The following is a 72089-nucleotide window of genomic DNA, read 5'->3' on the forward strand; positions in this document are numbered from 1 at the left end:
GTGCAATTTCCACCTGTGTAGTTATTATTGCCAGAGTATCATCGCAAACAAACATTTTGTTGACTTTAGAGTTTTTATAACGAAGAAACATTAGCCGTATATAAAAGTGTGACGTTCATAGTCTAAATTACGAACCATCCTAGCTGTTTGTTTGCTGCCAGTTTCTTATTTTAGTGCCATCCTAGTTTTCATATGCTGACCAGTTTTTCCAATCTACCATGAAAAGAGGGAATTCAAAGAAAGGGACTCCAGCTAGAGGGCAGGGGGTCAAACGACGAAGAATGGCCGACCCTAAGGAGAAGGAATAAGCTATAGATAGTGTAGTTAATCCAAGAACATCTGGTGAGTCGGTTATAGATTTTAGTAGTGACCCAGGGCCCTCCATAACGTCAACTGGGACAGAATCTAACATATTTAACGAACACATTCAGTTTTCACAAAGCCTTCCCTGTCTTGAGGAAGGTTTGTTTGACCAAATCGGGTGTTATGTACCCATGAAACTAAAAGATAAGATTTGGAAACATGAATTTATCGACCTAAATTTGTTGATTAAATCTCCTAGAGAACTGGCAAATTTTCCTGACCATGAAGGCGATTTAGTTGTAAAAGGAGGTCACATGCGGATTGAATCTTTACCATGTCGCGCTATACCAAATATACACACATGGACAAGCGCTTTCATGATTTATATGAGTATTTTGCTAGAGAAACAGAGTTCTTTGGCTCAAGAATTGCTAAAGTACATGAGAGATATTCGTTTTGCAGCAAATAAGTCACACGGTTGGGGAACATACGATGAGCAATTCAGACTCCGCAAAGCACAACGACCTCAGTTATCTTGGGCTGTCATAAATCAAGACTTATGGTCATTTTATATAACAACAGCTATGAGAGATCAAGGTCAAAGTAATGAGAGTGAAGTAGGTTTCAGTTCTCAAAGTGAGCCTCTTCATTCCTTTCGTCAGTCATGAGGCCAACAAAATGTTCAGCCACCTAGAACATGCAATGCATACAACACAAGAGGGAAGCGGTGTAATTTTAACCCCTGCAGATTCAAACATGGATGCTCAGCATGCGGAGGTCAACACCCAGCTTACTTTTGTAAGAGACATTAAATTGGCAAAACAGAGAGACATATTTTCACTTGGTTTTTCCCCAGTCAAGGTTGAAAATTTAGAAATATTTACATGATTATCCCTTTTCAGAAAATGCCTCGTATTTATTGTCCGGTTTCAAATTTGGTTTTTCTTTACATTACCCAGGACCTCGTTTACCTACAGATTCCAAAAACTTAAAAAGTGCTATTGAGAGACCAGATATACTTCTTCAAAAAATTCAGAAAGAATTATATGCAGGATGGTCCCTTTAAGTTTAGGCCTATTCCTACGTTACGAATCTCGCCATTGGGATAAGTTCCAAAGGGAAAAGACGGTCAGTTTAGAGTTATTCACCACTTATCTTATCCCGAAAATTCATCCGTCAATGATTTTATTGATCCAAAGAAATGTTCAGTTGTCTATTCAAATATTGAAGACGCTGTCGATGTTATAAAATAATACGGAAATAAAACATTAGCCAGCAAGTCCGACGTCCGCTCAGCATTTAGATTACTCCCTATCTCGCCGATTGATTTTGATCTTCTTGGTTTCAAGTTAATCAAGAATTTTATTATGACAAAACCCTCCTTTTTGGAGCCTCAATTAGCTGTGCTTTATTTGACAAGTTTGCGTCATTTCTACACTGGGCGGTTTCTGTAAGACAATCTTAGGGCGCCATCGTACACTATCTTGACGACTTTCTATTTTTGGAAAGGGGCGGAACCAGCCAATGTGCTGACCTGCTTCATACTTTCAAGGCTATTTGCAATGATCTGGGAATTCCTTTAGCGGATGAGAAAACAATCTCTCCCACGACTCGGCTTACATTCTTTGGTGTCGAAATTGATACTTCCGACATAACGCTCCGCTAACCTTCAGATTAGCTTGATGAATTGCTTCAAAAAATTTCCTTTGTTTTAAAATGCAAGAAGGTCACGCTAAGAGAAATGCAATCCCTTTTGGGTTCATTAAACTTTGCATGTCGTGTTGTCGCGCCGGGGAGAGCTTTTTGCAGAAGATTGATTGATTCAACGATTGGTTTGAATAAACAACATTACAGAATAAGATAAACTTCGAACATAAAAGCTGATCTTTTGATGTGGAAATCATTTTTGAAAATTTTTTTACGGTCTTACTCTTATGCCAGATAGATAATGGACTTCTAACGAGGCGCTCGAATTTTACACAGACAGTGCCGGGTGGTCCACACTTGGTTTTGGCATATATTTTAAGGGTAGATGGGCTCACGGGTTATGGCCGAGAACGTGGCATAAGCGCGGTTTATTGTTTAACATTACATTTTTAGAAGTATTTCCAGTCATGGTAGCGATTATTCTGTGGGGGTCTGAACTTAGAAATAAAAAGGTGTTGTTTCATATTGACAACGAAGGAGCTGTGCACATTATTAATAAGAAAACATCAAAATCATCAGATGTCATGATTTTAGTTAGACGTTTAGTACAAGAAACATTACATCATAATATATTAATTAAAGCAGATCACGTCCCCGGGTAAGGTCAATGCTATAGCTGATGCTATTTCTCTTTGCCAGTGGTCCCGTTTCCGGAACCTAGCACCAAATACATCTCTGACATCAACTCCAATTCCGAACCAAGTATGGATTCTATAACAGAGGAATCAGCTAGACTTTTTCCCGATTCGTTAGCCGGATATACATGGAAAAGCTATTCAAGACTGAGATCTGTTCTTGATTCATTCCAACTTCTATATACACTGGATAAAGTATGGCCAGTTCTTGTTAAACAGTTAGTACAATTCATCGCTTATTTATCATTGAAGCATTTTTCTCCAGCTACAGTTCGATTATATATAAGTGGCATTTCTTTTTCTCACATGGAACGTAATTTAGAGGATACCACTAAGAATTTTGTGCTATCAAAAATGCTTGAAGGCTTACACAGAAATCACCCACAGAGAGTCAATAGGGCCCCGGTAAATAAAGGCAACAGTAGTATACTGCTGTTCAAAACTCATAAATCCATGGACAAAAAACAAAATCGGGGTAACAAACTAAAACCGAGGAAAACGCATTAAATATAAGAGGAGAACAACGACACAACACTAAAATGTAACACACACAGAAACGGAGGAAGCATCAGACAAAATCCCACGAGAATAACAAATATAACATCAAAACCAAATACATGAATTTGGGATAGACAAGTACCGTGACACGTCTTATCGCAATGTGAAATTAACATTACCATCATTACGACAGATTACAGACGCTCTACCTAGTATTTGTTCATCTACTTATAAATCTTTATTATTTAAATCTTCATTTTTTTGGGCATTTTTCGCTATGTTACGTGTAAGTGAATTTACGACAAAAAATAAATCTGATTCTAATACCGTGGCACTGCAATTGTCGGATGTGGTCGTGTCAGGTTGTCAATTAAAAATTAACATTAAGAAAAGTAAAACAGATCAAAGAGGTTATTCAACGTTCACTGTGATAAATAAATACAGAGATAACGCGAGCGTTTGCCCTGTGTTAACCTTAAAGAAATATTTAGCTGCACGTCCTACGGTTTCAGGCTGTAATCTTTTATTTATGCATTTTGACAGGTCACCGCTAACCCGTTATCAACTGTCAGCTATGCTAATAAAGTCAGTTAATTTTTGACAGTTAACATTCCAAACCCTAACCTTTTGAAAACGCATTCATTTAGAATTGGAGCCGCCACAGAGGCGAGCAAACGTGGTATGAATGACGAAGCTATTAAAAAATGGGGAAGGTGGTCGTCAGGTGCATTTGAGCGTTACATCAGGATTCCTTGGTGAAAATAATTTCAAAATTTTCAATTTCTTTATATGTACATATAGACCAAAGTAAACAACATTATAACAAACTCCTTAAATAGTTTTTGGTTTGTAGGTCATAAGTTGCAGTCAACTGTTTGGATAATGGGATTTTATATTCCCCATTGGGCTGGCATAACAGCTGCTAGCCGATCTGGTTGGAAAAAACTTAATTTGGATAGGCTAGGGGTACAAGTTAAATGGATAACTAAATCAGGAATGAAATTGAAAGATCTGGATTCATCTTTTGAAAGTGAAATTAAAAAGTGGCCAGCCCCTAATTATATATGTATACATCTAGGTGCAAATGATTTAGTATTTATGAAATCAAAAGAGCTAATAGAGAACATCAAATGTTCAATTTTGAGAATAAAGGTTTTTGCACCTGACATCAGATTAATATGGTCAGACATTTTACCAAGGCCCTATTGGCATGGATCATTAAGGCCAAAGTTAGTGGAAATAGCTAGAAGAAGAGTCAATTGTGCCGTAAGATCGTTTATAAAGACCGAAGGCCAATATATTTCGAGGTATCCAGCTATCAAAGCCTCTGAACACAATTTATTTAGACATGACAGCTGCCACCTGTCACAAGTCGGTATTGGCATTTTCTTAAATAACATTCAGGGTGCCATTGAAACTTTCGTACTCGGTGTTGCTAAGGTTTTCCCACCAGATAAATGAGCGCAGAGAATGTTTGGCGGTGAATGGGGATTTATAAGACCCCCATTCATTTGGCCGTCCAGGGAGACAATAAACGGACTTGGAACTGTCCCCCTCTGGCACATATCTCTACCCGACTGGCTCTTTAGTGGATGATATCATATAATTTCCTAGGGTTCACTCTTGTCATCAAGAGGAATCCCCTCCACTTCTGGTATCAGAAGGGAGGTGTCATCTCCGCAGTACCATAATTCAGGTTGAAAAAATCAGAGAGACTGTTGTATCCAGAGGTCTGTGTAAACAGAGGGGGGTTCTCTGTCCAGTCCATTCTTGCTCGTAGGAGGGATGTTTTGACACTTATGTTATCATAGGGTCACCGATATGCTCTTTTCAATCCTTTGGCTATCGGTATGTTTGTCTCCCTGGAACTGGTTAAACATTTTATCTGCGGCCTATCAAATATTTACACATACATATTTGTACATATATTTGTTGTATTATTAGTAATAAATATTCTATATTCTTTCTACAATTTGTATTGTCTGTTTTTCAGCGTCAGTAGTTCGTTTAAGAATAGCAATTATTGTTTATCAGATAATTGAATTTAATAAGGCTACTGGCGTATGTAATTTTTGGATTATGTGTTTGTATTATAAATCAAAAGTGTCCACGTATACTGTCTTACATTTTGGAACGCCTCTTTCTGTTGAGAATGATTACTATCACGTGCATTTTGTTATAAGAGTGTAAAGCACGTTATAACATTCTCACATAGCATCTGTTTAGCTTCATACAAACAATTTGTTATAACAAAAAATCCCACCCAAGCCTCCCAATAAATCTATTTTTAAATATTTTAATTACTACTTATCTGTTATATCTTATTGTAGTGAATGCAAATTACAGAAAAACCCATGTTTAACATTCTAAATGAGTCTCATTTGACTCGTTTTTCGGTTTATTACCATACATCAGAAATTCCTTTTTCGTGGTGTTAAAGACCAAACACTTGCACATTCGTTAATATTTTAAAATAGATGGAGCATCACATTTGAACAGAATGTCGGATACAGAAATAAAAGTTGGGTGTTTGGTGCATGCACCAGCTACATTCGTATTTGGTAAATAATTTAGATAGAGAGAGCATAAACACATATTCTACACGTTTTGTATTAATTTCAAGCAAAACTTTATTTTTGTTGAGCCAACGAATTCAATCGCAAAAAGCTTTCCATGTGGATAACAATCCGGCGTCAGGGGCATGTTTAGCCGACCTCTTTAGATGTTAATATTTCAGAAGGTAGAATACCTGGACTTTTCATATTTTGTATGTATACGTCTTATGTTATAAAGTTTATGTCTGTCTTGGACCTTCTCTTCTTTTTCATGGTTCAGTGAATAAAATTGTGTAACGATTTTTAGCATTCTTAATTTCTCTCTTATTATGAGTAATATGATAATTATATTTGGTATGTGTATTCCTTGAAAGGTCCCAGTACCCGTCAGACAAATTTCGTGGTTAAGTCCATATCTAATTTACTAGAAGCAGTAGGTCTTCTTTATTTGGTGTATGGAATAATTGACATTTGAGTTGTACATGCTTAAATGGTAGGTGTCGGCTGACCTCTTAATTTTTAAGGTTCAGTGGTTAACCTTAAAAGTTTTTGCCTGTTCTTTTTTTTTCGTGTGCAAGAGATCAAGCAATATGTCAACTACTAGGATATTGGGTTATGAGATTATTTTTCTATATTCATGTCAGTCTGACATGTTTTATATGACCTTGACCTTATTTCGACGCATTTCATTGCTCAAGATTGATTTATTTTGAATTTGTTAGTTTTTCTTACATTGTAAGCAAACGGTCAACTACATTTGGTGTATGTAACGATTTCAAGGTGTATATGTCTGACTTAAAATTATCATCTGACCAGTTAGTGGTAAAAGTTAAAGTGTTTGCCTGTTCTTATAGTGTATCAAGATATCAATATTAATTTATTTTGTATTTTGTCTGTTTTTCTCACATTATTAGCAACGGTCAACTACATAAGATGTCGAACGATTGTAAGGTGTATATGTCTGACTTGCAATTCTCATCTGACCATGGCCTTATTTTCAAGGTTCATTGATCAATCTTTAAGTTTTTGTTTTGTTTGTTTAGTGTTTTCCTTAGATACTTGATGTAATTTGTAAACTTTATTGATAGCACATTATGGTTGTAAGGAGTACATGCCAGTCTCGCATTGTTCACATGACCTTAACCTCATATTCAGGGTTTAATGATCAATGTTAAGTTTCATGGTTAAATTTGTCTTCAAAAAAGTTCCATTAAAAATTAGAAGCGTATATGGTGTACTAGTACCGAATGGTGTATATATTATAACCCCTGTTTGGTTTTTGTAGTCCTTGAAATCGTTTTCGTTTAAATTGTTGTGATACTTATTGCAAAGCTTAAAATTTAACACTATTCACATAATATCAGTGGTAAGTAAAGCAGGTGAGACATTTGTTGACATTTGTTGTCATAGTAGAACTGCACACTGTCGTATTTTAATAGTTCAAGAGATCGTCTATTGTTGATCTGACCAACAGAAATGTCTATCGAGTATTTAGGGGCTCAAAACTTTGAATACAGTCGAAAGATTGTTTTTTTCATATGTATTGACAGTGAGGGATGAAATGTGACGTTGCACTGTAGCTTTTGGCATTTGTTAGATAATCAGGATTAAAGACGAAAAAAATAATGGCCGTGTTATTTGCCATTCTAATATAACAACTCGAGAAAGAGATGTGTTTTACTGGCTCAGAAACGATGGAGGTAACTTCTCAGTCAGAGGTAATGACCCTATAATTCTACGTTAGATCTGATGCCAGCATATAGCCTGTGGTACCACAGCAAAGTTGTGTTTTTATGATAGGTCTCCTCTTGTATACCAGAGCGGCCGGTTCATTACTTCTACCTGTTTTGAATTATTTTATTCTCCGAAAACCCGGGGAAAGCATCATTAAGGTAATGGCCTATCGTAAGTGTGGGGTCGTGCTCCTCGTTCACTCTAATTCCACTAGAGGAACTTGTGTTACTTCTGTTACCAAAATAGCACCTTCTTTCCAATATTACAAATGCCTGCGGTTTGTATCGTCTTGCCAGACCTCGTTTACTGTTTATTTTCCTGCGGCCATATTATTCTACATAGTATTTCTTGAAATATTCAAGTCTTGGATCAGAATGTAGATGTGGATTGATTGCCTAATTCCACATAGTGTTTCTTGAATTGTTCAAATCTTGGATCAGAATGTAGATGTGGATGTATTGCCTATGAGACAACCCAGCTGTTTTAACTGGGTGTAGACAACAAAATTTGACCGAACAACCTTCAATAATGACCGAAAGTCATATCACTTGTGGTCGAATTATTCCACACAGTGTGTCTTGGATTATTTATATCTTCAAATAATGAGAATAAATGACTAAAAGCTCACCGTTGGGAAATTTAATGACATGATACATATATGTAATAATAACTATTTTGAGAGAAAAAAAAACTATTTAAACCATTTCCCAAGTTCAGGCTACGAGATGTTGTTTAAACATGGCACGTACTTTGGCATATCCCTGGTTCATCAACTCTTTGATCAGACACTTGTGACGTTTTACATGGTTTGAGTATGAGCTACAAACTGTTGAATACCGCATAAGTTTTGAAATGTATATTTCAAATACAGGTGAAGCTGATATATTGCTATCTAGGTTGAGGAAATTTCAATGTGATTAATAACTGCACTCCCCCTCCAGACAGAATCACAAAATCGATTACTACAAATCCGACGAACGTTTAATTTTTGAAATAATAGGCATACATTATATCCACCTGTTATTTAAAAAAAAATCACAAATATGAAGGGGAAGATACCAATGAGACATTTAGACCCAGTTCTAAAATAAAAGCCATATCGAGTTGCAAAATGATTTCGTTATTCGTTGTCTTTGAACGCAATAGAAAATAATTAATAGTCATATCTGTATCTGTAATGGATATGTCCTATTTCAAAATGTGACAAATTTTTTGTAACTCGTTTAATTCCGGAATTAGGAGTGTGAAATCTCTCTTTCTCTTATTTTTGCCACTGTTAGTTTACTATTGGAATGAAGGGTTGCATGTGTTCCGGATTTAATAATCTGCACAGAATTAAATGTATGGACAACAATAAAATACACTCCATAGCAAAATCAATTTGATATACATACATGAACATAATTTAAAATTTAGCAAATACAGATTTTCATAGTAGCAATTTTTTTTTTGTACACATAGTATTCCATTTGTAGAAATACCTCAATAAATACTTAACTAAACATATTTTTCTCCCTAACTTAACGATTATTTTTGCAAGACATTTGATTTGTTCTTCCAAATTGGATTATGTCAACATATAAAGCATAGAACATCTGTCTAGTATTATAAGTACGATGCTTACGAACAAAAGCAATACCAATTGTTAACTGAAGCAATTATGTTCAACTGATAACAAATAGCTTTGTTTTAATCTAAAAGAAGGTATCAAGTAATCTTATAAAATATAAATAAGCCCTGATATACAAAATGTATATATTGAAATTTCAAAAACTTGTTATTACAGTATCAAAAACCAATGACTGTTAAAGTGAAAGAAAAAATAAAAGTTGAAATATACATTATGTTAATCACATTTAGAAGTCCAATACTGTTTGGTTTACATATAACTGATTTGATGATTATCATGTGCTCGTTGTTTCGTTAGAGTTTTGTTAACGTCATCCAAGTGAAGATCAATGTCATCAACTGTGTTCATCCTTGTTTGACTTGATGTCATCTGGTAGTCTACATCATTGCTACTTGCAGAATAATCTTCAATTGAAACCTTCGACTGTAACCTATAATTATTAAATAAAACACTAAATAAGTTACTTTCAGGTTTAAACATATTGTAGTCCTGTAATATCATGTTGTCATTTCAATGTTATATTTAACATTGCCATTAAAGTGCGAGGTTTGGCATGCCACAAAACCAGGTTCAACCCACCATTTTTATCTTTAAAAATGTCCTGTACCAAGTCAGGAAAATGGCCATTGTTATATTATAGTTCGTTTCTGTGTGTGTAACATGTTAACGTTGTGTTTCCGTTGTGTCGTTTGTTTTCTCTTATATTTGAGCGTGAATTCATATAACTATAAGACGTGTCACGGTACTTTTCTATCCCAAATTCATGTATTTGGTTTTGATGTTATATTTGTTATTCTCATCGGATTTTGGCTAATGCTTAGTCCATTTCTGTATATGTTACATTTTAATGTTGTGTCGTTGTTCTCTTCTTATATTTAATGCGTTTCCCTCAGTTTTAGTGTGTTACCCCAATTTTGTTTTTTGTCCATGGATTTACGAGTTTTGAACAGCGGCATACTACTGTTGCCTTTATTAATCGTTCAACATGAGAAAGGAACATAAATATAACTGTTAGCTTTATCTTGATTTGTAAAATAAGTGTCATGTAGTGACCTGTTATTAACTGCAGTACAGTATGAATTATGCACATTGTTGATGACCACAAAGTAACCTATGATTTCAAACTTCCGCCTCATTTTTTTCTTTTTATAGTTTTCATTATTCTGCAATGAAGAATATACTCACCTCTGACTCTTGTTACCGTACTTGCAGCAAATCAGTCCAATCACTATACAAACAAAAACAAACACAACTCCTATTGAAGCACCAAGTGCTACAAAAATATTGCATTATATAAGAAATAGTATTTGTAGGTTTCTATTTGTCTCAACCAAAAAAAATGTTTTGTTTTACTATTTAGCATTTTGACTGTAATCATATCTTGATAAATACATCTGAAATTAAGTACTGCAAGTCGGACATATGTGCACGGAATCGTGTCTTCGTTATATTCGTTAATGTACGTACATGTATTTAAGATTTTATTTTTAGATAAAAATTAAAAAAAAAAGAATTTGTCATGATTTAAATAGGCCTCAGGAGCCAAATGGTGTAAGCAGTTACTACTGTAATTACTAGCACGTCAAACTGAGGTTGTGTGTTCGAACCCGTGCGTGCAGGAGCTTTCGACTGCAACCCTAGTTGACTAGAATTGTTAGTTTTTCTATCGAAGGTCAGTGGTTTTATCTTTGCTCTCCGGCTTCCTTGATCAATAAAAACTGACCGCCATGAAATACAAAAATGTAGCCCAAGAACAGCGCATAGAAGTGGCATGAAATCACAAAAGATAACAATCAAATAGTAATCTAACAGCATAACTATCTTGTTAACATAATCGAGTTCTAGAGAAACAACAGGATTTGTTTTTGAAATTTGGGCTTTTATTTGTTTACAATGTCGTTACTGAATATCCTTTCTCATACAGATTGATGATTGAGGTCACCGACGAGTTCATAGGACAGCTAATTTTTCAGGAAAATAGGTAAACAACCTTAACGAATTTAATCATTTATTTAACATGAAACGTCTTGTATTTACCTTTTACTATTTCCGATTTCAAATTCGAGGATTTGCAACCAGCCTGAAACATTAACATATATACATTTAAGCACTTAAACTGAGAAGTTTTTGAAAATGAAATTGTATGCACAATTAACATTTTGAAAGTGTTAACCAATTGAAGATAAACACACTTTTTTCATAAAGTGTTAATGGTGAAACTACCTAAAGTGAGTACAAGTGTTGGTCAAATAACAGAACCTATAATTTATATTTGATAATTAAAATATTTGAATTCTAGGTTCTATATACTTATAATTTTGATTTGTCTGCGTCAAACATAATATTTAAAAGTAGAGGTGATATTGACCATCAAAAATGGAATTTTGTTAACGGAAATTAGACGTTGATTGAAAATTGTGAAATATTACCACCTTCCTTTTCGAATACTAGAAGCAATGTTCATGACAAGTATGTATTTATCGGCGCATATTATACACAATTTGATATTTACAACTGTTACATATTGTGTTACAAAACCAATATGGAATAATGAAAGAAAGACCGACATGATGAGAACAATGTTAAAAATATGCAGATACTCAACAAAAACTGTTCACGAAACAAACTCTGGAAACAAACAATACCAAAACGACCACTTTGTGGCCTTACATGCTCAAAATAGGTAACACCATCTGGCTGCATGCGAGTTGTCAAAATACCTTTATGGGTTTGCAAAAATGATAAGCTGGTCTTATAAGGGGTTTAAGCACACTTGAGTTGAATCACTTTAACAAATTGGTTCTTGGTGGTCAACATTTAGTTATATATTATATATATAGCAAATATTTGATAAAATACACATATTTGGATTTGTCATGTAATAATGTGACATTTTGATCTTGTTTAACCTGTCAAATATGTGAACCTTTAATGTCCTGTTTTTCCTGTTACGAGCATCTACGGATACGACTTATTACAATATGATACCGTGTCATGCAGAAAACAATATTCCCTTTGTTTATCGCTCCGAAATAAAGCCCGTTCTTTTTGTGTACTTTTTTAGTTTTAATTCTTATACAAACTATATGTACTTCGGTTAAATTTATTATGCATATTTTGTTTTGTATTTATTTTCACTTACCAGATTAATGCATGTCCTAGCAGTAGAATTACAGGAATAACAAGTTTCGTCATAAATAATGATACTGACAACATCTCCATAATTCTGATTATCATAAGATAGACTGATTTCATATCCTTCCGTAGTCTTATCATTAGATACGGACCTCCTCTTACGATTGTTATGAAGATTTACTGACACCATAAACATACTTCTATATTCGGCCGAATCCGCTTCCCAGTCTGACGTGATAATGATTAGGTCGTCCAATATCTGAAATCAAAATATACAAAATGATGTCTATATCCAGGAAATGCTTTATCTTACAACTCATGTTCACATACTGTACAAGTGAACTCTTGAAAGTTACAAATGGACATGCATTAAATTTTCGTCATTTATTAAAATACACTAAACAAAGATATACATACTCACAGATGACAAGACAAAAAAAACTTTTAAAATGATGTTGGATGATAATGCAGATCCCAATATTTACCTGACTGTAAGGATTATTAATGGATCGTCGTCGAGGTTTTTCTTGACTTGAACATTTTTTACCGTACCGCACTGGCATCATCAACTCTGAAACTTATACTATGTCACTGGTCGAGGAATTAACTTAATTGTTTAAACATCTGTTAATTGTGATTTCATACTACAAATTATAATTGGTGACAACTTCAAATGAAGTGAATTATTGTAACAGACAACATTCATAACCACATGCTCATTTACAAAAAACGATGATCATATTACCTCTTAATCTTTCATGGTTAGCGGATTTTCATGGGACTTGTGCTTTTCACCTGTAGTTTTTTTTTTCGAGAAATGTTTTGTAAACTTTTTTGGTTTTATTTTCTTTGTTGTTGTTTTTTTGTTGTTTTTTTGTGTTCGACTAACAGATGTTGATTGTTGTTTGGTTTCTGCTCTTTCTCTTTGTCTTTAATAGACAGAGAAAACAGTACACATCGACATCACCATAGCAGAAATATGCATGCTCACGAATTAACAGTTGATATCAGTTTTTAGCACTGTAAAAGTATTTCTGTTTTATCAGATTAAATTCAGTCGAAACTGTTGAAAACTAAACATTAATATCAGGTTAAGTTTATATTTCTTTCAACTCAAATCAAACTTAAAATCAAACTAATTACAAATTATAAAATATGTTTATCAAACTCTGTCAAGATATAAAGGTTAAAATGTGCCTTTTTAAATATAATCTTTTTTCCAGATGAACGTGTCCATAGTAGTGTTACGGTGTTTGTACCACAATCACTGTAACCATATACATATGTAATAATAAAGTGATGACTTAAGGTTTTTCACATGATAAGACATTTCTTTAACACACATGTACAATACATGTATTCATTAAGCATACGTATATTTGTAATTATGATCTGCTGTTTAGAGTAACGAAACGTTTTATTGTTAAAAAAATTGGAATTTAGGTTTGAACATATACCTGAAAATGTCTGATTCTGTACCAAACTGTTTCTGATAGCATGTCAACGTAAACATTTGTCTTTTGACAGGAACGTGTAGCAGTTGAACATAATCCATAAGATGGCAGACTGATATTTTTCGGGGGTGAAGCTACACTATGTGAGCAGTCATCGCCAATGAATCCATCAAAACAGATGCATACAGCTGAATAATAAAAAAAACATATACTGTATAAGATCCGTATAAATATCTATCTAACGAGAGTGTGCATAATACATTCAGTATGAAGCAATGTATTATGATACTACAAAATAAAGATAAATCGATGTTGATTTCATTAAGTTAACATAAAATGAACTGTATAGTGTTTCAATGCAGGACGCGCAATTGTCACCATAAAAATTTCCCCAATACGACGTGTTTCTAGTTCCTTCTACTCTACAAGTTTGTGTAAAAAAAAGGCCATATCAGTTTTAACTGTACTTGATTAGTGCAATTCCAGTTAAGAATTATACTTAGGGCTGTTTTTTTTCCAAACATCATCACTTTCATAAACATGTGTAACCATGGACACTCGATACATTAACTAACATTTATTTCAGTAGTATAAAACATGCAACTATGGTTGGCACTGCGTAAAATAAATCAAAACAGTAAGTGAACTCAATATACATGATATACTCAACACACTTTATATAAGTTATAAGTCTACCTATTGTACAATTGCCATGACCGCTACAATTGCCTGGACACAGTTTAGCAGAGATATATTCCAAAATTGTTTGATTTCCTTCTGTTGAATTGAACAAATAAAGCGATTCATTTTTCTGAATTTCTGTCATGATGTTTATAACCATTGCTTCAATTGTATCCTTCAGGAAAACTGTATTTCCAGTTAGCTGCAAAGATAAGATGTAGTTTGAAAACTAGTAAAAGTAGAAATGTGATTGCAACAATATACATGATTTGTTGTGATGATCATGCTTCAAAATGTTTAAGTTGCAAAACTATCCGAATATGAGCCATGTCTGATATCAGTTATTCAATACTGCCAAACGATTTGTGGATTAGGTAAAGACATTATTATGAAAGAGGGACGAAAAATACCAAAGGGACAGTCAAACTCATAAATCTTAAACAAACTGACAACGCCATGGCTAAAAATGAAAAAGACAAACAGAAAAACAATAGTACACATGACACAACATAGAAAACTAAAGAATAAACAACACGAACCCCACCAAAAACTAGGGGTTATCTCAGGTGCTCCGGAAGGGTAAGCAGATCCTGCTCCACATGTGGCACCCGTCGTGTTGCTTATGTGATTACAAATCCGGTAAATAGTCTAATTCGGTAGGTCACATTCATGAAAGGGAAGGGGATTGTAGTAACGACGTAAGGAACACATCCGATATCATTTGTGAAACGGTTATTCCATAACGGTCAACCAACTCGTGATGGCGTCCGTAAAATTTACAAAAAGATGATTTCAACTTCACCATTTGGAACTCTTGGTTTAATAGCTTCCTTGTGAGCAGTAACCCTCTATCATGAAAATCATGATAGGAAATGCAAGCACGGGAATATCGTATCAATTGGGAGATATATACCCCGTATGCAGGTGTTGCTGGAATGTTGCTACTTAGAACTGGAAAGTTCACAATTGGAAAGCTGAAATCTTCTCTTTTGTCGTGAAGTTTTGTTTTCAACCGACCCTCATTGTCAATTTCTAGATGTAAGTCAAGATATGAAGCCGACTTAACTGTAACTGTAGTATCCTTTATCTCCAATTCGATGGGATAGATGCGTTCCACATAGTCACCAAATTTTGAATTGCTTAGTGAAAGAACGTCATCTATATAGCGGAAAGTAGAGTTAAAGGGTATTGCTAACTTCTTATCTTTCTTCCTAAGAAGTTCCTGCATGAAGTCAGCCTCATAATAATAAAGAAACAAGTCGGCAAGTAGAGGGGCACAGTTTGTTCCCATTGGGATGCCGACAGTCTGTTGAAAAACACGTCCTCCAAACGTTACAAATATGTTGTCAATCAAGAAATCAAGCATTTTGATAATATCGGTTTCAGAGAATTTTTTGTTTGAATCAGAGAAAAGTCAAATGTTTTAATACTGTTACAAGATGAAAGAGAGTTAGATTGTATGTACTCTAAAAGATCTTTGGAATTTTTGAAGTATCCACATCTGATTCACGCCACCTCTAGAATAGGCAGTTTCACAATAACTTTGAAGCCCGTCTTTGATTGCTGATAAAATAGATGTTAATAATTTAGAAAGAAGTTTCGTGGAGCACTTGGAAGACCCAGCAATATACCGTTATCCAATACAGTGATGGAAGATCCCGTTCTTGATCTTTGGTTTAAATACCAAAGGAACAAAGAACAGACCTATGATTATCCAGGATTTCCTCTTTGGTAAGTGTCGTGAGGGTATATAAAATTGGGAATGGAAATGGGGAATGTGTTGAGTTTCCAAGTGAATTGTCTATACCTAATTCGTTTATATGAATTATATATGAGATTGCAGATCAGTAATTTGAGATATAGAATATGCTTCAAGGATATTTGTGTTAATCCTTCTAAGCGTTTGAATATTAAGAAAATGGTTACCTATGAAGCCTTGTGAGAAAAGCACACAAACACAGATGAAAAAAAATGGGATGTGATATTCTTTCCAATGTGTTGAAAATAATGCTTACACACATGACATTCATGTATGAGAAATTTGTCTAATTGGCTATACTACCACATTTTTTTTATGTTTAGAGTTGTGTGTTAATTATAAAAAAATTTAAATGTGACCTTAACAATCTAACAAATTGATAGATTGCATACAATTGTTATTGATAATGAGTACACATTCCGTAACAAAACTGGGATAAATGTACTAGTCAAGAAGAATTTCCATTGTTACATTGGAGGTTAGCATATAAAAATGGTAAGGTATCACCGCGTATGTTACATACTACCATTAACGAAAGTTGCAAAATACAGCGAATCGTCTCATCAATTAACAACACTTAAACATAAATAAAAAAAAGTCATTCAAAAGTAAGAAAGACAATAAGATTAAATAGAATAGTTTAAACGTTCGGTTGAATATGTCATTTTTCCTGTGCTTGTATCATACGTCCGACATTAATTATTTATATTACCTCAATGTCTTTCACACAACCAATAATGTAATTAGCCCGCTGTAAGTCTGCAAAATCGCCGTATAAATCAGAAGGTAATGTGTTATTAATAACAGCAAGACATTCCTGATAAGCATTTATTTCTGTCCATCCATTTCTGAATGTTTGTTGAACCTAGAGAATAATTTTACAGATATAAACGTAAAGCCATTGACATTATTGATCTATTAATACACCGCTAAAACTTAATATTTCCAGGTCCCTGTTCGTATTGTGATGTGAAACAACGAAAGTGAATAGAAAAGGAGCTATAGACTAAAACAAGCTGTTTGTTATATAGCTTATTGTTATGCGTTTACTTTTCTACATTGGCTAGAGGTATAGGGGGAGGGTTGAGATCTCATAAACATGTTTAACCCCGCCGCAACTTTGCGCCTATCCCAAGGCAGGAGCCTCTGGCCTTTGTTCGTCTTGTTTGATTTTTAATTTTGTTTCTTGTGTATAATTCGGAGTTAAGTATGACGTCCATTATCACTGTACTAGTATACATATTTTTAGGGGCCATCTACGGGTGCGGGAATTCTCGCTACATTGAAGACCCATTGATGGCCTTCAGCTGTTGTCTGCTCTATGGTCGGGTTGTTGTCGCTTTGACACATTCCCCATTTCCTTTCTCAATTTCATTTGTTGGTCAGATAATGAAAAAAAATCTGGTGCAGTATTGTGATAAAAAATCAATCTAATAACGACAAAACAATTAACCTTTACAGAAATCTTAGATACTTTCATGTTACAAGCAAAATTATAACAAAGTATACACAATATATATTAATACATACAACTTTGTCTGTATTGTTAACATCTTCATCAAATGTCAGTGATAGAAACTCGATCACATCATCATTGTCATTAGTACTCCTTCTAACAATTTCACGTGAACCAATTGATCGTTTCGTCGTTTGTGATCTGGAACAGGATGTTTGATAAGCATTCACGGTGTTGTCTAACGATTTTGATGGACAATACTCAGTTCTCTCAGTAAGATTGCAGTGTACAGTATAAAACTCGTCAAACGAATCAGTGCTTTTGGCTTGTTTCTCGCAAGCACAGTACGTTGAACCTGCATTATTAATATATTCACTGCTGTAAGTGTCAATAGTATAACTATTGCTGATAAATGTCGGTGTTTCCACAAACATCTGTTCATCTGTCATGTCAGTTGTAATTCTGAGATAAAAAAAAAATAACATACATATATAGTATATACCAATATTGTAATTAGATCTCGGAATATAGTTTACATTAGCACTAATATCGATGTTGTCATTAGCAAATTAAAACATAACTAAATTATATTTTGTTAGGAGGGATGTAAAGAGACACACAAACGTTAATTTGTATCTCTAAAGTAGTCGCTACTCACTATCATACTACATGTCAATACATTAATTGTTTGGCATTGCACAAATCGTGTATTCTCTGACTGTTCATAACGTTAAAATACTAAATCCCTGGAATGTGTTTTAGTTGATTTAAGTCTCTGATGCATGATTTTTTTTTATTAATATTGTTTTTGGCTTTAAACTAGCTTTCAGTAACTGTGAGTACTCTCAAATCGTATTTTCTTTTTACCTGTTGATACTGTTTACAATGTTTTTTGTTATTTTATATTATTATGATATTGTCTATATACCAGCATTGATTATTCAGAATATCTACTAATTTTCACTTCTTCATACTGCATTTGTATGAACATAAAGATAATTCTCCTTAAATCTGCACAGGGAAGTTTTAGCTATCTCTAATTGTATAGTGGTATTGTTGATATTCACCCCAATTTGTATCTAGTGTTAAATTATATATTTACAAAATGTATATGAACTTTCTTTGTATTCCTAATTCATTTGATTAATGGAAGAATTTTATACACATAAGTAGTATACATAAAACGACAAAATTATTTTTCATTTACCTGTAGATATTATTAAAACCGGTTTTTTTTTTCAAAAGTGTTTATTTTCGAAGGGTTCAATTTTTCGCGGTGGTGACTTGCCATGTCTTTGTTTGTACTTATATGTTTGCTTTTTGGAGTTGAATGTTTGTCCCTAATATTTTATTAACTGTGCATTTGCATTCAGGTATGGCAGATCATATGTATTCGTCCATAATGTGTTAATTTACGTTTTTTTATTGAGTTAAGCCTTCAATTGATATTCTATCGTATGTTTGTCTATGTTGTGATGTTATGCTATTGTTTAGAAAAAGGAAGAAGGTTTGGTACCAATAAAACGTTTAAACTTGCTGCAAATGATGTACATAAGTTGTTTGTTTATGTAATTTATACGTGTTTCTCGTTTGTCGTTAGACCGTTGGTTTGCCGGTTTGAAGGGTTTTACACTAGTAATTTTAGGGCCCTTTATAGCTTTTGTTCGGTGTGAGCCAATGTTCCGTGTTGAAGGCCGTACATTGACTTATAATGATTTACTTTTATGAATTATTATTTGGATGGAGAGTTGTCTCATTGGCACTCACACCACATCTTCCTATATCTATATTTATCATTAATATTAGAAAAGAATGTCTTAATCGATATTTTTTAACCAGCACATAAAGACAATCGATGTTTTAAGTTGAACGATGCTAGAAAGGTTAAAACGATTCGATCCATGATCAAGACCCTTTTATCTTTTTTTGTACCTCGATGTGGTAAGAAAATATGTACAAGAAAAGCACGTGTATATTAATGAAGGGAATATAATGACACGTGTTTACACAATTACGGCAAAACTGAAAATGTCTTAAACGGTAGGATGCGACGTAACAATTATTTAGAATAAGATTTAAAATGCACTTTTCTTGTAAATTGTAGAACGGATATTATGTATTTCAATTTAGTGTTACATGTTGTTGGTGTGCCTGAGTTTTAAATTGGCAACAGATACACAAAAAAAGTTTGGATTTGTAATAAGTTTAATTCCTTTTCGGTGCATGTTTTTCAAATCTATAATTTTGAAGTCAGTGTATCATGTGTAGACAATCGACTATATTGTTCAAAATACAGAATGCTGATATTCTTCGAGAAGCAACAGTGATTACTGTGTTGTATAATATACCTGGTTTTACAAAATGACAGAATAATAAAGTTCAAATAATAAACAGAACTATAACTGCCTGTGTACAAACCTCCAGGAACGAGCAAAATCTTGATCATCATTAACTGGACCATTTGTACGGTGAGTATAGTCATCTGAAGGGTCCATTGTAATACTGGGAACTCCACAAAGACCTTTCACTCTATCAATATCATACACAGAAGGTTTAATAGTAACGGACCCGATGAATCTTGACCATCTAGATATAGTTATCGTAATTTCCGTGCCAGAGGGAATGGTGATCTGAAATTTAATCGATTAATCTGTATTTCAATTATCGTAATACAAAAGGGATGTGGTATAACTTTTGATGTGACCACAGTTCACAAAAGTCAACATGCTGTGTATACAAGCGCCTTAAGGTTGCTGTACGGTCTCTTATATTGAGCAAAACCCGTACCGTATAGTTATGTATAAAAAGACACACGTGCATACATATGTAAAATTTTAAAAAAAATCAACAAACTAATTTATTTCATAAAAAAAAACCGGAATATGAAAGACAGCTGTCATAAACATTTTTGAATAACAAGCTCCTTGCTTGCTCATATGGAATATTGCGGGTTAAGACATGCTTGACGGTGCTGTATTCTCATTTTACCTAGACAAAGAAGTGATAGTCATGATCACTTGAAACCAGGTAAAAGCCAAACACATCAGTTTCTGATATATTCACGATTAAATCGTTTACACCATTTTTCACTTTTTTCTATTTAAAGACCATGTGTTTTTTGTATAAATGATCCAAATACACAGTTATCAGTTTTGTTAAAATGTACAAATGTCCCTGCTAGTGAATTTGGTATAAACTAATTACTAATCGTGCAGAACGATTCGGGATACATTTCCTAGGATGACCTTTGGTTATGCAACCGTTGAAAAGCTTGAAGTGGAAAACCAAAAAGTTTGACATTATACTCTTTTTTATATTCAAGTTTGAAGTCATTTAACTGTGTTAATATCTGGGGAATGATCTAGATATCAAGCAACACATATAGGTCCGGTACCTTTGATCTCAAGTTTGGAATACACCAATTCACTTTATAATAAGACAATGATATACATGACATAATCGATATGTCTAAAAGTTAGATTAAACAATATTTATTTGGTTAACTGTAGCATTTAAAAATGATATATGTACTTATACATACCTTGTACTTGTTCCCGGTGTGCTCGATTAAAAAGTCGTTGTCATTGCAAGAGTCAAGTTGCGTGATTGGTGCATCAAGTAAAGACTTGCTGGTTCGTGAAATTGTTTTACATGTACGAATTACAAAACGAGAGTTTCGACTTCTTATCGCTATACCACAATGACATGATGACCCCTCCCATCCAAAACCACAATTTGTAAACAAAGCATGAACCTACAAACGAAAAAGGTAAAAAACTGTTTAAATTTTAATTATTTCTATTTTACTTTATGTCTTGATTATTTTGCTATTAAAATGTTCAAACGAAAAAGGATGACTGTTTCTATACAAGGAAATGAAATGGATAAACAACAGAACTGAGTGTTTGGAATGTAGAGAAAAGTATAGTTCAAAACGCATAACATTTATATACACTATAGCTAAGTATGTTTAAGATTCGTCTATTTTACTATTCTGTTTGAAACATTTCTAAATATGTGATTTAAATCAAAAGTGCTTTCTAAATATACCATACTCTTTCTTAAAGATAAACATAACATACAGCTTTAAAAAAAAGAAATCCCGATTTAAGCTTGTAGTTTCCCCCGTTTTTAGATTTAATATTAAAGCACATTTGTTAATTCCGGTATTTCTTTCTGAATAACGAATCACTGCAGAATGAAAGAAGATACTTTCCTTTACATCAGAAGAAATAATCTGCAAAGTCAAAAATTCAGCAACCAATGACAATGCAATTAAAAGCCTATAAAGAAAATTATTCTTGCTGTACAATTAAGGAATTTTATAAGGTCAAGGAACCATAGTTTAGCCCTTCCTCATATCTGCTATCCTAACAGAAAAATCATTCGGCAGAAAATGAGCAAAAAATAGAATATCATAACGCAATAGAATATATTTTTCTTGTCGTTGTCATATTTCATGTATTTATATATGTTATACTTTTAAATCGACAGTTTCAGAAATGTGACAATTATGACATTCCTTACAACTCTACAAAAGAAAATCAAATAATGTGTCTCACTTTTTACTTTGCGAATACGCATATGGTGGTTACATATTTTTATCGGATTAATTACCATAAATGGACACTTCATTGATGAGTTTGTTTCAAACACCTATCTTTAGATGGACGTGTCTATTATAAACGAACCGCTTATGCTTCGCCAAGTCAAGTGAAATAACTCATATAATAAATATCCCAAACAAACAAATTTTATTCTTTCTCAGTAAAAGTACTTACACATTTACAATGGATTGAAGCGTTTAACGAAGTGAACATTGATAAAGGGTTGATATAGAAGAGACCAATTGACTCAAACATTAGCAACTATATGTCACCGTACGCTATTCATTGCCGAAGGGATTGTATACAAACCACGACATATTTTCGCCTTTATTTGTCATTCGCAAGAAATTGATCAACGAACTTGAACACTGTGTGATCCTCATAATGGATGTCACCCATTAAATAGGAGCTGTAGACTGCGTCGGAGCACCCGTCTTTAGCCTTTTCATTGGTTTGTGACCTTGCATGTCTTTCATCAGTATTTAGGTTTGCCTTTCTTTGATATATGGAATATAAGCTATTCAATTACCGCACTAAGCCCTGGATACGATTTTTATTTATTATCATATTTCAATTATCTTTTAAAGAATAAGAAAACAAGAATAAATACCAAATAAGGTCCTCTGTCATTTTTGTACATGACAAATTCGCCGACGTCCATAAAATGGTAGTACCTTCCATCAAAGGTACTGATGTGCGGATCATTTACAGACTGGCAAAGTCTATTTGTTAAAACTGTATCTTTATCTAGTACAGTTACCTTAAAATGTAATGAAATTATTCAGAACAATGTAGATATAATACATTTACAGTTATAATCAATATCAGTTTAATGGCATTTCATAGTATTGTTTATTGGATACTATAGATATGAAAGGGAAAAAAATAATCTGCCTAACGCGATTAAAAAGAATAAAAAATCAGAAAGTGTCCATCATGGTTGCCTTTATCATATAACATGGTTATCAAAAAATGCATGAAGATAACGCGAAGTAACAATCCAAAAAACTAGAATTAACATGATTATCAATTTGAATAAAAGGAAAAAAAAATATTTGCAACCTTAATGTCTGGAATGTTGATGTTCTTCCAAATGTCATTGAAGGTTGAAATGGTACCCGTAGAAATACGAATGTTTGTTGATCTATCCTTAAAGTTGTATAGTCCATCACTGAATCCATACACGTCTAGTGTTTTAGTTTCTTGCCAATCATTTGTTCCTATACTAATTCCACAGAATTGGGATTGAAACACGACATCTCTGCTGACAATATTATTTAAGCATGAAAATGATTGTTGATCGAATTCCGGTTGAAATATATAAAACTTTTGATCACAATGAACTTTGAGGCCTTCGTGTGATGCAATACAGCTGATGGGAACAGTTGCCGTGAACTGTATTTCAATTTTTTCTCCTTCAATAACTGTGTAATCATATTTTTCTGGCTGAAAGAAAAATTTACAAAGACAACTATAAAACAAAAATCACCTTGAACAAAATGAACAATTATTGATACATAAAATATATATTTGACTGCAAAATTGACTACACACATAATGTCGTACTAATTTCACTTGAAGAAAAATATCTGAAAAATAAGTAAAAATCTAAACAAGACTTTATATTTAAAGTATCAGACTTTCAGATGATGTTATGATCAAAATGACTATATAAGGTTAAGACCCTCGTATACAAGAGTGGTGTTTATGTATGTAAAAATTAATTCTGTTTATTCATGTTCACAATTTCAAATTGAATGTACAAGGTAGTAAACGAAATATGAGAGAAAGGGACAAATCAAAAAAATTTTGTTTGGTGGTGTTTTTTTTTTTTTTTTTTTTTGTTGGTGAATTGAGTATACATATCCTGGATACTTACAAATAAACCGGCTAGGAAGTTTTGACTTTCAATGAATTTTCCTGGTATTGCATTGGTAGAATATCTCATTCTTATTGAACATTTTACCTTTATGAAATAAAAATCTTTACTATATTTTATTTGAATCACTCTACAAATTTCGGAATATGAAATTCCATTATTGAACACATTTAAAACACTAGTAGCAAAAAGCCAAATTCCCACACGAAGCAACGATCAACATATAGTGACTCATTAAATATTCCACAAAAATTAAAACTTAAGTGACAAGATCATTACGCACAAAGAGGAACAAAAACAGAAAGCTTTCATGGTCTTCAATTGTTGTGCCACATACTCAATATAACTATATAGAAATACAAAAAATCTTTTTATTGGCCGTTTTTCGACTTTAACTCATTAATGTAGTCATTAAGTTTTGTGGAACATTATTCGTTTCTATTTTTCGACTAATCTCATTTTTGAAAACTACCTTTATATTTAATAACATCATTAACTTGTTAAAAAATGTCTTAACATTTTTTTTTTTTTTTTATGTATATCTCGTTCCAAAGTACAGTTGATAAGAATATTACCTCCATGTTCATTGTATAAAGACCAACCCAATCATTTCCTCTCAGTAATGTAGAGTCAATGTTTTCAAATGGGACATTCAGCTTTGATGTAACATTATTTCCATTTATATACCAGAAAACATCGTATACGTAGGTTCCATTTGATATATCCTCGAAGTAACATCTAAAGACAGACGATAAACTTGGAGTTGTATCATATCCTGGAATTTTGAAGCTAGGTCCCTTTACTAACTCTGGCTTTACTATAACTTGAACAAATTCCTTTGGAAAATTTGCTGTTTGAAAAAAGGGTTATAAAAGTAGATAATAAAACACCAAAAATGAATACCAGAACTGCTTATATAATGTTCAGAAAATTGTTAAGAACTCATTTATGGTTGGATTGGTTTTCCAATTTGCTATTCAAATACACAATTTTAGTTATGATTAAAAATAAAAAGCCTGTCAAATAAGGGGTTTGCATATAGTGGTAATCACTATTTTTGAGTTGTAAAATATTCGTTGAAAGTTGTTGCAGAATTAATTGCATGTTTCTATTAGTGATTTCGAATCTGTTCAAAGTTTTGATTTGTTTACCTGATTTACTACTTTGCTTCATCATCTTATTAAGAAAACAAGCACAAATCTATTGTTAAATGGGTATGTAATAGTCAGTGAGCGAATGTGTATATCAATTTTTAAACTATTTAAGGTACTCACAGACAAAAGAACTATGCCTATTTGACCTGCTTTAGAATGATAATGGCACTAGAATTTGTACTTAAGAATATGTTTGTTATAGTCAGGATATCGAAACTCAAATTGGAACTTACTGTGGATGACTTTTTATGGACCTTGAATTACATTTATGACTTAAATCAGTAAATAACCATTAAAACAACATCTGACAAAAACATTGAATAACATGTTTATACATTTAGATGAAATATTGGCTTTCAATAATGACGACTTCAGTATTTAGACTAAAGATATTTATCCTGGTGAACTGTTAAGATTAATCGAATACTTACAATGGACACGCCTCTTTTCTTAATTTACATTTTTCAAGGGAAGCTAAATCCAAAAGATGTCATTTCATTTCCTTTTATCCCTTTCTTAGAGGGTGACCTTCCCTTTTCGCCATTTTATGATGTTGACATATCCCAACTCCCTCGTGTATGTAACAACGTATTTAATTTTAACGAAAGAAATATCTGTTTTACTGAAAAATTATTACACCAAGATTTTCGATATCACAAACTACAAATGTGGTCAAAACATATACTAAATTTTGTAATCGGTACACGGTCATCTTATACGTTCAGTTGTTTCACATCCAATTTTATATGGTAATATCCATAAAAAAAGCACAAATATGTCGTTATTCACCTCAAAATCTAATTAAACTTTCAGCTAAACCTGACCGATAGGATATAATTACGATAATGTTATCAGGTCATTAAAGATGAAATATTTTTGAATTTATATTGATTCACTCAGGGGATAAACATATTTGTTCTAAAACCAGTTGTTTGATAATACGGGTTATATTCGTCCTCATATATTTTATGATGGTATGGTACTAAACACCTAACGGGAGGAAGTGCTAGATTTTCATATCATGTAGACTGCTAACATGTTTAACCCCGCCACATTATTTAAGTATGTGCCGATCCCAAGTCAGGAGCCTGTAATTTAGTGGTTGTCGTTTGCTTATCAATGTTTATGTGTTACATATATGTTTTTCGTTCATTTTTTTATATGAATAAGGCCGTTAGTTTTCTCGTTTAAATTGTTTAACATTGTCTTAGCGGGGCATTTTATAGCGGACTATGCAGTACGGGCTTTGCTCATTGTTGAAGGCCGTACGGTGACCTATAGTTGTTAATGTCTGTGTCATTTTGGTCTCTTGTGGACAGTTGTCTCATTGGCAATCATACCACATCTTCTTTTTTATATTAATCTTGTTTAATTGAGGTCTGGACTTGGCATGTTAGTAACTGTTGTTAGTCCTTTGCTAATTTATATATCTTTGTTATGTGTGTCAGTTTTTTGTGTTACCTGATTTGGCATCGCACTCTTACTTCTTTTAAACTGAGTTCAACTGTGCGTATTGCTGTTTGTGTTTGTTTATTCTACATTGGCGAAATGTATAGGTGGAGGGTTGAAATCTCTTAAACCACGTCACATTTTTGTGAGTGTCCCACAACAGGAACATCTTGTTAGGATATCACTGTCAAGGTAGTTATATTAACTAATAGTCATATAAACGAATTGAAGTTAGTTATGGTTCGTACTCAGATCCTTGTAGAACCAAATAATGTTCGTCTCCGTTTTGGGTATATAAAAGTAACATCCCAATGCTTTTAGTCAATTCACATTGGAAAATTAGTAGACCACAGTATTTCTACGGTTGATCTACTACAAACAATTGCTTATGTGTTGCGACTGTATATACTAGAACTTTCAAGCATGTGTGAAACTACTTTTGAAAACGTTTTACGTATTTAAAAAGTTGACAATAAGAATACTACGCGATTAATCATTATTTTCAAAACAGTCGATTTGAAAATTACGTTGAAATGTCACTGTATGATTATAGCTGGAAGAAAGAGAGAGAGAGAGAGGTAATCTAATGGCATCTCTTCCAACATTATATTAAATACATATTTGAAGGCAAACCCACTCGGTAAACAAAACCTGGAAATACATGTTTTATTTTCGTGAACACTTACAACTGCATCCTGGAAAGTATCCACTCTCTGACGATTTGTTAGCTGGACAGGCAACAGGTCCATCACCTATAAAATACAATTAAACAAAATTTGATATTCGAAGAGTATGTATTAAATGCCAAAATAAGAAAAAAAGCACAAACGCACCAAATGAATGGATATTAATTGTCATATACCTGACTTGGTACAGGCATTTCCCCAGGTAGAAAATGGTAGATTAAATTTGGATTTATATCTAGCTAAATCTCTTACTTGTATGACAGTTACAAAAGTTCCATTGAACAGCAACAAGTTGTACTTTACTGTAATGACATGTTTTAAAAAATAGTTTTCGTTTGTTTAAACTTAAACCATGGTTGCATGGAAAAGTGTATCTAATCTTTTGAACAATAAAGATAATAGAGCATAATGTAAGGCTTCTTAATTAATTTAAGAGCGTCCGATATATATAAAAAAGAAGATATAGATTATTTCATTTGCATCGGTTGTATGTAAGAAAAATACATGATAAAAGATTTATATTTCAAAAATATTCGATTAATGATAATATCTGTGTCACATTTCACTTGCAGTAACCACAATGTCTTCTTTTTTTCGTTTGTGAAATAATAGAATGCGAGTTATTATTGGACTATATCTTGCTAAAACAACGTGAATACAACTGACGACTGTCACATTTGGAGCAGGACTACCTTACCTTTCTCGTACATACTTGTTCACTTTCAGAAAGTTTCTGCGTAGTACATACTTGGATGGCTACGCCAAAATTGAGTATGATTTAAACCTTTATCAAATATCGAAGTACTGGTCGCGGAAAGGGAGAGTACAAGTTCATACTGTTACAGTCCGTGTAACGTAAAAGTTAACAATACGAACGATGCCCGAACCATGAACGGACGATGCCCGAACGATGTACGTACGCTTCCCGAACGGTGTACGAATGCAAACGAAACGCTGACCGACCGTTGTACGGACGCTGAACGAATGATGTACGAACGAAACCATGTACCATAAACCATACCATAAACGATAACATAAGCGCCCTTTAATCGTATATCCTATGGTTTGGCGTAAATCGTTTCATTTAGCGTATACCGTATCGTTTAGCGTACATCGTTTCGTTTAGCGTATATCGTATCGTTTAGCGTACATCGTTTCTTGGCGTGCATAGTTTCGTTTAGCGTATATGTTTTTTTTTTTAAATATTAAACATGAAATGTGTTCTGTTAAATCTTTTTATATAGGTGATAATATGCGTAAAATTCGGATCAATCAATATATTTTTGAAAATAGCCTAAGGTATTACCTTTTTTTTCAAATGAACAACAATTCAAGTTATTTTAGATGGAAGTCGGAATTAATGTAATGTTCTTACCGAAATATATTACGGGTCTTAAGGTTGACTTTTTGTTTAAAAAGATTATTAAATATTTTTTATGTATTCTCTTTTATAGCATGTATTTTAAAATCGACTGAATAGCAGTTTTATCTATATGTCGTAATTAAACCATTTAGTTTTGTATTATAGATGATTTTATTAATTTCAAAATCAGACGAAAAAAACAAAATATTCGAGAAATTTCAAACAAAAACAATTACTTATTATGTGCCTCATCAACTCCAAACATAAATCCCTACCAATGTACAAACGATTGTGTATTATTTTACCAGTCCTATAAATGCACTTTACTTTAAAAAAAAAACAATCATCAACAATTGTCCGGCAAAAAACTAGACCATTTCCCTCTATTCCTGATTTTTCTTATACCATTTTCCTTAATTTTCTTTTACGATTTTCCACTGTTCTTTATTTTGCCCGTTATACTCTTAGACTATTCTAATTTTGTATTTATTTTTTTTTTTGCTTTATTTTCCTGTATTTATACCTCCTTAATTCGGAGCAACCCACCCTATGTATACATATGATACACACGGTCTATATGTCATCGCTTGTGCCGAAATACACATGTTTGCATAACACAGGATGTCCTTGTTCATATTTATTTTAAGTATTGAATGCTTTTTTTATAATTTCATTGGGGTGTAAAAGCGTCGACCGAAGTACATTTTGTAAGAAGCGCTTCATTCTAAAAATGTGCGCACGGTCAACGCTTTTACAACCCTATGAAGTTACAAAAAGAAGCATTCAATACTTATAAATACATTTTTTAGCTAGGATTATGAAAACACGATTTTTATCAAGTTTTTATTTAATTTTCCTGTCCACTCTATTGTGGGACCTCGTGTCATCTTGAATGATACATGTTATTGTGTAATGAAATTGATTAAGGAATAACGCAAGATTGCAGTGTAGCCAATCAGAATAACGTATTATAATTCAATTCAAATCTTTATTGCCATACAACTACATATTTATATGTATGTGACACAACATATAATGAAACATACATCTAATGTTATCATAACATTGTAAATGTCCTCCTAATGATACATCTAATAGTTGCCACTGGACATTAAACAGCTTACTATAAATGCATCCGTCATATGCTTGTTATAATGTGAAAATCAAACAACATGATGATACAATAATTATTGCCGACTTTCAATAATGGGAAATAATTGTAAACAAAACCACTCAACCACATCCCTACGACACAAATTAAAGTCTACCCTTTTCACATTAAAATACGTTATTTTTATCTATTTCAATCTATTCTGAATAATTTTAAACAATTTCAAATCAAACGGTCATTTTTCTTATTTGCCATAAAAAAAACAATTATTTTCATTTCTCATTTTAAACAAATCGATTGTTTTTCAATGGTCGGTGCCTGTCAGCATTTATAGAACCGTGTTTGCCAGAGAAAAAAAAAGCTACATAGAACAGGAAAATAGCAATGTCTTAGAAATACTTCGAGTCCCTACCTGTATTTTCTAATTTCTGTTGTAATGTGTAATGCAAAGTGGTAATTCCTGAATACTATTTTGTACCCATCAAGTATCTACTAATAACAAATCTATGGACAGTGGTCTCTTTTTCTTTACTCGCAAAGTATTCACCTAAATCATGTTTTATTTATGAAAATTGCTCATTGCTGGCGAATGTTAAACATTGATCTCTAGGTTTTCAATTGTTTAGTTGTTAAGTTACTTTCTGATATCGCAAATCTGACATTTTATGGTAATTGTTGTTTGCATCCAATTGCACCAATGCATCTAAAAGATATAACGCGACACCGTACAAGAGTCGTTATTTTACATAAACTATTACTATTTTTTTCTTTAACGAAAACGAAATACGAAACCACTTCTCGCAATTCGCTTTGGGGTTATTGTGCTTGTCTTTTGACAAAATATAGCATTGTTTCAAAAACAAAACATATAAGAGTAATATATAAAACTGAACTAGAGTGAAGAGTTGAGAAGTAGGAATTCCGAATTTTAATTGAATGTTCTAAATCTTAGTGTATTTCTGATATATTTCACCGTCACCAGCTAATAAAAGCAACATATATATATAATATTTTTGAGATGAACAATTTAAATTTTTTATACCAAACATTTAAAATTTTACTCGGCGTTTATAAATAGCATTGAAAGTACAACATCTTATAAACGATAATCATTGATGACAGGGGCGTAGCTAGAATGAAAAGGTGTGCAAGCAACTACATGTACCTTTACGGGACCCTTTTATGCAGATTTTTTTTTATTCAATTTTCGGTCATAGGACAGTAAAAAGAGAAGCTATATGTAGATAGGACTTATAAAAACATATGAATGTAAAACTATAAATAAATATTCTGAATAGAGTAATATACATAAACAGCACATATTTGTGATACAGAATTTACTCAAAATTGTCAAAAATCTGCTCTTTGAGTCTAGGCAGAAACAAACTGCTCTATTACTTTGTCAATATTCACACTGAAATCCCGATGAATATGCAGTAATGCTAGTAACCAGTGGCGGATCCAGAAATTTTCATAAGTGGGGGCCCGTTGACTGCCTAAGAGGAGGCCCGTACCGGTCATGCTTAAGTTTTTCCAAGAAAAGGGGGCCCGGCCCCCCTGGGCCCCCTAAATCCGCCTCTGGTAATTGTCGTTGTTCATTGTTGATAGACATTTGTTTTCAACATATGTAGTACACTGATAGATTTCCATGGTAGCACTCGCGAGAAGTTATAAACCAGCGTACGTGTTCGGCATCGAGCGACCTCCCAATTGAATTCGTCAAAATTACATGCCAGGTAAGTTTCGTATGTCTCAGACAATGTTGCTATTTGTTCGTTTGTTATATTTCCTACAACACGATGAAGTAGATACAGCGCAAAAAAGCGATTTTTTGATAATACTAGACGCGACTCCATTCTCCAGATCCCTAATCATATGGTCTATGAACGCAACAATAATGAGACTTTCCAATACTGTTTTGGCGTGTTTGCAGGGTGAATGGCTCCGGTAGTCTGTCGACCACATCGCCTCGGCATATTTTCAACGATATCGTCGGGTTCTGATTATTCTAATGCCGATTAGTACATCTCATTCCAAACTGATGAACCGTACACTGTAAAATGTGCTCCAAAACTACATGTCTTCGACTGAGTTTTACAAATTCAAATCTTGTAAAAGATACAAGTTACTGTCCGATTTTGTCATAATCTCCAATAAAACTTTTATTTTGAAACCAAATGCCGTTATCTAATGCTATTTCATCAATTAAAAAAGTGACAACATAGGTGTAACTTTTAACATTTAATTGATAAATTTTTATTTTTGCTTTTTTTTTTTGCATGCCGAATCGATGTGCACGCAACTGCGTGTTAGCCTATAGGGAGCTAGGCGCCTGGATAAAATTAATGTAAATGAGCCACGCTTTCTCAGGTTGAGATGGAATATGTTCGTTATTTGTTTTAACGAGTTTAACAATCGAAACCCCTAAAATATCGTCTTATGACAAGCACAAAAAATGGCAAAACTAAACTTCCAACAGCAGACAATGATTTCTAATTATACGATATTCTTTCAATGGATGTTTTAAATGCAATGCAGAACTTATCAAGTAAGACATTTCTTATCCCTTTTCAAATATGGAGTCACCACTGCATGAAATGATGCATTTATTAGAAAACTATATCCATATAAAAGCTAATATATATTTAAAATTTCAAAATTTATCATTAGTATAATCCATTTGAAAATATCTTATTTACACCGTATTTACTTTAAGTTTAATATAACCAATAAACTTTTAAGAATAAACCCAATTTACATATACTTTTAAAGTTGTATAAATCGAAAATTTATTTTCTTTTAAATTACAGTAAACCTATTTAAATGAGAAATTTAAATTAGGGAAAATTTAAGTAAATTTAATAAAATTAGAAATTTAAAGCAGAACAAATGTCTTTATTTTTCTGATTTAAACCATTTACTGTGAATTAAATTTAAAGTTTACAAATGCAATAATTAAAATAAACTTTTTATATACTAAATTAAATATTGTTAAATTTTCGTAAATTTGAAAATTATTCATATGTAATTGCCATTAAATTTAATATTTAATATCAATTTATTACCTGCAATAAACTGTTCCAAATGTTCTAAGTAACTTCTTTCTTCCTTTTTTGTTTGTTTGTTTGTTTGTTTGTTTGTTCGTTTTTGGTTTTTTTTTCGATTGTTATAAGCGTTTAAAAGGGGAGAGGGTGTGTGCAAATATGTTGATAGTTTGATGATTTACAAATCTACAAGATTCACAATTAACAAGAGTGTTTGTATTTTTATAAAGATGGTTAGGTGAGACTTAGGCCATAACCTTATACACCAATTTGCTGTAACATATGGCTGTAAAAGTTTCAAGCTTCAGGTGTATCTTGACTTGCTACATGCCTTTATGTCATTTATCGTTTTTTGTTCCGTAATGAGGTAAAAAAGAAAAAAAAGAACTGCATTTTGCTTCTAATATTCTAAACGCTAAAAAACGTTAAAAAGGACACCGGCACTTTGACTCAGCAAAAGGTAATTCGATCAATCAGTAATCAGAAGACTCTGGACTATGAATCTTAGAAAAGACTGCTCTGAGAATATTTTCACATCAAACAATTAGAATCACGAAATTGCAACGATAAACACCAAAATCGAGCAGCACACCTATATCATAGTCCCGATACTCAAGAAGTACATTTTGCAATATAAAACTCTGAAATTATATTTTTCTTATTTTCACAAGAAGCCCCGGAAAACAAGTTATTTACAAGTTTAAATAATAAAGTAAATACATTTTATGTGGTCATATTCTTTATTATGCACATTCAAATAGCTACATGTTTGAAGAAGTGTTACATATTCGGCATCACATTCTGATCAAACCTTATTTTGATAAATAAAAATCTAGACAAACTGAAAACGTGTTCTTTATACTTCTATATTCATTTTTTACATTAAATTTAGGATTTCTTTTTTTCGAGAAGTCAGCGTATTGATGACATGTACATATATGTTCATTATTCGCCATACCCTGTTCCTCGTGAGAAGGGGCATCCAGGATAAGCAAATCTATTTATAAAAACCACAAAAATAAATGTAAAGAATTTTGTGAATTGATTAATAGTTTTAGTGGACAAAAATAATAAGACAAAACAAATGAATAACAAATCATAATCAATGACATACACATGCTACATTTCATTTAAAAATAAACATGTACATTATTGAAAGAATAAGCGAACAAAAGTTTACAAAAAATAAACAATTGTGTACAAAAGTGAAAATATGTTAGTGTGCGGCGCGTGCGTGTCAATCCGCCGCTTCCCTATCCACCAAACATATCAAATGGTTTTAAGTTAAGGGAGAATGACCCGTGGTTCTTTACATGTTTAGCTGAAACTGAATATAAACACAATTTAACAAAATAAAACGAGACGGCAACATAAGTTCAAATTAATTCGTCGTAATAAGTTAAACAAGACCATATATATGTATGCCAAAATGTTTATTAGTACATGTACATGTATCTGAAATGACTGATGGTCAAAACTCCATATCACCTTAGCCAAACATCCACTCCAGTCCCTTGGGCTTTTTGGGACACGGTCTATCTGATGGCTCCCCGACTGTTCTTTTGGATTTTAATCTCTTCCCCTGAGCATTTAAAGTACGATCGTATTTTCTATCCAAACGCTGTATCAGCTGTTTAAACTCTGTCGACACCCACGACAGAGGACGTGTAACGAAGATAGAATCGTCTTCAGAATCGGAATCTTCTGAGGACATGGTTTCAATCTCCAATACTTTCATGAACCTTTCCTCCTCCTTTGGATCAATTTTTCTTTCTTTTAGGGTTCTTCTTCGGTTGATAAGTTTCTGAAAAAAGACACATATGTACAGTATACCTTAAATGTTAAACTCAGAAGATGGTGAAATAAAAATTTAAATAAATACCACATGATGTATAATTTGGATTATTTCCCTTGCATTACTATCAACAAACGAAATTGAAATCGCTATAAATAACGAATAATTAAGTATTGGTACCTTGTTCAGTTGTTTTCGTATATAGCATAGGCGTATCATGGGGGTCCCTTAACTCGGATTAGAAAAAAACAGTGGGATTTTAGGGTAAAATGGGTCCGCCCTCTTTAACAGATTTTAAAAAAGGCGCTCTCTTTTTATTCCGAAAAATCCGGACCCGTCTCTGAATAAGCGATTTGTTAAAATGGTAATTTTCTCATTTACAAACAAATATTTACATATGAAAACCATGAATTAACCATAATATACGGAAAAGTTACATGAACCTTCAAATCTCTTAATCAAACTACCTACAACAAATTGATTACGTTTAATTCATTTGAACTCATCAAAAGCATCAAACATCTCCTTACTGTTATATAAGTTTCAATGTGTCTTTAATCAATCTTTATTGAAATTCCTATCTTAAGAATAATTATCACCGATGTTTATTCCTAATCCAGATGACTAAAACTGTCTCAAGTGTTAATTCAGCACATACCCTGTGTTTTCGGCCATAGAGAACCATTTTTCTATTATGTTCTTCCTTTTTCCCTGTTAACTCCATTATCTCCTTCTGTTTAACAGAATTGAAATACGTTTCAATCCCACCTGCAGAAAAAAAAAAGAACTATGTGAAAATATCAAACCTAAAATTAATACTTCACTGCCAGTGATTCATTGGTTTTCGTTTGTGTATATGTTACATATTTGTTTTTCGTTCATTTTCTGTACATAAATTAGGCTGTTAGTTTTCTCGTTTGAATTGTTATACATTGTCATTTCGGGGCCTTTTATAGCTGATTATGCGGTATGGGCCTTGCTCATTGTTGAAGTCTGTACGGTAACCTATAGTTGTTAATTTCTGTGTCATTTTTGTCTCTAGTGGAAAGTTGTCTCATTTGCAATACCACATCTTCTTTTTTATATGAAGATACATTTTGATTTTAATTCTAAAATATGTAGATATAACCACCAATAAAATGATATCAGATATAATTTATATACATATATATGGTGTGTACAATTGTTTCGTAAAAAAACACTGCAAACCTTTAGAAGAATAATAGAAGATTTTTTTTTTAAAGTTAAGACGCAAACAAACGCTTTCAACGACAGCTTTGGAAAAATTCTCAATGATATTCGAACATGCATATACTGATTAAAAAGTGAGTACATTAACTAAAAAAAAAAGGAAAGGAACTGCGCTTCTATTGCTGTTTACCATCTCGACATCAAAGTGATGCCTTCAAGACAGAGCTTGCCGAATCTGAGGCAAAATCTTACTTCAAGTTTGAAACGGACCTTTTTTTTTAACCAAATGACGGTCACGTGCCACATCTCAGAATTAAAAAAAGCGATGTAGTAATGTCAATTAATCAATTAGGGTAAAGAAAGAAATCGCATACTGTCATAAATTGACGGTCATTTGATATTCATGGAGGAATTTGGGGATAATCGAATCATTCTTTTTACTTTTTACTAAGCGCGTTTATTTGATATTGTTTTTGTTTGTTTTTGTTTTGTTTGTTTGTTTTGGTATTTTTTGGTTGGATTTTTTTTTGGAAAAAGGGGAGGGGGGGGGGGTCGTTCGATAAAACGTAATTCCCAATCCACCATACAATCATAAGTTTAAGAAAACAAGTGATAAAACGCATTGGATAGGTAACTTTGATCGTCTAACGACTGTTACAAAGTATAAGTGCTGCAGCTATAGATGTACTTACACCTGATCACGCCCTCTTCAACAGTTTGATGCTGACCCTTCACATATATCAAAATCGCTTCTGTCATTGCTTTATTTTCTTCAGAATTGCATCTATGAATATAAGAATATGTTCATCATCAATTTCCTTATTTTGAAACTAAACTCATATAGTTCGTTTATTATTTCTTTAAACATACTTGTAACAGAAAGAAAAAATGTGGACTAGTCTTCCTTGTCCTTTATATTAAAAAAAAAGAATTGTCACTATAGGTGCATTTACGTTGCACACAGGGGACACTTAATTAAAAGGCGGGCTATACAGTTCATAAAAGGCAGAAATGTTTTGATTTGATAACAAAATATTTAAAAAAAATAAATAAAAAAAAAATAACATCCATCCGGACATTGCTATACTTTTGTTTGGTTTTGCAACATATAGGTACAGCGACTTGGACGCAATAGAACGACCATAAACAATCGGTATCAACATCATTGAATGAGGAATCGGATGGTATATGATTTTTTTAATTTTTAATAAAAGTGCCGCGTCAAGTCTAAGCCAGCAATTTCTCTGTTTTCTATAAGGAGTGTGCTCTTTCGTCCCATTGCACAAGCAAGTTCTTGAAAGGTCTTCAGATGTCAAAGTCATCACGGACTAGGTATTCGATTGTTGTTATAAGATACATGTTATACTCACTTTAGTACTGTACCGGCTGCAGTTTTTGTGGTCCACTTTAACCCATTTGTTGTCTTGTTATGTTTGTATCCGTCACGTACAGATTGCTGTAAAAAGTTTAAAGTAAACACTATTATATTTCGAATGATGAGTAATGTATCGAAAAAAACAAATGAAAACAATTAAGTATGTTAATTGATTACACTGTATGCATACATGTATATTGATAACTGAATATTTGATTGGTTAAGGCTACTAGTTTATTCCAAGTGACATTAAATGAAACAACTGTAAGAAATGAAAATACCTTTATATATGCAGGCACGTGAATCTCATTTTTACTTTTATTCAGCTGCTTTCCATTTTCTGGTCTTTTTTCCAAAGTTTTTGACATTGAAAGGCATTCTCCAACAAGGGCATTTTGTTTGACAAACTGTTCTTGTAAAAATGTCCTTTGATTGTCAAATAACTTCTCAAGTGTCTGAAAATACAAATATGTTGATATATTTAAACTATCATTGGTATTATTAATTCACCAATCATGTGTCAATTTATAGTATTGCACCGTGGATAAGACTTGAACATAATTATGATGATTGAAAGTTATCGAATAAAAGAATAGCATGATATCTTAAAAATAACTATGTACACAACCCTATATATCGCCTACAAAACTTAAGTATAAATTGCGTTTTTTCAGTTTTGTTTGAAATACTGACAATTTCAATTTCGTACAAGAAGAGATAATTCATATGACAATATGCACTTCGCTTTATTTGAGACAGGTCAAACAAAATGTGGCTGTGCAGTTTATGTATAATTCTTATTTTTTTTGAAAAACTTATAGATTAAATGTGCGACATAACCTTGTTAAATATAATATATGAAGGGGTTATATTTAAAATCGAACGTGTAATGCATTCAAATAAAAGAAATAGATTTTCTCCAGCTTAGTTTCTTATTTGCGAAAGACCTTTATGTATATATATATATTGGCGTTTATACTAGCACTTAAGATAAAACATTTTTTTTAATCTTCAGGTGGTACCCAACACCTTGACTGATATTAATATTAATTTGGCTCGTTTAATTTTCATAGAATTTTGACAAAATGTTTACTTTGACCCTTTGACAAAAATTTGAATCAACCACTTCATAAGAAAATTTTCATTGGTTATATAGCAGTTTGACTAAGAAGCCTAATATTTCCTTAACAATACAAAGTGATTAAAACGTTTAACTGAATTTCAGAGTTATCTCCCTGTAGTATTAGGTACCACCTTAATCAAAGCATTGAAGGAACCGTAAAAGCTGTCACATCAATCAAAATGAAATATCATTAAACTGATAAAAGTATCCTTATCAAATCTAAAATGGAAATGACCACGCCACAAAATGATAAAATTATAATATCGCCTCATTCATGCCTATCAATTCCCAATCGTCATTATATATCGTGGAAGTATGTCAATTTAATACTTCAATTGGGTACACATATGTTCATAAGTTATAAAGTAAAGTACCTTAATACACGAGCTGGATATACGTGTAGTGTTTTCTTGTTGCACTCTTCCCAGTAAAGGGGTACTGGTTTGTCGGGTATACGACCGAGGAGTATCTTGTGGCCCTCCACAAGCACCTGACGAAACTGTGACTGGGCTATTTGCTATAACTGGACTCTCAAAATGTGGCCTCCATATCTGTGCTGGACTTGGGCTTCTTCCTTGCTCAGGGACTTCTGAAGTCTGTGATGACTCAAGAAACAAATGCATGCTGCTGTCCCCAATATCCGGATCCTCATCAGAAGACATCAAAGAGTTGAAAGTTGACATTTTGAGGTATGTGCAAATCTTAGAGATCGGGGTTCGTGTTTAGAGAGTAAATTTTGATATAAATGAATATGTGTATAGCTTCTGATCTTTATAGCCAACTTGCAGTTGTTACAACTGCATGCCACATGACCAGAAAACAGATTTATCCTATGCAATTTACATTGATCTTCGATGACATCAAAGTTCTTCATCTCTATGTGTATAAGGGATCAAAGCTTCCGTGTTTGACATATTAACAAAAGCACTCCTCCTTTCTAGTTAGTCATACAATAGTTAGTGAATGGGACGGAGAAAACAATTATTTGCAACAATTGTGATAATGGTTCAGAAAGGAACTTCAAAATTAACATTGTGCTACTCATTTACAGATCAAAGTATTTGTATACATTGCATGAACAATATTGTTCAATTACCAGTTCAAGAAATCTTTCAATATTATCATGTATAGACATTTGACGGTTAAAAAAGAGATTGATTTATTATGATACATGTTTTTATCATTCATATACATTTGATATTTGATGATTATTTTCCTTTTTCTATCTTTCAGTAAATTAAGGTCGCATATTCAAAAGTGCGTAATCATCTCCCTTTATTCATTTGATTATATTATGTACAATAATCAAGTTGAAAAAAATCAAAATGTTTTTCATTTTACAATAAAAATTCTAACAGATGTTAAAAAAATAATAAACAATTTAAGGAACCGAGTTTTTTCCTAAAAAATATTCTGGTCAAGCAGATGTCAAAAAAAATTTAAAAAAAAAATATTGATAGCGTAAAAAGGGGGGGGGGGGGGGAATCTGACTCAGACAAAAAAAAACCAACATCTCCCCTCCCTTTGAAGTTAAATGGTTGCTCCCTAAACACAAGTGTTACAAAGTTTACCATTACGAAATTAAAGGGATCGTTAACTTCATTTTGTTTTTATTGTATACACTAGAACACATCCGCGATATCACAGGTCCGTGACTGAATTAAAGTATGTAACTATGTGCAAGCCTTATTTTAGCCTGAATTTTTAGTATTGGTATTGTAATCTGAAAAAGTCATGCTGATTATAATATGCACTGTTTTCTATGCTTTCAAAATCTTTCTTGTTTGAACTTTTCGAACTGGAACTTATCAATTATGGTAATAAGATAAGATAATAATTTTATTAATCTAACAAAGAACCTATAAAGGGCATCATTTTACAACAAACAATATTATGACAATATGATTGGTAATATTAATTATGTGGAAAACAAAAGGGTCTGGAATGGTTAATCAACTTAAGTGTCTTATATTAGCTATGTATAAACAGTTGAAGGACGCCTTCGGGTGCGCCATAGACGGATCAAGAGGGGGGAGTCAGGGGGCCCGGGCCCCCCTTTCATGAGGGAAAATTTGGTTGATTATAAAGGAAATCACTGAAGCATGGCTGGAGCCCCCCCCTTTTAGGTCAGTCAGCGCCCCCCCCCCTTTATGAAAAGTTTTGGATCCTCCACTGTGCGGGAGTTTCTCGCTGCATTGAAGACCTATAGGTGACCTTCTGCTGTTGTCTGTTCTATATATATATATAATTTGTTTCAGAGATCGATTTATGAACTTTATGCTTAAAATAATTAACCCACAATATATGTATATGGTATATGGCATTTATATACATGTACATGCATAATAATAATCCCTTAAATATATTTTAGTTGATTGATTGAAGTTGTTTTATGTCCAGGGTAAACTATGTCAAACATTTTTATGAAGAAAAAGAGTTTCTAATTCGAAGGAAGGTTTTACGACATATTGTGCACAATGTAATTTAAAGTATTATTTCCTTGTTTCAAAGTAAAAAAAAATAAATATTATTTTTTTTTCATATTTAAAAAAAAAACGTGGATTTGTTTTGTGATCAATAGAACTTACTGCGACCGGATTTATAATAATGTTTATAGTTAGGTGTGTGCCAAATAGGGAAACAATAAACTGGTAATTGGTGACCATTTAGACTTCGTTTAGATAACACACGTCTTCAAAATTAATAGTTTAAAATAAAATTTTGGGAAGTTAAAAATTGAAAAGTGAAACGCTAAAATGTATATACAAACCTATTCTATCACTTTGTTCTGAGCAGTCTTAAGGGAAATATATATTGAAACTGTAGGAGATCATAGTGGGGTTAACGACAACGAGCCAGCAATCAAACAACAAAAACACATAAGGACAGCTAGTGGGTAATATATAGTGTTCATCAATAGATAGGTGTATATGTTCCAGACCATATTAGTATTTGGACCGTACGGTCCGGACCGCATACGTATACTCGTACGGTCCGACCATACGCGTACGGTCGGACCGTATGAGTATACGCGTATGGTCCAGTACGAGCTAACCAGCTAACTATATATGTTATTAGATCATATGGGTTAAATTTAAACAAATTAACATTAATCACAATCTTTATTTTTAGGTTTACTAATTAATATTATTACAATTACACGGATAAAATGAACAAATGAACAATTGAAATTAAATATCTGTTTAATTGTATATATCTTGTCCCTTATTTTGGTACTCTCAACCAATGTTACACTTGCTACCACAAGTAACGTACTAATATTTTTTACATTTACATGTTTGCAGTTTGTGTATGTTCCTTAGCATTTGCATTTTTCGTAAAGTTGCTAAATATTCTAAAACAATTGTCCTCCCACATTATATTTACTTCCAATATTTTCAATTTTAGTGTTCATAATTCAATTATTTTACCGTGTGATCGACATGCTAAATACAAGAGATTAACAGATTCAATTAGCGTGAATTTTTTAAATCAATAAAATATAAAAGTGGTTTTTTTTTCAATTACAGTTAACTTTTTTATATCAATTTGAGAATTAAGTTATATTGATCTGTTATATGCATCTAATTAACTTTGCCAACTTCTTAATATAAGTCAGACCGTACGCGTACGGTCCGACCGTATGAGTATTTTGAAAAAAAGTACGCATACGGTCCAGACCGTGCGCGTACGGTCCAAATACTCATACGGTCTGGAACATATGTTTTTTGTGTATATCAAATAACCAGTATTTTAAATCAATAAAATATAAAAGTGTTTTTTTTTCATTTACAGTTAAACTTTTTTATATCAATTTGAGAATTAAGTTATATTGATCTGTTATATGCATCTAATTAACTTTGCCAACTTCTTAATATAAGTCAGACCGTACGCGTACGGTCCGACCGTATGAGTATTTTGAAAAAGTACGCATACGGTCCAGACCGTACGCGTACGGTCCAAATACTCATACAGTCTGGAAAATATACACAAAATGCCAATTTCTAAATCATCCCTTATTTCTTTATCATTGTGAATAATTTATCCCGGAAAATAGAATACATGTACTACATTTCTTTAATTTAACAAATGATAAAAGATCTGGCGTAAAAACGTGATTCTTAATATAATTTAAAAATTGAGGAGAAAGCCAGAATAAGAAAGTTATACAATTTAAAGAGTACCATGCCATCTTAAAGTTTTACTACTTAGAGGTATATTGTTCCCCTTCTTTTAAGGCAGTGGCTATTCGTCTGGCTAGCCGGACAAATTGTCAAAAATGTCTATTCATCCGGCAAGCCGGACAAATAGCATTTTTACGGTTTTTCGCTATTTGTCCGACCAAAAATCATAATGATGAAGATATAGCATCGTGTTTTGAAGGTTTTAAATAAAGCACGAGTTGTTTTAAAATAATTATATTGTCTAACATCGTTTTATGAAAAAAAAAATCATTCTAATAAAAAAAACCAAAAAACTATACATTTGATTCAGATTTTTTTTTATTCTAATATTCTAAAGGAATTTGGGTAGGAGGGGGGGGGGGGGTGGGGGGTGATACTCTCTTTTGTAGTTCTGCCTATGAATTTCATATAAGGTAAATAGTCGGGCCAATCATTATTGGCTTTATCTGTGATTCCAAAAGATCCTGAATTTATTGTTTCTGTGAAGTTTGGTTAAAATAAGGTCCCCATGTGATTATGCACGATTCTTAATCAGCGTAAACGTCAAGTAATGGACAAGCAACCCAACGAGAAAAATATAATTTAAGAAGCATCTACATGTACATGTATAACTAGTTTTGAGTTAGAGAAATCATTCAATGCTATATGATTCTATTCAGATTTGTGCGTTTTTCGATTTACGAATAAGTCAATGGGATAAAAAAAGTAATTAAGGCAAAAAAAAAAAAAAAAAAAGATACATGAAATAACGAATTAACATAAGTTTACAAATACCTAGGTGCATTTAACATTTGAACTTATTAATACATTTTTTTCATATTATTGTAATTTATGTTTATGTTCCCGATATGGAGTTCTTCTAAAATTAAATATAACTTGAATGGATATTTCTGGTGTATATACATGTATCACACGTGCTATCTACATGTACAATATACGGAAATGACACGGCTGGGTATTGTAAAGTTACTGAATGAAGATTACTGTCAAGTGTATATCCCCGGGCGAAGAATTTACTGGTTTGTCAAAACGGTTAGGTGTAATTTGTCATATTGTAAAGGTTTGAATCGCGCTCATCTCTTCTTTTTTTTAATATGAAATGCGCCAATAAATGAAACTTGACATATTCCCCATTTCCATTCTCAATTTTATTAATTGTGTCATATTAACTTCGAAACGATTAACCTATTTACACGTACATGTAACATTAGAATACTGACTTCAACTGTTGAATAACTTTATAATTACTAAAATTACTATAATTTGAAATTATGTACTTCTCCTTCCGTATGCCATGTTTTTGTGTCAATTCTATCTTTCCATCAGGTCCCTAGTGCACTATTTTGTTCTAAGTGCAATAAGGAGGCCCTTTCAGTTTGCGGTATCTGTACCTGTAAATACCGGAAAGGACCTCATCAGTGCACTAAGAAGAAACATTTGAAAACAAGTCTATAATATTTGCGCAATTAAATGATTGTTTTATTGGCGCAAATGAATGTTGCAGTTTTTACAATAAAGTGATGCAAAATAAGAATTGGCGTAATTAACTTGTGGCGCAAATTAATTCTTTTCTAGCGAAACTGGATATTTGCCTTCAAAACATTGTGTGTACATAAACAAAACAGTATTTATCTTTTACGCAGTCTAGCCGGAGAATAAAAGTTTTTGCAATTTGTGTAGGATTTTAATTTTAGAATTTAATGAACAAGAAGATCGTTATAGAGACCTTAAGTGAATCGGAAAATGAGCTATGCGCGATGAAAGGGAAAAGTTTGGTGCGTCGATAACAAATTTCATGGATGCATGTGATAACTGTAAAATGTCAAGTCTTTAAATAACACCCATTTGTAGAACTGATTATTTCGATCTTTCAAATATGTGTAGAATAATAATTAAAAAATATATTATTTAGTCTCTTTCATATAAATACTGTATTTGTATTTGATCATCGATTGCAAACATAACTTCCAGTGAGAAATATTTCATGTATTCGTACAAAGAACAAATCAACTTTTTTTAGAATACAATTGAATGGTTATTTAGGTAAATGATTTGCGACAGAATAAGTGAAACTTGTCCAGAAGCTTACCTCTGAAATAAAGAAATATAAAAAAGATAGAGTTATTTTTTAATTCTGTATTTTACTCATAATGTACTTAAGCACTTTTTACAGTAAAAAACAGTTTTAACACCGACAGCAGGAATCACAAGCGACGCTGGTTCCATAGATATCTTCAACGAATTTTTATATACCCCTGGCAGTTTTTGGTTTATATCAGACTCTCACATTGAGGAGAACAAATACCATGCATGGATGTGTTGGCTTTTTTTTTTAATACATTTAGATATGAAACATGTACTCATATAAAGTCTCATGTATAGAACATTCTTTATAATTTATTGTGTCAAGGAAATATTTGGATCAGAGAAATGTCTGGCGGAGGAGAGAGAGATACATAGAGAGCCTGACTTATATCGCGGTATTTGGTCTAATGTTATTCATGTCAAAATGTGATTGGAGGACACGTTTCCCATTCGTTTTATATATATTCCATAATGATTGAATCCAATCCAAACTAATATTTTTTTTTATCCCGCATCTTTTTATATTAAATCACTTTAACTTATAACTATAATAATTGAAATAACTTTCTGAAATAAAACCCTAACATACGTGTATATCAGACGTTTAACAAAACGATATACCATACGATTGATGAAACGCTAAACGATATCACATACCATACGATAAACGAAACGCTAAACGCTAAACCATACCATAAACCATACGACAAATAAAACGATTAACGATACCATGAACCATACGTTATACAAAACCTTCAACGATAACATTTACCATACGATGATCGAACGATGAACGAACGCTGACCGAACGTTGTACGGACGCTATACGAATGATATACGAACGATGACCGAACTCTATACGAATGATTACCGAACGCTGTACGTACGCTAACCGAACGAAATAAGTGTTAACTTTTACGTTACAGGGACTGTAAGTAAGTTACAGTCGAGTTATCTCAGGTAAATTTCTAACCAATGCAGACTGGTCGAGAAAAAATCAATACAGTCGAGTACAGATTTAGGCAATTTCAGACATCTTTTGGTTTGAATTTATCAGAGGACATGTTCAACATTATATATTGAATTAACAACATTGTCAATGAGGGAATATCAAGGATACAGTGTTCTTTTATTCTAATTAATGACATTTTCAATGATTGACGTTATTCGCTATTTAGTCTATGATTGCCTTACCAAAACAATACGAAGAATTTTCAGGTGTAACGCCGAGGTAATACACATAATATGATCCGCAGTTGGAAATTGTAATGTTCAAAGATGTCTCACAAATATCAGTGGCTGTCTGTTGACAGGCTTCAACGGAATTTGTTTTCCACGATGCAGGTAAACTTCCTTGAAATATAAATTTAAAAGTATGTAGAAGGTTCAATTCAACAACTCAGTTTAAGTTTACAAATGACAACTACAGATAAAATAATGAGTAAAACATACGAAACTGAAAAAATTATCTACTTAAAATGTAGGACTCAAAATGACGTCCGGTGCTGAAAAGACTTTCGTTCCTGGAATCGTAAAGTAAATTTCAAATCATCGTCAAGTGGTATGCCCATCTGATCGATTTTCCTTTAGTTGTGTTTTCAAATCGACGTCCATTGTTTGACCATACTCTAATCGACAACTGTTCTGTGGCCTTTTCGAAGTGAATCACAATCTTAAAAACTTATTGACAAATTTAAGTCCAAATTATAATACCTTTTTAACAATTGGCAGTACTTTTGTATTTTTTTCTATTGTTTGGGTCTGTATACTACCCTGTCGATATCTTTTGAGTATCTTAGTGTTTTGTTATTGTCTTATTGTCGTACAATGTATACACACATATCCTTTATTTATATGTAAATGAAAGTTAAACGACGAGTATCGTAGATCGACAATATGAACATCGTAACGAAATATTAACATTACTTGTAATGGAAATATGATACTACACTAGTATTTCCAATTCCCGTTCTGCGCTAATTCTACAAAATGTTTGCATTAGATTTATATTATAAAATTTATGTTTTGTCTTATAAAACATATTCCATCTCCATATACACAGTTTATAGATATTTAATTTTTCACAAACCATGCGCTTGAAATTTTTAAGTTGAAACAGAGGACATTTTTTTCAATAGACAAACCTCAGAGAAAACCGAGAAACGAGCAACACCAACACCGCAAATAAAACAAATGGTACGAAATTCCTACTACAACAGTTGCATCTGGCATTTTGTTCATGCAATTAGTTCATTTGTTGATTTTTATTGTGTAAGGTCATTTAAACACTATTTGCTATATATTATAGGTCAGTGTTCATTTAGTCATTGAAATCAGAGTGACAATCAACAATACATCTAACAATCCTAGTCAAGAACGCGCCATGTGCAGTGTTTGAATTCCAAACTCAGTGTTGACAGGCTAATAATATAGAACCGGGCTCTATTCGTAAGAATCATGATCCTATGAGATATTTGTCATATGAAGTCAAGCAAGCAACAATAAAAGCAATTCAAATTATCGTCTCTTTTTTAATTTGATCGTAAAAATCTATTACAACAAATGAATAAGATAATGAACAGATATATCGTGTTGTGGAGGGGTAATTGCGAAAAATACCAGTCGAGGGACTGTAAAATTTCACAAGCCACTAGGTGAGGCAAATTTGGTCTCAAGACTGGTATTTTTCGCAAATACCCCTCCAAAACAAGATATATCTGTTTAATTACACCGATTAAATTTTTATTGAACCTGTCTGTACAGAAGAGGAAAATCGTAGTCATTGACCGCGGGATTTATACCTGTACTTATAAACGCGTTAGTGTTGTATTTTTGTAGCGTCATGGTATCTATGTGTAAATAGTTATCAAAGGTACCAGGATTATAATTTAGTACGCCAGACGCGCGTTTCGTCTACATAAGACTCATCAGTGACGCTCATATCAAAATATTTATAAAGCCAAATAAGTACAAAGTTGAAGAGCATTGAGGATCCAAAATTCCAAAAAGTTGTTCCAAATACGGCTAAGGTAATCTATGCCTGGGATAAGAAAATCCTTAGTTTTCGAAAAATTCAAAGTTTTGTAAACAGGAAATTTATAAAAATGACCACATTATTGATATTCATGTCAACACCGAAGTGTTGACTACTGGGCTGGTGATACCCTCGGGGACGAAACGTCCACCAGCAGTGGCATCGACCCAGTGGTGTAAATAGTTATCAAAGGTACCAGGATTATAATTTAGTACGCCAGACGCGCGTTTAAATCATGGTTATTCCATCATTAAATCGTTCATTTTCTACTTTATATCTGACATTTTTGTTGTAAAAGTTTTCGGTTTAACTCAATCAATAGTGCTTAACCATGTTGTCTTTTAATGAACATGATAAAGTTAGAAAGGTTCCGAATAATTTTTGCGGGAAGACTCTCGCGAGGGTAAAAAAGGAATATCCAAGATGGCAAATACCATGGTATTTGAGGCTAATTCACCGCCATTGGTGAAAAACAGTCAAATTCGTTTGAAATGAGGAAAAAAAATATATTATATGCGAAAAATACACTGGCTATCAACCAATAAAAATTTAGCATTCTTATATACGGTGTAATTAATATGCATATAACATGTATAAACGTGTCTGTTTTAATGATTCTCGATAAACAATGTTTAATGTGTTGTTATTAGTTTTATTATTCAAGTTCGTTTTATAAGGAATGTAATGCAAATTAATTTTGTTTTTCAATGTTTTGGATGTAGATAATTTTCAAGGGAGATATAGTGTATGCTATACAAAAGGAACGCAGGCAATGAGACTGGCATAAGAAAGACTATGGTTTAAGGGTCTACGGACTATGGTGTAGCGGTTTTCACGCTACGTTGTGTAGAAAATGTTATCGCACTGAAAAGTTTAGTTTAATGTTGATGTCTCCCTTCGAACATGATACCACTTATACAGTCAAGTCTTCCTCATATCTTGACATATATCTTGACTTTAATGATGAGAGTCGGCTAAGAATATGCATATGAAAAAAATTAGAATCACAAAAATACTGAACTCCTAGAGAAATTCAGAAAGGAAAGGCCCTAATCAAATGGCAAAATCAAAAGTTCAAGCACATCAAACGAATGGATAACAACTGCCATATTCCTGACTTATATATTTTAGTTGATACGATATTCTTATATTTTGGTGTCATGCGCTCACTTTTAGACGGTTTCTGCATTGAATGAAAAAGTAAACCAAGATATTCAAAGGGAGAAGTTAAGGTCATCCCGTCAATTTCAATGTTAATGGGAGAAATAAAAGTACCGTTATAGAGTATATGTTTCACAGAAGTTCATATATATTCCATTGATTGTAACTTTTTTCTTGGAATTCGACATATAGAAATGGACTAAGTCAAGATTTTTCAAGAATTTGTTTTACATACAATTTTGAATTGTTATCATTTTTAGGCGATGATGTATCATGTTTAGTTCAAAGGGCAAGACCGGCAAACTATCAGTTTTTCCTAAAAATGTTAAGACTTGAAATACAAGTCATAGTAATAAACATAAGAACACATCTTGAATTTGTTTTAAAAAGATGGCAAAAAATCTAATTGAGAACACCATTCTATAAAAAAAAAATCAAGTAGTAGATTCAAATATGTATCTCCCATAATTACCTAACATTTGAAAAAAACACATTCACAATAATAACACTAATTTATATCGTACAATAGTTATGATTACTTAAATATTTTTTAAGATATGTTTCTACGTTATCAACAAGGTCATTAGAGGCAAAACAATATTATAACATACCATTCAGCCAGATAGGGTAAAATGTCCCACAATAAGATACTCCGGGTGGATAAGAAGGTATTTTATCACCGTTGTCACTCATTATTCTGTACCAACCTCCATCTATTTCGTCATCACTTATGGGGATGTCAATGTCTAGGTCAGTATGGTATCCTGTTGATCGTTTTTCTCCATTTTGTATTTCCACATAATTGAAACATTCACTTTCTATAACATAAAAGATAGTTGTAGTATTTTTGAATGTTGTGATCTTACGTCAAGTAGACCTGAAACGTTCGGTTTATTTTGTTTACCAAACAATATGCTTAGACTTCCAACGGGCTTGTATCGTAAGAAACCAAATTTCCCACTCTATATTTGAGAAAATGTCTGAAGAAGTCTAGTTCTCTGGTTCTATCTATTTGTTTTAAGCTTCATTATTAACTAGCTATATATAGGGTAAATAAAGCCCTGGTCACAACGAACCCACGACACATCTATGCAGCCCCACGACATGATTTTTTGTCAAATCGCAGGTCATCTTTGATCGTCGTACGACAGAGGCACGATATTTTGAGCATCGTGGCACTGTCGTGTGTCGTAGGACGAAAATTGGACATGCACCTTTTTTTGCTCTACGATTTTTTGTCGTGTCACTGTCTTGTGGCTATCTTGAGAATGTCTTACCACAGTTGTGGGACTGTCGTGCAATAAACACATTGTCGTGGGTGCCAACATAAACCATTTTAATAAAAAAAAATCGTACGACTGTCGCACAACGGTCGGAAGACAATCTCATGACTGTCGCAAGACACTCGTGATACAGTCTCACGAACACCAAATATCTTACGATGCTCGCACAACATTGATTGTCTGTCGTACGACAGTGGTACATGCGTCGTGCAACATATTTTCGTTTCATTTAGAAGAATTCAATTCTGCGGGAATGAACGTTTGGAAAAAAAACATACCGTCTGCCGTTTAAAGAGGATGGTTATTCCACCAGAACTATTACGCTTGGCCCTATTAGTCACCTTGCCGGAATCCAACAAGAGCAAAATATGGTCCTAGCCTGTTAGCGTTGATTCGAGCACATGATCAGCATAGGAACCAGCGAAACGCCCGACATTGGTGGGTTAAGCCATGGATCGAACTGCGCCTGATGTTTGGGCAGTATAGTACACTGATGCAAGAGTTGAAGCGGGAATTTGCCGGTGATTTCGTTGGACTCGTTGGATGCGGATGGAGCCTGGCATGTTTCAAGAACTTTTGCTGAGAGTCGCTCCTCACATCACTAACCCAATATATCGGGTCTTCTACATACTTGTAGTTTGGAATCAAACGCGCGAGTGACCCACGACTGTTTTGCGACAGTCGTACGATAGTGACACGACAATAACACACGCATTCCATGACATGAAAACCTAAAAACATAGCCCAAAACAACTCATGATTGTCGTACCACTGTATCACGACCAACTTGCGACAAACCCACGACAGTACAATAACATTTTTTTCTGTTGTTTTCCCATCGTGGAATCATCATGGACATGTCGTAGCTGATGTGACCACTTGAAATATTATTTCGACATTTTGCACGACAGTGCCAGGACAACTATTTAAAAAATCTTTTACGACAAAACATCGTACGATCTGTTGTGACCGGGGCTTAATGCACCGACTTTTGCCAATTAAGGTGGTACTTTACACCTTGACTTAAACTAATTTGGATCGTTTAATTTTCATTAAATATTCACAAAATATTTAAATTTATCCTTTGATAAAATATTTTAAAAAAATCAATTAAATTAAACCACAAACTTCATCGGAAAAATTTCACTGGGTATATAGCAGTTTGACAAACACTAATGTTTATCAATAAGAATTGTCATATTATTATAATTTGAATGTTCTCCCTGCCCCTTTCCCCTGTTGTTTTCTGATTTATAAGTCATTCAAAGAATATCCAAAGTAAGAAAACAGGCTTCCGGTTTAAAAAAAAATGATAGATCATATATAAAACTTATACTTTACTAATCTGTTCTTTATATAAATAAAAAAATGTAATAAGAATTAGCATTTTAAAATTTTGTCCCATGGGATAATTTTAATTGGAATAGTTAATCAATGTTTTGAATTACAGATAACTGTTTTAGGATCCTCAATGTAAGAAATAGGTGTGGCGGAGTGATACATGTTAGCGGGATCCCAACCCTCCCCTAACCTGGGACAGTGATATATAAAGGCAACAGTAGTTTTACACTGTTCGAAAATCATGAATCGATTGAGAAATAAAACAAATCCGGATTACACACTAAAACTAAGGGAAACGCATCAAATATAAGAGGAGAATTACGACACAACAGAAACACAACATTAAAATGTAGCACAATGAAACGAACTATAATACAACAATGGCCATTTTCCTGAATTGGTTGAACCTGGTTTTGTGGCATGCCAAACCTCCCGCTTTTATGGCAATGTGAAACAGTACATCATATAACAAGACAAAATAAGAACGAACTATAAAAATCAGTTGAAATATGCTTAACTCATCAGATGGACAAACATACAAGTAGACGTGGCTGAGTACTTGTACATCCTAACAACAAAAAGACACTAGATACAGATATGAGAGTTCTTGTAGTTAACTGACAGCTAGTTCAAAGCCACTAACTTTTTTCTATGTGTGGGGCTATTAAAATACAGGTTCCAAAGACTATATCATTTTGCTTTTCTCATTGCCCCAAAATAGACTTATTGTATCATATACGTATGAATAGTAAGGTACACGGACTAATGTAGTATTTACATTTTGGATTTGTTCTATAGTATGTTTTAAAAACCGTTTGGGTTTAGGTTTCAAACTTTCACTAGAAGAGAATATCGAGTTATAAAACGGTTTGGTTTGATTTCAAATAAAATTGCTAGTAATATAATAAAACTTTACTTTTTTTTAATAAAAACAAGAAAAATGACTACGCTTATACAATTTTATGTTTCATGGCCATTTCCATCTTATCCACATTGAAAGACTGAACATTTTTTTCTATCAATTGTTTAGACTAATCAACTAATCAACTGCAGCAAATTAACCATTTTTCATAAAAACGTAAAGTCTTATTCATATTTTTTTTTTCTTTCTTGTAGTTAATTCAGCGCAATTTAGACATGTCATTTGTAGTCTTTCTAGTACTATTTGATACCTTTAAGGAGAATACAAACGGTTTTTCCTTTGTACGTGTACATTACAATGACAGTACACATGGTACACGTACATTGATTTGAACACAACTAAATTTACCGGATATTGGGTATTGAATAAGTCTGATAATAATTTAAAGACTAAACATGATTTGAAAATGTATTTTTCAATCGATAAGGCGCTGTTCAATTCTACATGACAATTCTTGTTCCACATTGGTTAATTAATTTGTGTACCAATTACCTAAATAGAGTTCATTACAAAGTTTATATCCAGTTTTTCAGTAATAGGTTCATTCTTTTTTTTTCTCAATTTGAATATGTGTCAAGTGATTGTGGTAAACCTTGACTTCTGTAAAAAATTGCTTTCACTGGGCAATATAGTTATATAATTCGCTCATAAATAGAAACATATAAATTAATTATATCTTGATTTGTTTGCAAAAATAAGACAAAACAATGATAAATGTATATTCAGTAATAAATTACAAAGGAAGAAAATATATTTTCAGTTATATTTACCTGTTGATTGGAAGATTTTGATACTCATAAGGCTCGCCGTTCCAGTTGTATAGATCAGACGATTACTAGCTGATGCATTGTTCTTAAAAAGTTGAAATAATTCTCCCTTGTTCCAAGTAGAAAAGTAAACGTTACTCTGAGTGGTTGCTATTCCGAATGGATAACCATCAGATATGCCATCTATTATTATTTTAGAATCAGATCCATCGAAAAATGCTGATCTTACTATGCGATTACCATTTTCTGTCCAATATATTCGATCTTCATAAAAGTCTGAAATAAAGTTTTTAAAATGTCAATGTATATTTGTTCCGCCTTACTGCGTTTTGTAAAGTTCCCCTTGAATCTTTGTTTTAAACATTGTCATAAAAGCTGTTCCTGAACTAATACTATATACCATTTATTCCGCAAGGAACAATAATTATTTTTTATATATGTGTTCCAATGGAAATAATATAACAATAACTAATAAAAGTAAACAAAGTTGTTTGCAACAATTAGTAAATTTATTAATTTAAAAAACAGATAACGTTTTACATGTTTTAATATTCCTTCAATTGATTTATTCACATTTATAAATTGTATTATTAGTATTTTATTGTGACTTCATGTATGAATTAAAACGGTTGAAATACAATATACGAGTTCTCTACTTATCTTGGTGTTGGCTTGGAGAATGAAGCAACTTAAATATTTGAACTCAATAACATGTTGTCGAGTGTAGTGAGTAAATGTCATTATAGTATAATATATTTATGTACCCAATGCCAAATTTTGAGTTGTACCAATATTGTCTACGATCGTCTGTATTTCACTTCCATCCACTCTGCTTTTGCCTATTGCATTATAACCGTTGAATGTATAATATATCCACCTGTTTTAAAAATAAAACCAATTAACATATGTATTGTTTAAAGTTAAACCAGTCTCTCCCCTAGGGTGTTTTCAGCTTAGTAAACAATACATCCGAACTGACATGATTTATAACAAACCATTCTCAAATTGTCTGTTTATAAATGTTTAAATTATAAAGAAACTAAGTTTTTTTAACTCACTCAGGCAAAATTTACCATAAAATTATTAAGTCCGTGAAATTTGGCTATGTTTGTGTACTTTATGTTCATATAGTTTTCTTACTGTATCGGCTCTTATACGTCCTTTGCTTTTGAATATTCGGCTGTGATGGTTCCTTGTGAACAATTTCAAAAAGTGCTTATAACGCATGAAATTTATAGCGTTTTGTTTAAATTCTTAATCGAAATATTGTTGATATAGTCTTTATAGTGTAAACACAAAAGACGGAAATAGTCAGTCGATGTAACATTGTGTAAGTCTCGGCAAATGTGTATTTAGTACATCTTTTGTCTGAAAAATCAATATCGAGCAGTATATCTTTATACGAACAAAGGTAGAGGATAAGTCATAGTCATGCTATAAGAATGATATACATATGATTGTAGAACGCAAACATAAAAGATATAAATGTACGGGTAAATCTAATTATGAGAAATTTAGCATTCTTCAAATCTCAGAGATCGGGAAGGAGAAAAATCAATAACATTGATTAACACAGACGCATGAACTCCAAACGAAACACACACTTGGTATCAATAAAAACAAATATCATGTTATTGTCTTGATACAGGCATCTTTTGAAGGTGCGTTAAACTTGGTTTATTATAGCACATATTTAGAATTACAAATGATCGTTAACTGTAAGAATTTGTCGCTAGTGGGTTTAGTAATTTCAAGTAATAATTTTGAATATAACATTGTCTGTTGGAAAACTGACATTTTTATCTTAGACAGAATCTACAACCTGTGGTTTGCTAAAAAGGGATAAATACCAGTGTGATAAGTATATGTAGTACATTTTAAATATGCGTCTCAAAAAGTGATAAATCAGCTCTTATCCCTGCAGATAAAGTGTCCAGTTCTCGTAAGTCTGGGATGCGATTATGTATTTACCTGCACCCTCGTGTTCTTTAATGTGATTTGTCTGGGAAATAAATATTTCGGACCATTGACGGTCAACTCTCTTGTTTATTGTTTATCTCTAATCTAGAAAGGACTTCATCACTGCAACTAAATGTGATCTTGTACGTAGACGATGTTCAAAATTTGAAAAAAAAACAAACGTTCGAAAGAAACAAATTAATTGAATGGTCAAGATTAAGCCATAAGTAAATGATATAAACATGATAAAGCAGATAATTGAACGCGGCTTGTGTAAGCGGTACATGGACCCATTTTAGCAGAACTCTAAAAACCTATTTTACCCCCTTTCAGTTGTATATTTATATCTATTGTTTATCATTTTTATTTTTCAGATATATCAAGGTTTACTTAATATTAATATTAGAAATTGTCAAAAATGCATTATAAAAACTGTGAAGCATGTTAAATGTTATTTTATACTGTTACCCATTCGCGATATCCAGTTCTATATCTTCTGGACTATTTGTAGAAACAAGGAGTACAGTGTTTGATCCATCTAGATTTGATCTTGATATTGTATGTAAACGAATATCTGCCCAATATAAAAAGTCGTTAGCTGTATCTACTGCAACTCCTGCAGGAGTTTGACTGTGAATGATTACTTCTGCAGTGGTACTTTTATTAGAAGGGTATCTTATTCTACAGAAAAAGATGATAGTGTAATTATTAATATTGATGTAATCAATTGTTACTGTATCGAAAGGAATTCATACATTTGTATGTACCATCACCATTATAGACAGTACAATATGTGTTACAAAAATGAAAATCAGGAAAATAGCTGCAAGGCCCAGAATCTCTCCGAGGTTTAGTCATATCATTATTAATAAAACGGTTCAGCACTAAAAAAAGCCTTGCGTCTTATGTAGACGAAACGCGCGTCTTGCGTTCTATATTATAATCCTGGTACCTTTGACAACTATTGACGCATTCAAAGAAAAGTTTTTGACATTTTTTTTAAAATTATTTCTTGATTCTCAATTGAACTCTCGACGTCCTTTAAAAAATATTTTACTGTATGTCTCTGTATAGCTCTCTCTGTCTCTGTATCTCTCCTCAGTTAAATTTTGAATAATAACATACCTGGATATAGTTCCTGCAGAATTATCAGACCAAAATATTAACCCTTTTCTGTAATGGAAGTCTAAATATAAGACATATGCATTTCCTTCTGCAACAATAGTCTCTTTCAAGGTAGATGTGTCAATTATACTAATAGTGTGTGCATCCGATATAAGCAATAACGTGTTATCTATATAAAAAAAAAAAAGAGAATACTTAAAACATTTTCCAGTAGTTGATCAAAAATACACAAAGCTGCAATACAACTATCAGAATTATAATCAATTAAATTATAATTATAAATAGTTGTTAATCACAAACAAACAAGATGAACACTTTTTATCATATCCATTTAACATTTGTTATTACAATCTATTGATACTTACCATTATCTGCTAATCCTTTTGAAAAGAAACAAATGTACATCAAAATTAGAAAAGAATACACATTAATGGACAACATTTTGTTAAACAAAAACTATATTATATGAAACTTGAGTTGACTGTTTTGACATTACATATACTTATAGATATATCGATATCAATATAATATTCTGTTATGTTCTTAAACAAACCAATGACATATTTCGAATGTTCTTGGTCTAATTATTCCTATTGACACACACAAGTAGATATTTTGCTATTGTTAAATAAAACAAAATGAACAAAACAAGAAAGTTTAGCAAGTCTAGATATATCAGTTTAAGTTTTGAATTTAATTTATACCAAGAAACAATCTACATATAATTTGTGTGCAATACTTTTGATCGTGATCTTATACATGTTATAAGAATATCATTGAAAATGATAAAACACGACAACGGGTTCTTCAGTTACATATTTTCTTTTCTTTATTTTTTTTTTACATAAATGAGGCTGTAAGTTTTCTCGTTTGAATCGTTTTACATTGTCCTGTCGGGAGCCTTTCATATCTGACTATGTGGCATGGGCTTTGTGAAGGCCGGACGGTGACCTATAGTTGTATATTTCTGTGTCATTTTGGTCATTTGTTGAGAGTTGTCTCATTGGAAATTATACCACATCTTCTTTTTTATATGTATCAATTGTCGCATATTCATTTTGTGACTGAAATATAATTCCCGATACAGCTATTCTTTTAATTATATTTGAAATAGAGTATATGATTCATTAAGAAATAGTGACGATAGGTATCGAACTATTCTATGATAAGTAAAATATTTGATTCTATGCATTGTAAATTTTTAAGTAATATACGCGACTTTTTCTGTTTCAGACTTAAAAAGAAAAAATATCACATTTTAAAGAAAAACAAAATTTGATTTTGAATCAGTTAGGTCTTACATTCATGGTTTTATATTATTTCATCATTGGCGTATGTATCTTTTCAATGATGTGCGAAGCACGATCGATTGTTAAAGGTTGTACCTAACACTACAGGGAGATAACTCTGTGAAATCAGCTTAAGGTTTTAATAACGTTGTGTAGTTAATGAAATATTAATGAAATATTAAGCTTCTCAATGATCAAAATAAGTGTTTGTCAAACTGCTATATAACCAGTGTAATTTTTCTGATGAATTGGTTGGTTCAAATTTTTTTGAAATCTTTATATTTTTGTCAAAGGGTCTAAATAAATACTTTGTCAAAATGTTATGAAAATTAAACGAGCCAAAATAATTTAAGTGAAGGTGTTGGGTACCGGCTTAAAAAATGTTTAAAAATAAATCTTGATTGTAAAGGCCTCACAGGATTTGTCTATATGTAGCAATAATAAATAAGAATTTTGCCAAAGTTCATTTTGTTACAAAAGATTTTACATAATTCAAATCTAATTTTAAGTTATCACAAAATACCTTATATCTTTATTATTGTTCTCGGATAACTTTTTGTCTGCATGCTTTATTATTCGTACTGCTTTCTTGATTTTGTTAAATGTTTATAGTCATGTCTTAAGTCTTGTGCTGAGTTTTGTGCTGTCATGTCTTTTGTGTTTGAGTTATGTTTCGTAACACTTTCTGTAAAAATTGGGATATGTTATTTCCCTAATGGTATTGTTTTTAAACATTGATGCCGTAAATTACTTCAGGTCTTTTTTCATTTCATAATCTGGGAGAGCATTTTTGCCATTTAGCTCTTTAGATCATACTCTATGTAAATATAGATTCAATCACTGCAATAAGTACGTAACGATATTTCTCCACTCGGTGTCGTAATAGTTTTAAAATTTTAAAGCGAAAGACTCGCGAGTTGTTTAAAAAAATGAAAATGTAACTGTTGAGATTCAAGAACTGTCGTAATATATAACGATTTTTATCTTTCTTTTTTTAAATACTTTCAGAAAGTTTTCTTCGTTTAATATGACGTCATCAGACATGGTCGCCTTTAAATAGGGGTAACAATAGGATATTTAGATGAAATCAAGAAAATGTAATGTCATAATTAAATTTCGACCAATCATATCCTGAAAACAGATATATCAACAGTGGTGATAAATATTTTTCTCACACCACTAAGGAAGATAGCACAATATTAGATAATGTGTTTTGTCTCATAATTCTGACAAATAAAAAAATCTGATTGAAGCAACAGTTTTTCCCTATAACTGATTTGTATTAATTGACATATACCTAGTGTTGTTCAATTTTAACTGTTGTTATTTCAATATGTTCAGTTAGGAAAATTTAAATCATTTAACTGTCATTGGTTTTCTTTTAAAATATATTATCATTATTATTATTTAGAAATAGAAATGACATATAAATCGACCACTTTTAATTTTGACATGTATAATATTACGGAAGCGTTTTGCTCTAAATGTCTTCTATGGAGAATACATTCGTATTTAAAAACGAACGTGTGCTTTGTACGTGATAACCTACCTTATTTATAAGTATGTATTGTTATAAAAACTATTGCAATTCAACCGGTCAAGGAGAAATAAAACTTTACACAAAGGGTTAACACTGACTATTTGACAAGTACTGATTTCTATCAATTCATATTTTAGTATAATGTCTATAGTAAAGAAAAGAATATAATTTACTTTGAATAGATGACTGTTTGCTAAGGCATATCTATATCACAAACATGCGTTTTGAAGAATCCTTTAAATAGTGTTGTTTTTCTTCTACGATTATTTTTTTTTTAATTTGTATTCACCTTTCTCCTGGTTGTGTGATCGTGAGTTTCGCTTCTGGTATGGTCTCGAATTATTTTTACTCCCATCAAATTGAAATGGCCATACACAGTTATATACAGGTTAAAAGATAGCAAATATAGAAGTAACTATGCAAATGGCATACACATGAGTGGTTTGCCTAGCTATCAAACCAGGTTTAATTCACCATTTTGTCTACTTAAGAAAACGCCTGTCCAATTCAGGAATACGACATATATGATTCAATGCGTTCGAGGCGGTTGTTTGGATTAATGTTCAACAGTAATCAAGAATAAATTATAAAATTTAAAACATTGAACATTCTTGTTGCTATTATAAAATTACTGTTAAACTACTATTAAATCTTATATAATATTTTGTAAATGGAACAACTGCTTCAATTAGGACTGCTTTGTCTAAATGTGGAATGTGGATAAACTGTGTTTACAAATATTGATTCATTATTCCTTGTTAATTATAATTTCTACTAAATTTCTATCCAGGTTATCAACATGTTTCATAGCAGACCTCTGTTTTATATATAAAAGACTGACACAAACCTCAAACACAATATGGGATAGTATGTGTGTCTCGAAGCTACATAGAAAGTCAATACGATGCATTAGTTTATTTCATTTTTGTTATCTTTTGATTATTTTGTTTTAAAATATTATTTCAAACGAATTTCAAGCGTAACATTTCGATTTGTACCATTATATTATTTATTTATGTTTTTTTCTGTATTGGGTATTCTTGCATTTATTTTAACTTTACATGCTTTATTCCCGTCATGTTATGTTGTCTCTTCAGTGGTAGATTTAACATTGCATTGAAGCGGGAGATTGGGATAGCTTCAAACTCAGGTTCAACCAATCATTATTTCTAATAAATGTCCGGTTCCAAATCAGGAATAAGGCAGTTGCTATCGACAAGTTCGTTTCTAAGTACAACAAAAATGTATATTGCATTGTCGTTTTTATTTCTTTGGCACTATAGTGTTCTGCTGTCTTGTTGTTTTCCTGTAATAGATGATATGTTTCCCTCAGTTTTCCTGATTTTTTGACTTTTGAACAGCAATGTACTACTGAAGCATTTATATGGATTGGCTTTACTTGGATTTCTTTTCTTTCAAAATATCCGAAATGAATAACTAACAGACTTACTAAAAGAGAACAGAGGTTAGTTGTATCATTATGTTAATATTTTTATCTACCCTGTAGATAATAAACGTTTGATATTGAACAATACAATACACAAGCCATGATATAATTGCAGAACAAAGGGACAACGAAGTCACCAAAAAAATATAAAAACACATATAAAGGAATTTTGAAATTTGTCTTTTTGACATACTCTTAAAAACACAAAGTGAAAACGTCCATTATTGTAATAATCCCATTAATCATACTATAGCAGATGATCAGCAAATGTTAATTATAACATACATTTATAAACAGTTTGGCTACAAAGTTTGATTAAAATGTTCTCTTATTTATATTCATAAAAATAAAAGAGGGACTAAAGATACCAGAGGGACATTCAAACTCATAAATCGAAAATAAACTGACAACGCCATGGATAAAACTGAAAAAGACAAACAGACAAACAATAGTACACATGACACAACATAAAAAAACTGAAGAATAAGCAACACAAACCCCACAAAAAAATAGGGGTGATCTCAGGTGCTCCGGAAGGGTAAGCAGATCCTGCTTAATAGATGGCTTCACATGTGGCACCCGTCATTGTTGCTTTTAAAGTAGATTATTTTGGACGGCATTTGACATATTTCTATAAAACTGCGCTTTGTTATTGTGTGGCACTATTAATACTTTAAAAATGGCGCCAAGGGACAGATTCTTCAATGCACTTAGATTTTTTTATTTATGTTAACATAACAAGTATCTTCTTGGGTTATATATCTCAATATATGTTTTCATGGCGAACGCACAGAGCTAAGTTCAAATAGATAGAAGGTCAAATTCTATTAGGATTGATATAAAATATGCATGTGTGGTTAATTAAGTTAACAGACTTCCCCTTTTTGAATATAATCTGCGGCTTGTTTTTTTTTTTTTATTATACTCTTACAGACTAAATCTCCTTTTTAAAATTTATTTCACAATAACGTTATGGGCAAACATGTTTTATTTTCGAACGATTGTACGTTACATACAATAGTCAATCAACAAAGGTAACTACCCAATAGACTACCAATGTGTATTTTTTTCAAGTTCAACAGGGGTTAGAATGTATCGATTGATTGTTTTATATAATTTTCTATGAATAGAACCTTCTTATCTCTATTTGAAAGTAATCGTATGACATACAACAACACACTTTGATCTACGGAGAATAAACAACACGTTTAATGTTTTAAGCTTGATTATCTCTCGTTAGACATAAAAACGTAAAAGAAACGAGATAGAAATCAAGAAAACGGTTTTTTTTTACATATAGCACCAATGGTTTGCCCTACTTTTGTTTGATTCTATTTGGGTACGAAAAACCTTTTAAAGGTTTCTATTAAGGTAGATAGGATGTCTTCCTCCATATTGGATTTAGAAATACCAGAAAACAAGGTGTAGGTCTTTAATAGAATGAGCAAAATTTTAGAGTAGTATTTAACTCATGAGTAAGAACTTTCACTTCAATATAGAAAATGATATGTTTTATCATATTTATGGTTGTATTTAACAAAAAACAGAAAACTTTTTTCCAACTTTGCCACATAACTGGTGCCAATTCAAATACAAGGGCATATAATTCAGATTAAGGTAATTTTGCAAAATAATGTGTTAGGAATTTACCTATTTTACGAAGTAGCAAGAAAACGGGTCCAGTGACCTCATTTTATCTTTTTTTAACTGAAAGCATACTATTGAAGCTATCTTCTCAAAATTCTCTGGTGTAGTTTACGCCTTATTGCCGAAAATTGGGTTTTCTCGGCATAATCTATACAAAATCTGTCAATTTTGAAAACCGTGTAGCGTGACATAAGCCCCGTGACCTATTCCTTTTATTATCTTATCTTAAAAAAGCATGATATAAACTACATTTTGGCTTATTATAATTCAGACACCCCATCTAACTTAAGCGATGGATTTTGTAGAAGTTGTGATTTCACCATTGATTCTCTTCTATTAATTTTTGTTCAATTTAATATTATAAAAAAACTCCTGCAAAGTTTATCTTTGTTTCAAATAAAGAAATACTTGGCACGAGTTAAGTTTTATCCTGTCCAGAACATTTCACATAACACTTCATTGCATGTAAGACAATACACATCAATGGAATTTCACCAATCACATTTTTCATCCTTTTTTTTTATCGGTGTTCAAGCATAGGTAACCATGTTAGCTATAAAACAAGTTTCAATCCGCCATTTTTAAAATAAAAATATCCTGAACCAAGTTTGGCAAAGGAAAGTTATTACCCGATAGTGCGTTGCATATATGTTGGCGTTTGTTTTTGTTACAAATTAGTGATTCTGTTGATCCGTTGTTTTTTGTCTAATAATTGTAGTTGATGTGTTTCTCTCATTTGTTGTTTGTGTAACGGATTTGTTTTTGCTTAGTACATTTGTGACTTTTGTATTGGTATACACCTATTTCTTTTATTTTTAAACTAGACAAAAAAAAAAAAAACGACTGTATCAACAAAACTACAAAAATTAAATTTATTAAATGAATCGCCTGCCATTGTAGCACCAGTAAGTTTTAATTTTATTTATTACATTCATATGGACTCGGTTTTTGTGATTAATTATCATGGAAAGAGTGCGATAAACCAGTTTACTTGAACTAGTATATATTTTCATAGCTGCAGTTCACCTCTCAAGAAGGATTTTCTCTCTGTGTTAAAGTTCATTGGTAGCCTTTGGCTATTTTCTGCTCTTTGGTCGAGTCGTTGTCTATTTGACATATTCTCTATATTCTCTATTTCGATTTTCAATTGTATCAATATATAAGAAAATGAAGATGTTAGCACAGTATCATATGCTTTAATCATAATATTACCTTAAACAAATATATGAGGCAGTTTTTTTCTAAGCTCAAATATGGTGTGAATCGGTTGTTATTACAGTTTTTTATACAAAGGGTAATGCAATTATAGTTTTCGTGAACACATTATTTAGATTACTTCTCTTTACCAAATCAATATTTGTTTAATAAACGCATATATTAGTGTCATAAAAGCTAATATTTACTCGAAAAGTACATAAGGAGTGACGCCTGTTTAGTTGGGATTTAAAGGGGCACTAGCTACGAAATATATAAAAAATCTAAAGTTTTTTTGTTTTTTTGTTGAATCAATAATGAAAGTGAAATAGTGAAATAACAATTCGCTTTTGGCAGCCAAAAAGGTTCAATTTTGTCAAATTACGCCAAGAAACATTGATAATTAGTTATTTCACTTGCAAGTGAATGAGTCGACCTCTTTAAATCCGTATTCATGTGAACTTTAATTTAACCCCTAGCTAGAGATTGACAACGCATGCATTGTACGTGTACTGGTTATTTAAAGATAAGAATGTCAACAATGGAAGTGAAACTATGGTAAATCATTTGATTACTAATTCGATGCACATACAATCATTCTTATACGGTTAAAAACAATGAGAAACATCTATTTTTAATCTATAAAATTAAATCAAATAGACCTATAAAAATCCAATTGCATGTGTTATTTTAATCTATTCATAATCTTTATTTATGTTTACATCGCTTATATGGTCATCTGAGGTCAAATCCATAGTTAATTAGATGGCGTCTGGACTTAAATACAAACGAAACCAACCTATATATTATCTACCCCATGCTCTGTAAACTGTTTATTCTAGACTTTTGAGAGTTTGGATGAATATTTTACATTGTTATAAATCAAGTATGAAAATTTGAGTCAAATCGGTGACCATGAATTTGACAGCTAGTGCCCCTTTAATACAATGGCATCGCAGTTGTATGAAATGTTAACAAAATGTATTTCAAAATTAAAAACAGGTAGGGTTGGCATATTTGCTTCATAATCATTTCCATTCGATCATTAAAACAAAAGCACAAGTACCTAAACTCTTGCTTATTGAGTTGGCGTTCGTGCTGGATGGAAGATTAATACAATATGATGTCGGGTCATCTACATAATTACTCTATAAATTAGTATTACCTGTATGGCCACTGATACGTTGTGTATAGTGTGAAAGAAATGATCAATCAAGCATTGTTAAAAATTGTTTAAGAACAATGTATTGTACAGTACAATTACTAGAGTGGAGTTATCAATTAACGTTAATATTTTATCAAAATAACTATCATTGGAGGTATGTTTTCTATTATAATTAAGATATAAAATCTTCCGAGAAACATGATATAAAGTTTGCTTTTTGAAGAAAAAAAGAAAACTAATTTTCTTTATATAAATATTGATTTCTTAACTGTAATTTGCAATTTTCCAAAATCGTTCTATTTTAACATAATGTGTACATCTACGACTATTAAAAACAACTAACACAATTAGAAAGAGAGAAATCTAAATATGCTATAAAACTCGGAATGAATATGGAATAAACACTTACGTAGGCCTCTAAATAATGAAAATAAAATTTTTAAATTTGAATAAATAAATATTGGGGAAAAACGACAATAACCGAAGGATCAAATGAGGTAATTATATGCTTAGCAAACAAAAATTCGATTATTCAGATTTACCGTTATCAATTTGATCAGAATTCAATGATGCCCAATCCTCTTTGCATGACAATTTGTCGTTGTTTCAGCAGACACAACCTCCAATAATATTATCTTTGTATGTAACAACCATTATTTGCAATGCCTATCAAAAGACCTTGGAATAAACAGCACAACTTGTACAAAAAATGTAATCATGCATATTCTCAAACACCCTTTACAAAATCAAATATTTGTCCTCCTTTCATATTAAAGAAAACGAAAATATATACCGATATTATACTAAATAGCAAAAATTTGTAAAACTCCGTATAAAGAACGATACATAACTGGATTATCAGGAAGTCTAACTAAACATTTTTTTTTAAATGTTGATTTCTATTCTTTCTACAGTAAAAGAGGGCATTCAACACATTGTGATGAGATTCATTTATCCAGTGGTGCAAATCAGATGTGGATTTTCAAAAATTCAAAAGATCTACTGCTAAATCTCAGATCACAAACTCTGCAATTTTGAAAAACCTTGATTGTTTTACACTTTATATTACTATTCCCCTTGCTCAATTAAAAACTCCGCTTCACCATCGCATTAGACAGAGCTTTTTCCAAACTAAACAAATATATTGTCGATTAAAAAGTCCAGCTCTTTAATAATATTATATTCACTATTATTATATCTTTTGATAGTATCAGTGTGGTTCTTCACAAAATAAATCTTATTATAACACATACACGAAATGTATATCTACGTTGTTTATTAGCAATGTATCCAACAGTGTACAGCTATTCACATAGCTTAGCTTTTAATGAACATTTTTAGAAATTGCAATTGTATGATTTTCCTTATCAAAACTTCACACTCTATCAATTAAGGTACTATTTCAGTTCGTTCATTAACACGGATTTACTAAAACGAGATAAGGCTACAACTAACAGACTGATAGACTAGGATCATTGTTAATTGAATAGCGTCTAGATTTATAAAAACAATGCATCTGCTCCGATGAAAAGATTCATACTCTCCAAGACAAGCCGGTAGCATTTCATTCGATCCCTTATAATTATACAATACACAAAGTAGGATACCGATACATGTTGGCTTCAAAACATTTTGCTCACGTTTGACGATTCACGTAAGAACACATATGTTTGAATGTCTTTTACTCGGTATGTTTTTATTTTTTCTGTTTCATTCTCCTAATTGATATTATTTTTTTCTGTTTTATTCTTCTTAGTGATTTTTTTTACAATGATAAACTAAATGCAAATATCACCTCTATGTTGGGAGTGCGATCAATGAACAACGAACGTTTCAAATCCAAGGAAATCAGAAGCAACAGTCCTTATTTTACTTAGACATAGACTTTTTAACCATAGCGTAATCTCCCTGAATGTTGTTTAAAAAAGGGATGAACAGGCTACAATAGATAATTCTCATACTGCCTTCTAAACTTGCCAAATGAAACTGACTGTTATGCATCATCAACTTCACACGAAGAAAAAAAGCTTGCATTCATAAATGGTTTCATGCAAATTGTCTCAATAGAACTGAATTCACCTGGTACTGTTGTGATTCAACGGTAAATAAACTGTTGATAATGCAAGACATCTCGTCTGTATGTAATGGTGTTAGTAAAAATGCAAATGTTGAAATGATGATAATTACATATATTATAATTCTTAGTTTTGTGACTTTTATCAACGCATATATAACACCTAAATTGAATTACAAAATAGATACAGTTAAGTCTTCCTCATATCTTGACAATAATCTAGAAATTAGCAACGAAAGTGGCTTGAAAACATTACTTTACGACAAAACAGATTTTTTAGCTTTCCATTTTCTTCAGCAAAAATTGAAGCAGCACCTACATATGAAGTATATGTCTCCCAGTTTTTACGATATTCCAGTGTTTGCATTTCCTTTAATTATTTCCTGGATAGAGGGTTGCTGCTCACAAGGATGATATTAAATGAAGAGTTCCAAGTGATGATGTTGAAAAAATCCCTTCGAAAATTGTATTTTATGTCAACCATTATGCATTATATGGTATATAGACAACAAGGGCATGTTTAAATTGTCGTTACGACGACCCTGTTCTGTTAACCTCGAATGCGACGTCGGAATGAGATCTATCATCGTATTTTACTTACACGAGTAACAATACGGGTGCCACATATGGAGCAGAATATGCTCATGCTTCTGGAGCACCCAGGATCACATCCGCTTTTTATGGGGTTCATGTTGCTCAGTCTTTAGTTTTCGGTGTTGCGTTTTGTGCACTACTTCTAGTATTGTGTTTCTTTCGGTCAATTTTCATTTTTCTTCAGAACGATGTTAGTTCGTGTCGACTTATGAGTTTGAATTTCCCAATGGTAATTTCGTCTCTCTAAACATGCTAAACAATCAAAATAAGCAAATTTTAACAGTCAATGATAATAACGAATTATCACTACAGATGCAGAACTGATAAAATTTAATGAAAATAGAATTCAAAAGTTTTTATACAATTGCATATCAATTTGAATTGAACTATCCTATGGTTTTCCTTAAACTACATAATCGATACTTCTACCAAATACTTAAAGGTGTGGATAGTTTTTTCATGATAATTCCGACATTTTGATGTTTTGCATAATATATTATCATTAAACATGTAAAAGATTGGATGTTAAATGCTTAAACATATCAGATGTCTGCATGAATATCTATATTTATGATAAACGTCCTTGTACCGATGATAAATTTAGTAAATGTTTCGACTAGTTTGTGATATCTAAAACCCTGGTGTAATATTTTTTCAGTAATACGGAGATTTCTTTTGTTAAAATGAAATATGTTGATACATACACGAGCGAATCGAACAGATGGAGATATAAAAACACCATAAGAAATGATAAGGGAACGTCACCATCTCAAAATAGATAATTAACTATAGGAAATGAAAAATCATCACTTTTGTCATAAAATTTGAAACTAAGCTCCCCGTTAAATATATTGATATCAGGATCCAGGAAAAGGCAGTGTTCATTGTAAGTATACTAGTAAGTCTGTTCGGATTTAACTTAAACTATCTTGGACATTAAGTACAAAACCTATCCACGCTTGTTTACTGATAAAAAGGACGCGGGTTAAGTATTTACAACTCGGACTGCATAGCTATGCATTCCCAAATAATATTAATGTGGGAAAGGAGCTGATATAATTATTAAATTTCACATGCCACAAAGTTAAGTTATAACAACGGAGACTATATATATGTAGACAATTAATAGCCCTGTTCGATTTGAAGTAGTATTATTCTTCAATTTCAAAGTTGACGAATGTTAAGTAACCATTGTGGTAAAATTCTAACTTTTCAAAGATTGACGAAGGTTGAGCAACTACGACAGAAGCTACGTATTTGTACATTCCAACCGAATAGATTTGAACGGGTCTAAGTCTTTAATTTCGAAGTTGAGGTATTCTAATTATTTACAACAGGTGCTGAGTATTATTACATTCCAAATAAATAGCAACGTTAGATTTGAATAGGAACAATCATTTCTATTTTAAAGTCGACGTGTGTTAAACCATTACAACAGAAACTGTGTATTTACACATAACTTGTCTTTCTATGTTGTGAAGTTACACTATTGTTTCAGATAATGGTGAATGCTATACGTTTAAAACCGCTGCATTTGTTAGCACATGTCCTTAGTCAGGAATCTGATGTTCAGTAGTTGTCGTTTGTTGATGTGGTTCATAAGAGTTCTTGTTTCTCGTTGTTTTATATAGATAAGACATGCAGTTGTCTTTCCCGTTTGAATGGTTTAACACTAGTCATTTTGGGACCCTTTATGGCTTGCATTTTGGTGTGAGCTAAGGCTTGAAAAGTTATATAATTTGTCCAAATCGAATGGCCGCTAAAAAACGAAATTTATCAAGGATCTTGAAAATAGTTTATAATAATTTATTCCATAAATTCCAAATGATTTTGATAAAAAAAAAAAATATAACAAGACAGGCTTAAGGGCATACGATACAGTTTTGAACCTGTATTTACAAGTTGATGAAAATTTGCATATAGGGTATGTTTTATCTCATTAAATCAAATATGTAATAAAAAATATACCTTCATGTGCTTCTTTTTGAGTAAAATGAGTTCGAAATTTTGTATATTTGCTCAAAATTCAGATTTGTGTCCGTATTTTCTTTTTCGAAAGAAAGACATAACTTTTTTGTTTTAAAAGATAAACACAAAATGTTTTTTGTTAAATAATCGGTAATTTGTGTATTTTATAAGTATCATTAAAAATGATGCAATTTTTATTCCGAAATAACTCTGCATTTATCAAACGTTCATGAATAGAGGAAAAAACGTCATTTTTTGCTGCATGTTTATCAAAATTGAAAAAAAATGCGCTATTTACAGTTTTATAAAATTTTGGTCACATAATCTCCTTGCAAAATGAAACAAATTGCTGTTTTAAAAAATAGGGGTCCATGCACTCGTTTTCAAATTAAATCAGTTTGAATTATAAAAATCAGTCGCAAAATGCATCTTTTCCCGATATGTCAGAGTTTGACGTCGCGAAAATAACATTTTACGTTAGCAACGTCATTACCTTCCCTGTAACTGTATCGTATGCCCTTAAGATATCAGAGAGAAATATGAACTCCTATGTCGATAGAAAGTGACAATGTTATGGCACAAAACTAAAAACGTTGAAAAGACAAACAAAAGTGTACAAAGTACTACATAGAAAATAAAAGACTGAACGTCTGTATACAGATGTAGAAAGATAACTTGTATGTTACTTACTGGAAGCCGAAAATTTGTGTTGTTTTTACGCAGTCAAGATGACAAATGCATACTGTGTAATATACATTGAATACCAATTTTCGTGGATTTCGCGGGTATAGGAGAACCACGAATTATAAATGTTCAACGTATTGCAATTTTTCAAAAGGAATGAGAGCAGACTTCACCAAAAACCACGAAATTGGATATTCACGAATATGTAAAAAGTAAAATCACAAAAACACTGAACTCTGAGGAAAATCCAATCGGAAAGTCCATAATCACATGGCAAAATCAAATGACATAACACATCAAAAACGAATGGACAAGAACTGTCATATTCCTGACTTGGTGCAGGCATTTTCAAATGTAGAAAATGGTGAATTAAACCTGGTTTTATAGCGCTAAACCTCTCATCAAATTCCGTTATATTTACAATGATGCGTGAACTGAACAGACATAATAAATAACATAGTCAAAATAGTTGCTCAAACCACGAAAATTGATACACATGAACATAATGAATCCACATTAGTAGAGACCAACTTATATGGTCTGAACTTGAGATGTAGTAAAGACATGTGTGTTAAATATGTAGTATGCATTACCTTGGATGAAACGTTTTATTATTCTTTTACTGTAGTATTCCCGGTCTACCATTTATCCTTAGATTTCCTTGTTGGTCGGTACAAACCCTGGAAATGTGTTTTAGTCCTTTTTCTGTTATTCATTTCATTTGATTATTTCACAACGTTGATTTGCAAATTACCACACTATTCAAATAGTTATTCTAATATGAATAATGTGTCCATTTTGTCAGTTTTCTCCAATTGAATGACCTGAGTATACGCTTTCTAAATCATATTCGATAGAGGAAAATATTTTGGTCCTTTGTAGAAAGGTGGATAACTTCTTTTTCTTGAAGTTTTTAGAGAAACCTTTTATAACATGACGCTAGTGATAGTATTCAAAGTTTGATGTTATGTAGTATCGTGTTTACTCTTTCAGTTGCTCATGTACTTCTGAGTGGAGGTGTACACCCATGTCATGGACCGTGCAATATAGCAAAAATACTCTGAGAAACACAAACGTTTTTCCCTCTTTATTCAATGAAAAATGTAACAGACGTATCAAATAATTGTGATTATATTTAAGTTTTCTTCAGAACAATTAAGTTATTAACACAAACTCCCTCAACAATATAAATAAGAAAACAAAATGGACTCAACTATATTACAATATATATGCATGTCTGGAAATGCTACTGAAATTTTAAATCATATATATCGTGGTGTACAAGTATAATTAGTTTTGAAAAGTTTTCAGAAATAAGCAGATTATCCTTTATTTAGCCACTTTCCTGATAAATATCTATATCTTGTATAAGTATTCAAAATATTTGAGATCCAAATATTATAATATTATACAAAAAATAAAGAATTGTTTATTTTCAAATATTTTTTGAATCACAGATACGATCATAATTATGGAATTAAAATGCAATTCTATTAAAATGAGATTTAACACCATTTGAAAATATTTTCAAAATTTATATGGAGACAGGACCAGAATTCAATTTGTAATGTTTGAAAGATAACAGTTGATATACAATTTTCAAATGCATCTGAACTGTTCTTAAATAAAATAAAAATATTAAAATGCAAAAATTCTGTATGCTATTAAGGTACTTTTGGTCTTAATTATTATTTTTCAGGAATTTCATACAACATCAAAAAATAGTTATTTAAAATCCAAATTTAATTGGTGATTTTGAAAGGTGAAGATTCATTTAGTTCCTCATTATTTGAATTGTGTTAGTTTGAAAGGTAGGATAAAGACATCATAAGCACACACAATAAGTTCATTAGATATTTCTGTATATTTACCTACTCAAATGTATGTAACTGTTCTACCTCCTGCAATCTTATTTAGCTTGCTTTTTTATCAGTTTATTATATATTTCTATCCGTGTTTGTCTGCATGTCCATGAACTTTCATCATATGATCTGCATATCTATAAGAAAAAAAAATGTTTTAGATAATGTGACTTTAATTTTGCTGAAATGGTACCATGATCAAGACAAAACTATTTCTATTTCACACCCCTACACAATCAAATATCTTGATGAAGGGAGTTTTTAACGACATTGACTGGCTATATTTTGTATTAAACTATCATTTCCTAAATCCATGGGTTACTGGTTGTCAAATGATCGTGATAATACAGTTGCTACTGTTAGACCTAATAATAAAATGTATTTACAATTAACAATTAACAGAGAATTGTTTGAAACGAATGTTCTATTGTAATATGAAA

General features: G+C 32.1%; 2 protein-coding genes and 1 long non-coding RNA gene across 3 annotated transcripts in view; all 3 read right to left on the reverse strand.

The window, feature by feature from the left end:
- Positions 1-8888: 8888 nt before the first annotated feature.
- Positions 8889-56681, reverse strand: LOC143075814 (von Willebrand factor D and EGF domain-containing protein-like). Its single transcript, XM_076251371.1, has 22 exons — positions 56551-56681; positions 56186-56354; positions 55529-55741; positions 53866-53978; positions 53105-53377; positions 49400-49606; positions 45788-45946; positions 27323-27388; positions 24609-24883; positions 24034-24120; positions 23217-23600; positions 22765-22914; positions 21089-21301; positions 19966-20177; positions 17622-18009; positions 16804-16956; positions 14348-14534; positions 13655-13839; positions 12205-12456; positions 11100-11142; positions 10248-10335; positions 8889-9492 (listed from the first exon to the last, which is right to left on the reverse strand). Exons 1-22 carry the CDS (start codon positions 56624-56626, stop codon positions 9312-9314), a joined length of 4074 nt encoding a protein of 1357 aa, XP_076107486.1. The 5' UTR covers positions 56627-56681; the 3' UTR covers positions 8889-9311.
- On the reverse strand, positions 33153-39007 carry LOC143075813 (uncharacterized). Its single transcript, XM_076251370.1, has 6 exons — positions 38699-39007; positions 37483-37656; positions 37197-37282; positions 36519-36610; positions 35294-35403; positions 33153-34644 (listed from the first exon to the last, which is right to left on the reverse strand). Exons 1-6 carry the CDS (start codon positions 39005-39007, stop codon positions 34330-34332), a joined length of 1086 nt encoding a protein of 361 aa, XP_076107485.1. The 3' UTR covers positions 33153-34329.
- Positions 56682-71473: 14792 nt separating the features above from the next.
- LOC143074509 (uncharacterized) overlaps positions 71474-72089 on the reverse strand; it is a 3934-nt gene continuing 3318 nt past the window's right edge. The window contains exon 5 of the long non-coding RNA XR_012977901.1: positions 71474-71786. This is a non-coding gene — a long non-coding RNA (uncharacterized LOC143074509). The remainder of the gene's footprint in view (positions 71787-72089) is intronic.

Source organism: Mytilus galloprovincialis, chromosome 5 (genome assembly GCF_965363235.1).
Source record: "Mytilus galloprovincialis chromosome 5, xbMytGall1.hap1.1, whole genome shotgun sequence".
NCBI lineage: Eukaryota > Metazoa > Mollusca > Bivalvia > Mytilida > Mytilidae > Mytilus > Mytilus galloprovincialis.

Excerpts from the sequence above, each read along its gene's own strand:
- LOC143075813 (XM_076251370.1), bottom strand. The coding sequence starts at position 39,007 with ATGTCAACTTTCAACTCTTTGATGTCTTCTGATGAGGATCCGGATATT. Across the intron at positions 37,283-37,482 it reads ACGTGCCTGCATATATAAAG|CAATCTGTACGTGACGGATA; the intron begins GTATTTTCATTT and ends AACTTTTTACAG. Across the intron at positions 34,645-35,293 it reads TCTATGGCCGAAAACACAGG|AAACTTATCAACCGAAGAAG; the intron begins GTATGTGCTGAA and ends GTCTTTTTTCAG.
- LOC143075814 (XM_076251371.1), bottom strand. The coding sequence starts at position 56,626 with ATGTTGTCCATTAATGTGTATTCTTTTCTAATTTTGATGTACATTTGT. Across the intron at positions 53,378-53,865 it reads AACTCAAAATTTGGCATTGG|ACTTTTATGAAGATCGAATA; the intron begins GTACATAAATAT and ends ACTTTATTTCAG. Across the intron at positions 9,493-10,247 it reads TACGGTAACAAGAGTCAGAG|GTTACAGTCGAAGGTTTCAA; the intron begins GTGAGTATATTC and ends TAATAATTATAG.